The sequence below is a fragment of the Pithys albifrons genome, chromosome 15 (genome assembly GCF_047495875.1).
Source record: "Pithys albifrons albifrons isolate INPA30051 chromosome 15, PitAlb_v1, whole genome shotgun sequence".
Taxonomy (NCBI): domain Eukaryota; kingdom Metazoa; phylum Chordata; class Aves; order Passeriformes; family Thamnophilidae; genus Pithys; species Pithys albifrons.
This window is the reverse complement of record NC_092472.1, coordinates 2,743,343-2,813,049: the sequence shown is the minus strand read 5'-3', so window position 1 is coordinate 2,813,049 and position 69,707 is coordinate 2,743,343. Positions and strand designations below refer to the sequence as shown.

The following is a 69,707-nucleotide window of genomic DNA, read 5'->3' as shown; positions in this document are numbered from 1 at the left end:
TGGTCTCTCCCTTTTCCTAGGATGCTGCACCCAGCATGGATGCTCTGCACAAACAAGAGGCTCATGGTGGGAGGAAACAATGCATTCAACCATGGAGGGAAACCTGCTGTTAATGCACAAATGGAGAATATGCCATGGGAGCACCAAGCAGCTCCATCCCTCGGGGTTTTGCATGACTGCAGATCCAGCCCCTGACTGAGACTTGTCCCCTGTTAGTGGTGCCACAGCTCAGAGGTGCTGGGAAGATCCTGGCAGCCATGCCAGGGGTTGTTGTTTGCTCCCTTGTTTTTGCTTCTTTCAGAGCACCTTTTGCACCTCCCCATATACAACCACCACTTTGGAGACACATCAAGAAAGGTAAATGGAAGTGGGTCCCTGGAGGTGTTCAAGGCCAGGCTGGATGGGGCTTGGAGCAACCTGGGCTAGTGGAAGGTGTCCACTAGAAGGGTCCTTTAAGGTACTTCCAAAACCAAACCATTCTGGAATTCTATGGTACTAAAAGATGTGCAGATGTGTCACCTGGGTGACACATGACAGTGCTGGGTTAACGATTGGACTTGATGACCTTGGATGTCTTTTCCAACCTAAATGGTTCTAAGATTCTAAATCTTGAAGATCTCACTTCCATTGGTAAAATCAGCCAGGAGGTAAAATCACCTCATTCTTTTAGAAAACCAGGATAACATATAAGGAAACTAAGCCGAAATATAAGGAAATTTAACCAAATACTCAAGTGACCAAACACCCATTAGTCACCAGCAGCCAGGCAGGGTGTCTCTGAGTCCTGCAGGAATTGGACGTGCTGCCTTTCAGTGCTGCTGCTTTTGGTGATATGTTTTCACTGCTAACAATAGTATTGCAAAAACAAAACTGTATTACGGGATCTGCCACATCACTTCCTCCCCTCCCACTTTCCCAAATAGGTGGAGGGACCAGGAAAAGTCCACAGGGTTTTAAATACCTGACTCAGAGTGAAAAAAACACACACACACACAAAATAAAAAAATAAAATAAAAAAAAAAACAAAACACAACCAGCTGAGAAAGGCTTTTCTATAATATTGTTTTGTGACAAAGCCCTCAGGCCCTCAGGCACCATCAGCAGAGGTCCTGATACTCAGAGTGCACCTCTTTGTGTGTTCCAATTTCCCCCTGTATCCCCAAATCAGATCAGCCCTGCTGAGCCCCCCGTGGTTAAGAGGTGGGGGTACAGGCAGGCTGCTGGCACAGAGGAGTGTTTCTGCCCTAGGCTTTTCTTGGCAGAAAGAAGAGCAAGCACCTCCCTCGAGGGCCTCCTCTGCCTGCTTTGTGCCCTGGGGCGTTCATGCACCTTTCTCTGGAGCATTGGCATGAGCACCACAGAGACTGCAGGCTGGTCTGGAGGGATCCTGGTCTGGGAATCCCCAGCACAGCTCCCCGCAGCATATGCCAAGGGGCCTGAGGACTACAAATCAGGAGGGACCCCCGCCCTGGCTCTTTAACTGTTGGAAAAGTAGGCCAGGTCTCCCAGGCTCTCCTGTGCTCCTTCCATCTCTCCCAGCCTCTCTCCAGATCACTCCTGCTAACCCTGCCCTTTCTTGCTCCACCAATGTGATCCTCAAACTCAGCAGAGTCCCCGATTTAGCACCCCCCCTCTTTGAGTTGGGCCTGTGTAGTGTCTCACAGGTGTGAAGTCACACAGAGCAAAAGAAGGGCAGGAAAGAGGAATGGATTGCCCAGCCTGGGAACTGCCCCTTCGGCCCATCTAAAACTGCTGCTGAGGCAGCTCAGGAGTCTCTTAGTGCTCGATGAGGCACTTGCACTCTCTGGCACCCCCAAGAAGGACCAGGAGGTGATGAGCACCACAAACATCACTGGGAGGTCTAGTGCTGGAGTCCTTACAGGGCTGATGTGGTGGAGTGATGGTGGTACAATTGCTGTGCCCTCCCCATCTTTGCTTTTGCAGCTGTACCATCACACCTCTCTGCATGGTGGCACTGGAGAAGTGGGTGTTGTACAAAAGTCAATATCTGAGCTGTCACTTAGGACCGGTCCTGCTTCAGCTTGATGGGCTGTCAACCCATTGGGCAGCCCCTGCACGGGGCAGGGGAGTGAAAAGTGGAGCACAGGTCCCTTTCTCCCTTGCATTTCAGCAGTCTGTGTGTGGGCTGTGCTCTCCACTCTCCCTTCCTGTGCCACCACCTCCTGTCACCGAGCACCTCGGTGACACCAGCACTCTGCCCCTTCACCTTCCTCACCACTCAGGAGGGGCCAGCAACTCCCTCTCTACTCCACAGTGCCCTTTGATGCAGCTCTCCAGCCCACTCCAGGCCCGAGTGATGCTGCTGTAATCAGGCCAAGAGCTTTAATTTTGTGAGCAAAACATGATGTGATCAGGTTCACTCAAAATGCCTCACTACAAGCCAGGCCAAGACTCTCCAGTGTTTTTCCTTTCTCTGCTTCTCTAGCCCTTCACTTGAACACGTGTGCCTGGCACACACAGCCCTCCCTAACCCTGGTGACCCTTCCCAGGCTTGGCTCCATGTCAGGCAAAGCCCTGTTCAATTTGCTGTGTGGGAGACCATGGGTTTTTGCCATGCAGCACCAAGTTCACTCTGCTCTGGCTCTTACCAAAGGGTGCAGGTCCCTGTGACACCCCTATGCCTCACAGAGCCACCTCCATTCTCAGCCTTGATTTCCAAGACGTTAGCCTTGATTTCCAAGACGTTTTCCTTGATGCCTGAGGGCCACATCAGGGAGGTTTTGCCAGGGACCTCAGCTTGAGGTGGCTGAGGGATCTTGTTATCCTGCAACAATGGGATCTCATTAGCCAAACCTCCCCTCCAAATTGTCTAGGGACACTAGTTTTACATCTTGCTATGGAGAAGACTCAGACACAAAGAGTGCTGCTTCTTCTTGGCCCTTAGATCCTGAAGCTCAAAGTCTCCTGTGATTAAAGTCTTGGTGACTGAGCGAGAATGAGGTTGAAGGGTCAAGAAAAGGTTCTGGCCACAGAAGTAAGAGGAAGAACATTCCCCACCACGGTCAGACTGTCCCCATCATTCCTGGACTGTCCCAAGAGCCTGGTCCCTACCCTCTCCCATGGCTCTTCACACCCATCACTCCACACTCTCAGTCCAGCCCATCAACCTGTCCCTCTTGCACTTTCCTATTTCACTTCTCTCACATCCAGATACATTCCACCTGTTTCCAAAACAATCCCCTGGGCAGTGGAGCCCAGAGCTGGGCACAGCACCCGGGCGACAGAATCATCATCCCTGTGAGAGGCCACACTGGACATGCTGCTCACCTCCTCCCAGACCCTGGCAAGGGCTCACCTCCTCCCAGACCCTGGCAAGGACTCGCCTCCCTGTCACCCACTTCCAGCCCTGTCCCAAGTGCCTAGGGGAGTCCACCCCATTTCCCAGGGGCTCAGCCTGCCAGTCTCTGAGTCACCCCACCTCAATAATGGCCTTGGCACAGGGTAGGGCCTGATCCCAGCAGTGCAGGACCAGCTCCTGTCCTTTGCCAGGCCACCAGTGATTCTGCTGGTGGTGGCCATGGACCGGTTTGCCCGCCCTGCTCTCACCCCCTTGCTGACAGGCTCACAGGCATGTGGGCTGCAATCCCTCTCGGGGGCCCTTGCACCGTGCCAAGGGAGCTTTTCTTATCTTCACAGGAATGAAAACCTTTCTGAAATCAAAGTGTTTGGGTGGCTTTGAAGAGTTTCCTCTGGAGATGAAATAAGTCTGTTTGCAAGTGTGAGCAATCACTGCTGAAGCTGGAGCTCCTGGTGAGACTGGGCTGCTGGTGAGCACCGGGCCAGGGCACTGGGCCTGGGGCTCCCCCAAGCTGGGCACTGTGGCCAAAGGAGCCACCCTCCAGGCTAGAACCTTCCCTTCATAAAAACCATCCAATAGAGAGCTTTTCTTATTCATTTCTGACTGGCTGCATGCTGGGAATTGTGTGGCATGAAAGGCAACCAACAAAGGAACATGTTAGAGGATTATATGGAGATGCTGTAGATATTCAAAGAACACCCTGCACTGTGAGGGACTGCTCAAATCCTCAAGTCCCCAGGACCCAGAGGGTCCATCTGGAGGGTAAAAATAAATTCAAGGACCAGTGTAGCAAAAAAGTCTGAAGAAAACCTCCCCTCCTGGAAGAGTCCACCCACACTGCTCTGTTTTGGGATGCTGGATGAAGGGTAGATGTGGAGGAGCCAGAGACAATTTTGCTGTGGGTTTGGTGACAGTCAGACATGTGATCTGGGACTCACCAGCACAGGTTGTACCTGTCAGCCTGCCCTGGGGAGCAGAGATTGCCTGGAAAGTGAGTGTCCATGTAGATTATTTGTTGTTTGATATTTTCCCTTTAATGATTTTGTCCTAAAATAAATATACAAAAGTTCAGGGCCCTGCAGGTTGTGTCTGTTAAGGGGAGAAACAGATGGCTGAGTCAGTTATTGCTTCAGAGCAATCCATGCTGTTTGTTTACTAGGATGGGTAAAGTCTGCTCTTCCTGGACACATGTTGCTCACAGTTCCTCAGGAACCTGCCCCAGAGCTACCTTACCACCCTGCCCGTGCAGCCTGGCCACCTCCCCCTGCCTCCTTCATAGGGCAGGGTGGCTCCTGGGCTTTGGGGACAGAAGGACTTTGTAAAGTAATAGGAGTGGTGAAGGTCCATATTGGTTCCAGCCTGGGATGGTGATGCTCAGGCACAAGGGAAAGCAGGATGTGCTGTGTGCTCTGTGCCAGCAGTGTGCCCCTCACCCTGGTACCTGGGCACAAGCAGGGAATGATGCTCAGCACATGCATCCCATCCCACTGCATCCCAGGTCCAGCTGATCCCCATGCCAGTACAGGCACTCTGCCACATCCATCATCCCTGCATGCCCCATTCCCAAGTGAAGAACCCGATACAAGGATCTCACACTCCAGGCCTCCAAAGATCCTAGGCAAGGCTCACTGTCTCCCTAGGATGTGCTCTATCTGATCAGGGCCACCTTAGACAGGTGTATTGGGGGGTGCATCCCTTCTGAGAGAGTCTTGGTTGGCCTTTCCCACAGATCCCAGTTTGTCTGCCACTTGTTTAGCACTGCATTCCCCTTGGAGTCTCACTCCAGTGTCTCTGGATTTTGCCCTGAAAGAGTGTTGGCTTGAGGATATTGCTGAGCAAACACAGAGCAGAGATAAAGGGGCAGCACTGACCCCCCAGAGCAAACACAACCCTCCGACCTCCATTCCAGCCCTGCAAAGGTCACACAGGGTACATCACTGCCACCACCTCCCTCCCCAGCCCCTTGCTGGCCCCAGGGCACGTGCCAGCTTCACAGACAGCACACTGACCTCCCACCAGAGACTGAGACATGGCCTCAGTGCATTCTCTGCCCTCCCCATCCACGAGATCCCAGTGCCAGAGCTGCCTGTGCCCACAGGGATCTTGTTCCTACTCTGCTGGTGATCTTGGCACCTTGGGGTCCCTCCAACCTCCACCTCCCTTCTCCTTTGTTGTCTCCATCCACTAACCTTGCCTTGGGCTCCTTCTCAGTCTGTCCCTGCCATCTCCTGCCAAGTCCATGCTGAGCCTGAGCTCTCCATCCTCTGGTGTCCATGTGCATGGTCTGTTTGCTCTCTCCACAATCCCTGCCATGGTCCCTGCCATGATGCCACTCTGAGCCCCACAGAACTCGTCTGGCCATGGCTCCCTGATTTGTGTCTGTCCTCCGGGAGAAGCCCAGACTCTCCCTTTCTCTGTACCCAGAGCAGCTCCTGCCTGCCCAGGCCAGCCTCTACGGGCAAGTCACAGCCTGAGCCGAGGTTTTTGCTGCTGTGTGACCTGTCCCTGTGTCAGTCATGCTGGGCAGGGCAGGTCTGATCTGGTCTCCTCTCCCTGAGTTTCCTCCTGCCTCCCTTAGACTGCAGGATCTTGTGAGGAGAGGTCACAGCTGCCGCAACAGCCAACAGCTCCTGCTGTGAGGATGTGGAAATCTCCCTCCACTGGTGCTTGCTTGCTTGTCTCCAGGGCTGGACCATCTCCCAGCAGCAGCTGGAGGTGGGTTTGCAAGCGGGAGACCGTTGGACCCTAACAAAAGCAGGAAATGGGTGCAATTCTCCTTTCTGAGGTATGAATAGCACATCCCCAGAGGAGGCAAGGCCAGCTCAGAAAGCAGCTGTGATGTGATAGATTCACCTCATTCCTTGCAAAGCTGGGCTTCCTCAGAGATTCCCTATTCCTGCTCCTCTCCAGCCTCTCCTCCCTTTGAGCCAGCTTTGCCAGACCCTCAGCAGCTCCAGCACTGACAGGACATGAACCAGCACTGTCCTGTTCCAAGACCTGCACCCTGCCAGGTCATGGGGTGCCCAGACTGGGGGGCAGCCAAGGGGGGGCAGAGGACCTGGATGACCTGATCTAAGGGGTGGCACCCCTGCCCATGGCAGAGGTTTGGAATGAGATGGGCTTTAAGGTCATTTCCAACCCAAACCACTCTGTGATTCTGTGATTCTATTATTCTATGATCTCATACCCCATGCACAGCACCACTCACTGATTCCTACCCAGAATCCCCCGTGCTAAGCCCCATGAACAAGAATTTGAGTTTTTAAGGGAATAAAGAGAGTGCCAGATGCAGGCGATGGGAGGGAGGCCACCATAGTCCAAGTCCCAGGCATGGATACAGTGCTGGGAACAGCAGGAGCTGCCCCTTGTGGGTGATGCACAGCCTGAGGAAGCTGAGCATCCCATGGGCTTCAGAAAGTCTGATAGTCCCTGGAAAGTTCCTCTGAAGTCTGAATCCCAAGATCAGCTCAGGCACTGAGCACCAAATATCAATCTGCCATCAGGTTTTCATTTTTGGGGCTCAGCTGCTTCTTCTTGAAGAGATCTCTGGTGCTGCAGAGGATGGGTAGAGATGGGAGAAACCTTCCTGCTCTCTGCACAGGTCTGTCTGAACCCTGAGGCAAGAGATTGATTAATCATTGCTTGAATAATTGCAGGGCACTGCAGACAATCTGTTCCCAACGGCCTGTGAAGGGAAGGGATGAGGTGGAGGACTGGGCCAGGGGAGGTCATTCACCCCAGCCCATCCTGCCTCAGCCTCACAGTTGCTTCCAGACGCTGGATTAAATGGTTTCTTTTTTAAAAGAGAGACCTAATCTCTTGACAAAAGCTGCAGCAATGCTGTGAGCCCATCATCTCCCTGAGAAAAGCTCTTCCAGCCTTCAAATACTTTCACAACTTGGCTTCTGGATTTCAATTCAAAGCTGAATCTGCCCCTCTTCAGCTCCAGCCCTCTTGTTACACCTTGCTGTGGGATTTAAGGGTCTCCCACTATCTTTTCCACGTGGGAGGACAGGTATTCGGATCACCTGATAACATGATTTTTAGCAAGCATTTCAGCCTATGTTTGGGTCTCTGGTGCTCCTTCAAGCTCTCCTGGTATTTTCCTGACATCCCCTGGGTGTGGGTGCCAAAACCAGTGATTCCCCTTTCAGGCCTCCACAGAGGGGCACATCAGGTGGCTTTTGGGGTACGAGTTCACACTGATCCCTAGTTACTCTTCCATGGACAAATCTGCGTCAGTGGATGAGGCAGATATTCCGGTGAGAGCTTTAAATGAGCTGCATTGCTTGCTGGTTAACAGCCAGTGTTGCTATCTCCAGCCTGTATAGACATGCCTAGAGTCATTGCTTTCCAAGATCCAGCCTGCGGGCTTAAAATCCAAACTTCGTTTCTAGATATATTCCCGTGTTTATCTGCATTCAAATATACACTGACCATTCAACCAGCTGTTTCATCGTGAAACCATCCTCTTCCCTTTCTATCTCATCGCTCTGGGTGTCATTTTCAAGCTTCACCAGCGAAGATTTCATATCTTCATCTCCATCATTGATAAAAATGTTTAATAGCAGTGGACGAAGAGCAGGGCCCCAGGGGAGGGAGGTGGAAATAGTGCTACTTACTGATATCTCCCCATTAGCAGCTACCTCTGAGATCTGCCAGGGAAGCATTTTTAATCCATCTAATATGTGCCCTGTTAATTCCTTATAATGCAAGTTTTAATCAAAATGTCAGGTGGAAGTAAGTCAAATGCCTTGGAGAGATCCGAGTGTGCTGTATCAACACAATTGCCTTTCTCAATCAGCCCAGGAGTCCTGTCAGAGAGAGACAACAGGTTTCTGTGACAAGACCTGATGTCCAAGCCACCATGCTGGGTCCAGCTCCTGAGTCTGGGGACATGATGTCACCATCTGGTCCTTGACCCATGGATCCATCTGTGGACCTAAAATCCACCAGAGACCAGCACACCCCCTTGAGCATAACCTTACCATCTTCTCCAAGCCTATACCCACATTTTCTCCTCATTATTTTGGGGATGGTGGTCCCTGAGGAAGGGGATGAACCTTGGAGTCTGGATGAGGAGGTTTGAGATGCTCAGCCCAGGAGGAGCTTCCAGTGCAGCAATGGTGGAGCTCACATGGCCCTGAGGGACAAGGGATGGTGGTCCCTGAGGAAGAGGATGAGCTTTCAAGTCTGGATGAGAGGTCTGTGATGCTCAGCCCCAACGTCCATCCCAGGAGGAGCTTCCAGTGTGGAAACAGTGAGCCTATGGTGTCTTGAAGGACTGGTGACAGTGGTCCCTGAGGAAGTAGAGGAGTTTTCAAGGCTCAACAAGGAGGTCTGAGATGCTCAGCCCTAATGTCCATCACAGGAAAAGCTTTCAGCGTGGCAATGGTGAGCTCATGCAGCCGGGAGGGACAAGGGATCGTGGTCCCTGAGGAAGGGGATGAGCTTTCAAGGCTGGAGAGGAGCTCTGAGATGCTCATCACTGAGGATCTATCCCAGGAGGAGCTTCCAGTCTGGCAATGGTGGAGCCCATGTAGCCCTGGGATGTGAGGTGGGCCAAGTGCTGTGGGAGGACCAGAGCTCAGGGGCTTCCCTGGCTTGCAGGATCTTTCATCCTCCGTCACCACAAAGCCGGGCCAGATCTGCATTTGCAGCAGCCCACAGAAGCTGCCTCTGTTGTCTTATTTTTGTTATTTTTGAGAGGATATTTTAGCACTGAGCACATTCCCTCCTGTTGCCATGGCAGCCGTGACAGGGGTTATATACCGTGAGAAAAATACCAAAATTAATGAGTGAGTGAAAGAGCAGCCAAGAGAAAAACAAGGTTAAAAAAAGAGTTAAAACAGTAATAAAAACAATCTCCCAATAATTTGGCAGCAAGCGTCCCACAGGCAAGACAGGCAGCGAACATCAGAGCCCTCCAGCCCCTCCATCGATCCCAGCTTGGGGTTGGCTGCCCATTTCCCATGGCCAGAGTATCCTCGTGGTCCGAAGGATGTGCTGCTCCCTCAGCATCCCACCTGCACTCCGGATGGGGCTGAACCCACCCGGCTCCTTCCCCCACAAACCCGCAGCCCTTCCTGACGCGGGAGGCGTGCGGAGGAGAAGTTCTTTAATGTGCTCATTTCCTTGCATTTGGGTTTTGAGGATCTTTTTGTTTTTAATTGTAGAAACAAGCGAATTGTCAGAACATCTGTGTTATTAGCATTTGCTGCCCAAATCCGAGCTGCTGCTTCTCCAGCGGAGCCCAGAGCTGATGAGAGAGAGAACAGAGGAGTCTTTGAACTCCTTCAGCAGACGGCAGCCAGGTTGCTGCGTGTGTGTGTTGGGGAGGGGGTATTTATTCTCTTGTAAGGTTCATTTGCTCTCCGTGTTTCCCTTTCTTCTCGCTTTCCCAGAGATTTAGCTGGATGCTCTTCTCTCGCAGGCTTTGTTCTTCTGACAAGGCCCCACTGGCACCATGAAGCTGCTGTCTCTGTGTGATGCCAGAGCATCCCAGCACGGGGTACCCATGGCACGGGGCAAGGCAGAGCCTCCAGCAGCAGCTTTGGGAGTGGTGGCACTGCCAGCACCAGGACAGGCAGGTAGGAAGGGTCTGGAGGGTCTCATGAAATAACTCTGCAGAAAAATCTGCAGTTTGATGGTTTCTTGTTGCTCACACTGGCTCTGCTTTCTGGGAAATGGTGAAGACAAGGTGAGGATGAGTGACTCATACTATGACTGTTACATATTAGGAAGAAATTCTTCCCTGTGAGAGTGGTGAGGCTCTGGCACAGGTTTCCCAGAAAAGCTGTGGCTCCTCCATCCCTGGAAGTGTTCAAGGCCATGTTGGATGGGGCTTGGAGCAACGTGGGATAGTGGAAAGTGTCCCTGCCCATGGCAGAGTGTTGGAATGCAATGGCCTTTAATGTCCCTTCAAACGTAAACCATTCTGTGATTCTGGTAACACTCAGGAGAAGGAAGTACAGGGGATGGTCATGCCTATATCATGCTTTTTGTGCTGTCACAGGGCAAGGAGCACTCTGGCACTCTGGAAGGAGCCTGGCTGCTTTCCAAGGCAGCAGGTGGAGGAGGAAGGTAGAGACAGATGAGGCAGCCCTGGGTTGCCAGGCCACCAGTGGCCTGGACACAGCATCCCACCAGCTCCCCAGATGACCAGGAGCTGCTGGCCCTACGAAGGGCTCTGTCAGTCAGATCCTCTGGGCTGCAGAGAGGTGGTTCCTCATGCCAGGACACTTTTCCCCCCCCGTTTCAATCTGTCCCTCAGAAACATAAGAGGCTGAATGTGGCAGGCGCTGATGTCCCACAAATAGTGATCTGTGTGCATGCCCAGCTCCCCGGGCACTCCTTGAACAGCTGCCTATCGACTGTCCCTGTGACTCTTGTGAAATAGAAACCTTTGGTCCCCAGCAATCTCTAAAGTTTGCCATCCTTGCTCCACAGGCAGCCATAGATCCACAGGGTTATTCCCTCAGTTCCTTCCATTTCTCCAGCTCTCTGTCCCTCCAAGGAGTGTTGCCAGTGACTGATAGATCAAATCTCACATTGTCTCCAGAGAATTTAATTCCCTCTCCCTGCTCAGATCCCAAGCTCACTCTATATCAGTAGGGCAAATCCTGACAAACCCCACAGCTCCTTTCCCTGCCCCAAAGGTGGGCTTTGACCTTCCCTGGATTCTCACTTCACATCTTCTGCTAAATTTGCTTCATGAGAATTGACACTCTGAAAAAAACCCCAACACACAGACTGAGAAGCCGACATCTCTGTAGGAGCAGAAAGTCTGGGAGGAGAGCTGGGTTTTCCATCCTGAGGGGATGACTCTCCAGTCCCTCCTTTCTGCTCAGCGAGACAAAGCCTTGACAAGGGCTGAGCTCCCTTGTTGCTGGGGAGAAAACCGGGGCGATTCGGGGAAAAAAGCAGTGCAATTTGGGGGAAAAGCGAGGTGAGCCGGGCTGAGATGGAGCCGGGCTCCGGCCAGCAGGCGGGCGCAGCCTCTAGATGGTGCAGTGATGCAGCCGAGCTGAGCATGTGTGCGGCGAAGGGAGCTGCGCAACAGGTTGGCGTAGCTCAGCAGGAAGAAACGCTCCCATCCCCGCGCTGCGGCGAAGCGGAAAGGACTTTCCAGCATTCTGGCAAGGAATCTGCACTGCAACCTCCTGGGAAAGATGCTCGGTGAGGGGCCCTGCGGCTCCATGGGGTGCCTGACCTTCGCAGGGTGCTGAGAGCCACCCCAGCTTTTCCCGGTTACAGTGCTGAGGCCTCTAGCAGGGCCAGGCTGCAGCTCCTGCTGGCAAGGGAGCGTAGCCCATCCGTGCAGGAGCACGGAGGCGTACAGGGAAGGGGCGTCCCTGGAACGCGCTGTCCCCAAGCCCCCGGGGACTTGGCTCGCCCACCCGAGGTCCCGGGGTGAGGACCCAGGGTAAGGACCCAGCTGAGGCAGAACAGCTTGTGAAGGCAACACAAGGGCACTGGGAGCTCGCGGGTGCTTTTGGGAATCGCAGGTGCTCCCCGCTCCCGCGTCCCGGCACCTTGCAATAAAACCATGAATCACCGAGGAGTGACGGGAGGGGACAGATGCTGCTCAGGGCCCCACCACCTAGTCCGGGAGGTGAGGTTTGCAGCCTGCCACCCGCCCTGCCGGGCTGGGGGTCCCGGTGACCTCGCTCCCACGGAGGGACCCTCCCCGCGGCACGGCGGGGTTCGGTGCCCGCCGGATCTCTGTCCCCGTGCGGCGGGGGCTGCGCGGTGGGAAGAGCCGGCTGGAAGAATAAATGAGTGAATTAATTATTAAGAGCACCGAAAGCGGAGTGAAAGGGAAGACCCGAGTCACACGTGTGCGGGCGAGGTGCAGAGAGGTCCCCGGGGTGAGGGGGCCTAGGGGGCTGTGAGGACTCCCCTTCTGCACGGCCACGGGGCTGGGCGCGGTGCCGGCACCCCGGAGCCGGCCGGCTGTGCCCGGCAGCCGATGCCCGCTCGTCCCGGCAGCCCGGCCGGGCTCGGGATCTGATAAGGAGCCGGAGCTCCACCTCCCCGTGTGGCGGCGAGAGGCGGAGGCAGCGACGGGTGCGGGGGGGGGGAAGGGGCCGTGCCTGCGCTGCGTTTCCCCTGCACATCCTCACACACACCGAGGGACGGAGGCGGGCACGGACCGAGCTGCCCACCGGGGCTGCCTCCAGCTTGAGCCACCGCTCCGCCGGAGGAGCCGCAGCCCCGGCCGGGGGAGGGGGGCGGTTCCCACGGAACATTTATATATTTTTGCCCCCCCTCCCCCCTTTTTAAAATTTTTTCTACATTTGGTTTTCATCCGTGGATAACGCTCGAGAGGAGCCGGGGGGGTGGGGGGAGCCCGGTCCCAGCGGGGAGGAGGCGATGGAGACGCCGCGGGACCAGCACGCAGGGGTTCGGCACGGAGCGCAGCGCCGGTACCATCCAAGTAAGAGCTGCGGCGGGGCCGGGACCCCCGCCCGCGGCGGGGGAGAATGGCAGGGGGTGGTGCGGGATGCCCCGCGCGGGAGCCCGCCGCTGTGCGGGAGCGCGGGGCCGGGCGGCGGTGGGAGCGGCGCTGGCGAGCATCCCGCTCCCGAGCATCCCGCATCCCTCCGCTCCCCTCCGCGCCGGGCTGCGAGGGGCTCCGCGAGCCGCGGGGCGGCTACCGCTTGTCCCTAGTCCCGCCTGGCACTACCACTTGTTGTGCGGTGCGGAGCGGAGCGGGGCCAGCCCCGCGCAGGGCAGGGCGGGCGGCGTAGGCTGGTTGCGGAGGGCGGCTGTGTCGGGGTGCGCGCGTGTTGCTGTGTGTTTATTTTTTCCTGTGGGGGCGGCTCTGGGTGTGTGTCCCCCGTTCAGCCCTGGGTGTGTGTCCCTCGTCCAGCCCTGGGTGTGTGCGCCCGCGGGCTGTGCGGATGCGTGGGAGCGAGAGAAGTTGCGGTGAGCTGGGAGCCGGCTGGGAGCGAGGCTGTGCGTGTTCGTGTGCGTGTGCGAGAGGAGCGATGTGTAGGGGGCTGCCGGGTGCGCACGCCTGTGTCCGTGACGGGGAGTCTGCGTGGGAGTGCGTGTGCCAGCGGAGTGCTGGTACGGGAGTGAGGTGCGTGTGTGTGCGTGCGGGAGCGGGGCGTGCGGTGGTATGTGTGACCGGCTGTGCGGGCTGTGCGTGCGGGTGAGTGTGTCAGTGGGCTGTGAGTGCTTGCGCCTCGGAGAATCCCTGTTTCCCGGTGCGCGACGCCGAGCGCGAAGTCGGTGCCGGGAGAGCGGCTCCCGTGGTTTTGCCACGAGTGTCTGCGTGTGTGTGTATGTGCGTGTGTGTCCGTGTGTGTGCGTGTGCGCGGGGCTGGCGGAGTCGCCCCCCGTTCAGCCCCGGGGGGCGGCGGAGCGGGGGCTCCGCTGCGCTCCGTGCCCATAGCCAGAGCCGGCGGCTGCGGGAGGCTCAGCCTCAGCCTCGCGGGGACCTTGCAGCCTCGGCCGCGGCGGCCGGGAGCGGAGCCCGGCCTCCATCCACCCTCCCAGACGGCGGGTCCGGCAGCAGCGGCTCCCCCGGCGAGCTGCGTGGCGGGGGTTACCGTCTTCCCCCTCCAAGGACCCCCCATCCCTCCGGGCTGCATTCCTGGAGCAGAGCCGCTCCCGCTGTTCTCAGCTCCCTGCGGCCCTGCCGGGGTGTTTCGGGCCCTCGACATTTTTACCTTTCCCCAGGGTCTCCCTCCAGCCGCGCTGGTGGGTGGGATGGTGGCAGGACGGGACTGGATCCCGGAGGGGCTGTGAGGACCCCTGGCTAGGAGGATGGGGGCTGCCACCCTAGGGAGGCTCTGACAGGTCTCTGCCTCGCTGCCTGCCAGAGTTGGAAAGGATGTGGAGAAGGCGGCAGAAGGAGGGAGGGCCCTGGGCTTTGCCTGCTTCTCATCACTGCACAGCTTCTAGAGATGATTTTGGGGTAAAGCTGTTGACAAGCGAGTGGGGTTCCTCCTTGTGAGGTGCTCCGGCTCGGGCCCAGCCTGCAGAAATGTCGAGCAGCCGCAGTGGCAGCCGGAGTTGGAGGAAATCCTGGGACGTGCCACAAAATACCCAAGATTCAGCCCATCCGTGCCTTCGGTGCAGGGCTGACCATCAGTGGTGGTTTCCTCAGATAAAACGATCCCTGATCTCCGAACGGAGCTGATGGAGCCGCGATGAGCTGACGAGCATTTGCTGCTTGCTAGGATGTTGCTCCAGCTCTGAGTGTCAGAGCAGAGCTGGGGGGGGTTGGGGGGGGATTAGTACTTGTGTGCTCAGTGCAGGGTTTGGACAGACTTGTAAGCCATGGCTCTGAGCCACGCAATCAGCCGTTGGGAGCAATAAGAGGGTGGACTTTGGTGCCCATTCCCGAAGCGGTGCTGCCTTCCATGGAACGGGGCCAAGAGGCTGTGGGAATCACAGGGAGCACAGGCTTGTTGAAGCAGTTGCTTCAATTCTCGGCGCTTTATAACCTCTCTCTCATTAGGGCTTGTTTTTTTTTTTTTTTGGTTTTTTTTTTTTTTTTTGTGGGGATGGCTGAATTCTGTAGGATTTTGCATGCCACTGTCCTCCGAGAGCTTCCCAGTCATGCATTAAGCAGCATGACTAACGCCTCTCTCATGTGGTTCAGTCTCTCTCACACTCTCCCCGTAGGGAGAATTGTGTGTGCGGAGGAATAGTTGTTTTGGGAGGGGTTTTTATTTTTGAGTGCTGTATGCTCTGCCAGCAGGTTGGAAAAAGGTACCTGGCACCAAAGAAGAAAGTGTGGGATGGTCCTTAGATCCCATGGGAAAATAGCCTGATGCCTTGGACTGGCCCCTGGGAAGCTTCTTTCTCCTGCACAGACGTGCTTTTCCCCGATGATGGAGGCTTCCTTCTCCTCCTCCTCCTCACGCCCAGCTCTGGGCTCTCACGTCTGCGCTGTGTCATTCGCACCCCTGGGCGCTGAGCAGGATTCCTCACCCTGCCGAGCCCGGGGCCCCTCGTGCCTGCCAGCAGTCCTGCTCAGGTTCCCAGCCCCTCTCTTCCTCCAGCCTCCCTGCTTTGCTGCTTTGGGGGGTTCCTTCACCTGCAAGAATGAGGCTTGGGTTCAAACTCCAGCCCCATTTTTGAGGCAGAAAGTGTGGGTGCTGGGCACCTTTGGGTGACACCCTTCCTCCTCCAGGCTGGCACAGGGCTCCTGGCACGTTCAGCTCCTGGGCCCACCCTCCTGGCTCACTCAGAGCCATGTGAGACATCAAACTGCGTTGAGACTTTCCCCTTTACCTGCGATCTTTCACCTCACACCAAGGCTTAGTCAGGATGGCACTACGTCATCGGCAGCCACGGCCCAGCACAAACAGCCTTGTGCAAACAATCGGTGGTGGGTGCAGGTGCCTCTCCCAGCTGGAGCATCCTCTGGGAGCCTCTTCCTAACAGCTGGGGCTGCCCACCTCCCCTGTCCACACTGCACAGCTATCTCCAAAGGGAGCACAGGGTGATGAAGTTTCAAGCAGGTTCGCCTCGTGAAGGCAGGTGGACATGGCGGGGTCTGGTGTGACAGCACATCCTGGGTATGGGCACACAAATGTGTGACCCAGCCGGAGTGTGCACACACAAGTGCTCCCACACAGGGTGACATCACACAAACGCACACCCGATGGGGACGGGGACATGCGCACACACAGCCCCCATTGCATGGTGTGCACACACGTGTGCTGGGAGCAGGGACACAAATTCACAGCTGTGCACAGTCCCAGGGCAGGCATAGGTGTCCTCCTTGCCGTGTGGCACATCTGCACACTATGCCCATATGCAGCTTGTTTGCTTTTCTCTCCAGACACAGCTGTGCTCTGAGTGAGTGGCCCCCCCGGAATGATCACAGCACACACACGTGTGTGTACGTATGCTCATTGCCTGTGTTGGTGCAAAGATGTGTTGTGTTTCTGCTCAGCTTCTTGCCTCCTCCATCCTCAGCCTGGTGGAAGAGGTCTTGCTCTCCTCTTCCCTTCCTCCTGGAGACATAAATCCCCAGTAGCTGCACACAGCACTGGTGTGGCCCATTCTGCATGGCCTCAGCCAGGTGGGAATGCCTTTTCTCTGCTCAAAGGATGTGGCAAGACAAGGGAGCAGAGTCAGGCTCAGCTTCAGGGCTATAGTTTCATCTCCAGACACAGGAATGTATTTTCACCTGCGGATGGAGAGCTCCTCTCTTCCGTATCACTTGTCCATGGGGAAGCAGGGGGGTGGAGGAACCAGGAGTTGCTGGCTTGTGGGAAGTACCACTGTGGACAGTGCAGGATGCTCCACTTGTTGATGATCTGTACAATGCCAGGGTAACCAGCAAATGGGCAATTTCTTTGCGGCACCATGGAGCAGAGATGGTTATGAAGTACTCGCTCATCCCACAGACTGGGTACAGAGTATGGAGAGAGGGAGCGATAGGAGCAGGTAAAGAGAGTTGATGCTGTGGGGCCATGGCAGATGTTTGTGGCTGTTGATTTTAGGGCACCCAACCACTGTGCTTTTGCGTGCTGGTGAGCTGGGCTGCATCCCGTCATGGTCACAGCTCAGCCAAAGCTGTGTTGGGTGCACCTGGACCCTGGAGGAGAAAGGTGTGTTCCCAGAATACAAAGCAGGGGATTGGAAAGCAGGTGGCCAAGCACAGCACCAGCCAGAGGCTTAGTGGCAGAGCATGTGGCTTGGCACAGGAGGGGATGGTCTGTGGGGCTGGCACTGCCTGGCACTGCCTGGGGAGTGTGTGGGTACAGGGAGAAGGTTGCAGTGGTGGGGTGCCTGCGGTGCAGAGTGCAGCGGATGTTTCTGCAATGCAGGGGGCAGCGTGGGGTGGGCATTGGCACAGGGTGGGCACCCAGTGTGTGCATGCAGTGTCCCAGACTGGAGTGGGAGGGAGTGGGAAGGAACAATGTGTCTGCAGTGAGCGAAGGGAACAGTATCTGCTGGCGCAGGGTGTGGGGTTGCCTAGTGACTGTGCAGCGAGGGGCGATGCCGTGCCTGCCGTTGCAGTGTGCCGGGGCTGTGCAGTGCCGCTGCTCCGGGGGAGCCAGGGGGGCTGCCTGCACTGCAGCACACAGTGGGCAGGGAGTTGCTGTCCCTCTGACTGCCAGGGGCACAGGGGGGTGGCAGTGCCCTGTATGCAGTGAAGGACTGATGCTGCATGGGGCTCCTATATCCCTGCAGTGCTGAGTGGGTGGTGCCTTCGTACCACACAGTGTGAGGCTGGCAGTGCCGGCAGTGCAATGAGGGCAGCGCTGCTCTGTCCCTGCCATGGCAGTGCCCTGTGTCCTGCAGTGAGGGATGGATGGCAGTTCTGCAGTGCCTCATGTCCCTGCAGTGATGGAGCGGTGCTGTTTCTGCACTGCAGGCAGTGCCCTGCATCCCCGCAGTGCTGGATGGGTAGCAACCCTGCAGTACCCCATGTCCCTGCAGTACCAGGTGGGTGGCAACCCTCCATTCCTTCAGTGTCCTGTGTCCCTGCAGTTGATGAATGGGTGCTGTTCCTGCAGTGCGGGCAGTGCCCTGAATACCTGCAGTGGTTGGGTGACAGTCCTGCATCCCAACAGTGTCCCATGTCCCTGCGCCCCTGGATGGTTGGCAGCCCTGCATCCCTTCAGTGTCCCATGTTCCTGCACCCCTGGATGGTTGCAGCCCTGCATCCCTTCAGTGTCCCACATCCCTGTAGCGCTGGGTGGGTGTCAGCCCTGCATCCCTGCAGAGCAGGCAAAGCTCCCCATTTGGTGCTCCTGTTTCTGCAGTGCTGGCAGCTGCGTGCAGTGCCTGTGTGTCCCTGCCATGCAAGGCAGGCAGTGCCCCTGCACTGGTGGCACACAATGCTCCTGTGTTTGGGTGGTGAGAAGCTGTCTCTGAGCCTGGCTGACTCCCATCGGGTTGCTGGCAGCAGGCTGCCTGCAGTCCACCCTGTTAGTGTGCCTCGTTGGGTCTAATTACAGTTTGTGTGGTGATGAAGAGGGTGGACAGTGGCAGGAGTGGCTTCCTGTCCCTTGGAGGAAGCCAGGGCTGAGGTTTCAATGACTGGGTTGCTCACTCCAGCAGGGTGGTGCAGGAACTTTGCAAGCCAGGACTGGTCCTTTGGGGCACTGGATGGTGGAGGCTGCCAGGAGCCCACGACTGGCCTGGCCCCTGCAGCCCCTTCCCTTGGAGGCTGTGCCAGGACCGTGTGCAGTCCCACATGGCAGAGCAGGTGCACCCAGAAGGATGTGCCAGGGAAGTGGGCTGGGGCGGAGCAATCCCTAACCTCCAGTGTTTGTGTCTCCTCCAGCTCCTCTGCAGCGCAGGATGAACCCACTGGCATCCTGCCTGGGCTTGTGGCTCCTCTTCCAGCTCCCTGCCCTGGTCTCTGGGACACGTGTGGTCTACAAAGTGCCAGAGGAACAACCGCCCAACACCCTCATAGGGAGCCTGGCCTCTGACTATGGCTTCCCGGACGTGGGGCACCTCTACAAGCTGGAAGTGGGGGCCCCGTACCTACGTGTGGATGGCAAGACTGGGGACATCTACACCACAGAGACCTCCATCGACCGGGAGAGCTTGCGTGAGTGCCAGTACCTTCTGCCTGGAGAGCCCTGCTTCCTGGAGTTCGAAGTGTCCATCACTGACCTGATCTTGAACAGCAGCCCACGCCTGCTTGAGGGGCAGATAGAGGTGCTTGATATCAATGACAACACCCCCAATTTTGCCTCACCTGTTCTGACCCTCTCCATCCCTGAAAACACCAACATTGGGACGCTCTTCCCCATCCCGCTGGCCATGGACCGGGACTCAGGCCCCAATGGCGTTGCCTCCTATGAGCTGACCGCTGGTCCAGAGGCACAGGAGCTCTTTGGGTTGCAGGTGGCTGAGGATCAGGATGAGAAGCAGCCACAGCTGATTGTCATGGGGAACCTGGACCGGGAGCAGTGGGACTCCTATGATCTGACCATCAAGGTGCAGGATGGGGGCAACCCGCCACGCGCCAGCAGTGCCCTGCTTCGCATCACCATCCTGGACATGAATGACAATGCACCCAAGTTTGAGAAGGCTCTGTACGAGGCAGAGCTCTCTGAAAACAGCCCCGTGGGGCACTCTGTCCTCCAGGTGAGTGTGGAGGCTTTCTTCTTTTCCCCGGCTCCCCTCCTGCCTGGCTGCAGCAGGGACAACTTGGGAAGGAGTGACACGGATGCTCACTGCCATGGTTCTCTGGGGAGAAGGGAGGGTTGGATGGAGTAGCCCGCAGTGTCACCTGGGGCCAGCAGGCAGGCAGGTCCCTGGGATGTCACATCTGCTCAAACAAGGTTGGAGAGGATGTGCAGGAAGGCGCAGCCAGAGTGGTGGCTGCAGGACATGGCTGAGGGGCAGCAGCAGGGCGGGCACGTGTGCAGGAGCAGGGAGCCGGGTTACTGGGAGGGCTGGGACCCGAGGTCCACGGGGAGTCTGGCTTCAGGCCAGACCAGTCTCAATGCTGCCCGCAGACAAGACATAGATCCTTTCATAAGTTACATTCCCTTGGCTGCTCCATGGAGACTCAGTCTCACACAGGAGATGGGGGACAGGCAGCATCCCTGCTGCCCATTTAGGGGGGCTGCCCATGGCTACAGGGGTGCCTTGCTGTCTGTAGGGGGCAGGGGCTATGCTGTGTCTCAAGCAGCGGTGCAAACTGGCCCAGGAAGCCCAGGGTGGGTGGATCTTGGTGGATTTGGCTTGAAGGGGGCATTGAGATGATAGTAGTCGACATCTGTTTATCTGCAGCTGCCATCTTAATAAGCGGAGCGCGGCCAGCTCTCATCTGCCTGCTAATTCTGATGTGAATTTTTTAAGAATTCATTTTTCACTGTTAAGAGAATGGAAGTTGGAAGCAGATAAGGGAGCTGCATGGCCAGGAGGAGAATGGGCTGAGACGCCGCTGCTGCCATTGCTCAGCTTTTATCTTTCAGGGGGAAAATGACTTCCGCCTGTTTTGTGAGTGGAGGTAAAAGGTGGAATTTACATTTAACAACTTTCGTTCTCCATCCAAATCTGCTGAGCAAGATAACGGCGGAGCAGCAAATGGTGCAGAGAAGAGGCTGCTCAGAGAGCCGATTAGGGAGGCAAATGTTAGACAAACCTCATCTTCTTTAGAAAGCAAATAATAGACATAGAGGCAGGTTTATGGGAATGCAGAGCCCCTGATGGGTGGGCAGGGATGGATGGTGCTGTGCAGAGCTTAGGCAGCCCCAGTCCCCCTTGGCTGCATCCCTGGATGCTGGGATGGAACTGCTGCAGCTCCACACATCGTTGCCTCCCTCCTCACCCTCACCTCAGCCAGGCAGCTGCTCGAGCCCCTCCCTGGGGGCACAGCTGGAGAGATCTCTCCCCACTGCTGGCTGGGTCTCAGCAGCATGGTTCCCGAGGATTCCCTGCATGCCAGAGCTGGCCGGGAGGGGAGCACAGCCAACCGGCCCAGCCGGTTTCACCGGAAGAGCAAGGTAAAGCCTCCATGCCGGAGGGCGGCTCCCAGCTGTTCTGCCGGTCCCAGGCTCTTTGCCCCACAGTCCTTGGCCCCAGAAGAGGAAATCCTGGTTTTTCCCCCCAAGCCTTCCCCAGGGAAGGCCGTGGCAGTTTACGGAGGGGCTTGCTCAGCCGGGCCCCTCCTGCTCACCATTTATCCCTCTGTCCCACAGGTGAAAGCCAATGACTCAGACCAGGGCGCCAACGCCGAAATTGACTACTCCTTCCACCAAGCCTCGGACATGGTGCGGCGGCTGCTGCGCCTGGACCGCGCCACGGGGCTCATCACCGTGCAGGGGCCCATTGACCGCGAGGACGTCAGCACCCTCAAGTTTTCCGTCATGGCCAAGGACAAAGGTGCCAACCCCAAGAGCGCCCGCACCCAGGTGGTGGTCACCATCAAGGACATGAATGACAACGCACCCTCCATAGAGATACGAGGCATAGGGCTGGTCACCCACCAGGATGGCATGGCAAATATCTCGGAGGACGTGCCAGTAGAGACAGCAGTGGCTCTGGTGCAGGTGTCCGACCGAGATGAGGGTGAAAATGCTGTGGTGACCTGTGTGGTGGCTGGTGACGTCCCGTTCCAGCTGCGGCAGGCTAGTGAGACAGGGAGTGACAGCAAGAAGAAGTACTTCCTACAGACCACCACGCCGCTGGACTACGAGTCAGTGAAGGAGTACACTATTGAGATTGTGGCAGTGGACTCGGGGAACCCGCCCCTCTCCAGTACCAACTCTTTGAAGGTGCAGGTGGTGGACGTGAATGACAATGCACCTGTCTTCAGCCAGAGTTTCACCGAGGTGGCCTTCCCTGAGAACAACGAGCCCGACGACCTGGTGATGGAGGTGAGTGCCACCGATGCTGACAGTGGCTCCAATGCCAAGCTGGTTTATTCCCTGGTGACAGACCCCGCTTCCAAGGGCTCCTTCACCATTGACCCCGACTCTGGGGAGATCCGGGTGAAGGCAGTGCTGGACCGAGAGCAGCGGGAACGCTACGAGTTCCTGGTGGTGGCAGCAGATAAGGGCACCCCCAGCCTGAAGGGCACAGCGTCTGTGGCCATCAACGTCATGGACAGGAATGACAATGACCCCAAGTTCATGCTGAGCGGCTACAACTTCTCGGTGATGGAGAACATGCCACCCCTCAGCCCTGTGGGCATGGTGACGGTGATCGATGCTGACAAAGGAGAAAATGCCCGTATCCAGTTGTCGGTGGAGCAAGACAATGGAGATTTTGTCATCCAAAATGGCACTGGCACCATCCTCTCCAGCATCTCTTTTGACCGGGAGCAGCAGAGCACATATACTTTCCGACTCAAGGCGGTGGATGGTGGGGATCCTCCCAGGTCTGCCTATGTGGGAGTGACTATCAACGTCTTGGATGAGAATGATAATGCCCCCTTCATCACTTCACCCTCCAATGCCACCTACAAACACATCCTGCCCCACACCAGCCCTGGCCAGCAGGTGAGCAAGGTCAAGGCAGAGGACATTGACTCCGGCGTCAACGCAGAGCTGATCTACAGCATCACAGGAGGCAACCCCTTCGAGCTCTTCCAGATCTCCCCCCAGAGCGGAGACATCACCCTGGAGAAGGAGATCCTGCGCAAGCACCATGGCCTGCACCGCTTGGTAGTGCGTGTCAATGACAAGGGCAAGCCCTCGCGGCATGGCACGGCGCTGGTGCACTTCTACGTCAATGAGACCTTGGCCAACCGCACGCTGCTGGACACGCTGGTGGGGCACAGCCTGGACACCCCACTCGACATAGACATTGCTGGGGACCCCGAATACGAGCGCAGCAAGCAGCGAAGCAACATCCTCTTCGGAGTTATCGCCGGCATCGTGGCCGTCACTCTGGTCATTGTGCTGGTTGTCCTGGTGCGCTACTGCCGGCAGCGGGAGGCCAAGAGTGGCTACCAGGCCGGCAAGAAGGAGACCAAGGACCTGTATGCACCCAAGCAGGCCAGCAAGAGTGGGAAGAGCAAGAACAAGGTGAAGAAGAGCAAGTCTCCAAAGCCACCCAAGCCCACAGAGGATGAGGAGGAGACAGGACTGCAGAAATCGCTCAAGTTCAACCTCATGAATGACTCTGTCAGCGACAGCCCCCGAATCCACCTGCCCCTCAACTACCCACCAGGCAGCCCAGACCTGGGTCGCCACTACCGCTCCAACTCACCGCTGCCCTCCATCCAGCTGCAGCCTCAGTCACCCTCTGCCTCCAAGAAGCACCAAGTGGTGCAGGACCTGCCGGCCACCAACACCTTTGTTGGCACCGGGGACAACAACTCGACGGGCTCCGAGCAGTACTCGGACTACAGCTACCGCACCAATCCCCAGAAATACACCAACAAGCAGGTAGGAGAGCTCATCCTGAGGCCGGCAGTGGCCCCTCCGCTGCACCGGGGAGCCATCTGGACAGAGGTGTGGGAGTGAGCATGGACTGGCCCCCAGCCCTGCATGTATGGCCAGGAGGGCTGGCAGAGGACTACCCCCCGAGCCAAGCCGTGGAGCCTGGTCATGGTGCAGGGAGGGGATTGGGATGGTGGGAGGGAGGCCAAAAACTGTCAGAGCCCTTGTCAGAGCATCCGGGGCTGGGTCCTGGTGGCGCTGCCTGGGTGACGGTGATTGAAGGGCGCTGCATGTGTGTGCCTCTGCATGTGGGGCTCTGGGGAGGGAATCCCACCCGCCTGCGTCCCTTTTGGGGACCAGCTCTAAGAGCACCGAGGAGGGCTATGCCCACCTTCCTATCCATCTCTCTGCTTGGGCTGGCTCATGGGGAGGAAGGACTGGTCTTGTTACTGCCACAGCTCTAGGCATCCCATTTCCAGGCCTGTCCTGGTCCAGGGAGCAGCAAGGAAGGTGCTGGCCTTGCTGTTGCCAGCCTGGCTCTGCTGGTGTGGCTGAACCTTCCACCATCCCTGTGCCAAGGTGCCTCAGAGGGAGTTCAGTGCCTGCTGCGGCTGCCCGGGCAGGTGGGGCTGGGTGGAGGAGCAAAGCTCTGCCTTTTTCCCAGGCTCAGGCTTTGGCTTCCCCCAGGCTTGAGCCGTCTGCCCTAGTGTAAGCTGGGCTTCCTTAATGCGAGCATCAGGCCCAGAGCTGTGGCTCTGCGGGAGCCATGTGGCAGGAGCTGTGGGGAGGGAGAGCAGATCCCGGCGGCACAGGCACAGGTCTGTCCATGTGCCAGGGCTGGGTCTCATACTCAGGGCTGGGGGAGTGGGGCACTGGGGTCTCTGCTGTGGTCGAGTCACTGCTCTTGGTTAGCCGGGGGGTTCTGCTGCGTGCGGGGCAGGGCAGAGGCAGGTCTTGGCTGCGGACGGGGAAGGGCTGCTCGCTGGTGTGCACTAGAGCTTGGAGCTTTCCTGCGAGGTTGTGGGGTGAGCACAGAGCTTGCAGGACCCTCTTTCTTGGGCTGTCTGGCCAGTTAGCTTGCACCACATTTCTGCTTCGGCACCTATCGGGCCTATCCTTAACCAGCTAGGGAGGGAGAGGGGGTGTGAGTGCCTGTGGCTTTGCCTTCTTCCTGGACCCCCATGGATAAGGAACCCCCACTGCCCCCATTCTGTAGCCCCTGTGCCCTATGGAGACCCCTGCTCCCTTCTTTGTACCCCAGTGAGCGGCAGGCTGGGCTCCTGCCGTGGGGCTGAGCTCAGCTGCCCTATTGGATTGACTTCAATAAAGTTTTCTATTTTTGACCAGTTGTGCCTTATTTTCCCTGCTGCCCCTGAAGACACTGTTGCTCCCAGCAATTTCCCAGGTGTATTTTCCATGTCCTCAGCCACTGAAGCACCCAGGCCCCACAGAGCCCAGAACAGATGCTCACATGAGCCAGCCATCTCCACAAACCCTCCACCATACCCCAGTATGGCCAGACCAGAGGCCTCGTGGTGCTGACCCCTTGTTCTCAGGTTGACATCTCCCATCTCATCACTGCCTGGCCCTCTAAGGATGTAGCTTCCTTCAGGACATGGTTCACAGCTTATGCATGTACACACACACACACACACATGTAGATGTCAGGCTGTGGAAACAGCCCGAGCCACAGCCCAGCCAGCCCAGCTTTCTTCCACACTACCATCCTCCCTCAGAGCTTGTCCTGGTTGATCGCCACATCCTCTTGGGCCACACCCACATCCCAAAGCCAGTGCACGGAGGAGCAGATCGCTGCCATGCGGTGCTGGCTACCATGACCCAAATCCTGCTGGGAAGGGTGGAAGGCGCCTGCTCTCCCCCGCCGCAGTGCTGCAATGAGGGCGCACGCGGTTACAGATGGAGCCTTGGCGTGTCAGCAGCGCCAGGGGGAAGCACCCAGATCAAGGTGCTCCCGCACCCTGGGATGCGTCGGGAAGGAAAGGTGCTCCCAGGAAAGCTTGCTGGCAGCAGGAGGGTGATGGAACTGGGCAGACACACTCCCCATAAAGATGGCTCTGCCCCTCCCAATGGGGTGGTGGAGGTGATGCTGTTGCCATGAGACTGCCTCAGGGTCTCGTCTCCAGCTGGCTGGAGAGACATGGATCCTGGTAGGCAAAAGCAGCACAGCACCCCTTCCTCAGGCCCTGGATGGGTCCATCCTACACCCTCTCCCACTACCCCAGCAGCACATCTCAAGGACCTTCACCCTGGTCACCCACTCCTGTTTCTCATGGTTCTGCTTTCAAACTGGGGCAAACATCCCTGCACCCATCACACCAGCTTCACCTCTTCCCCAGGGCCTTCAACTGGCCTCACGGGGCTGCCGGGGAAGAGGAGCTCTGGCGCTGGGAGAGATTAGATCATCCAGGGAAACCAGTGGTTCTGGCTTCGGTGGTTTCAGCCCTGTGCCAGCCTTGGCTCTCACAACCTCCTCGTTTGTTTTGCTAACAGCATAAGGTTTTATCTTGAACCATCCAGGAAGTGTCTGGGCCTCCTGGGCAGGCAGGGCTGGGACCCGCGGGGAGATGTGATGCCTGCAGAGGAGGAAAGGAGACACCAGCAACCACCTAAATAACTGGTCCCCGCAGGGCTGGGCAGGGCAGTCTGGGGGCTTGGCTCAATCCTGCCATCTGCTTCCCTTTGGGAACTTTCTGAGAGAAGTTTCCCTTCCTTCCTTGTCCTCCGCAACTCTTTGATGAACCTGGGGTGAGAACATAGACGTGTGGGGAGTGGCTCGCTCTTCTGCCAGTCTCCCAGGCTCCAGCCTTTTATACCAGGGGGAATCTGCTACATCCTTTTCCAACTGCACAAACCCAAGCCTGCCCCGGGCCCTTACAGCCCCCCCACCGTCCCAGAAGCTGACTGGAGTGGTGTTAGATCCAGCGAGCTCAGCAGAGGTTCCTGTATCTGCCCGCGGGCTCCGGAGCGCGGTGCAGCATTAATTACTCTCTGCGGGGGGGGGGGATAAGAGGAATATTGTAGCTGTAATGGACAGAAATGAAATTGTCTTGTGTTAGAATTTAGCTCAGAGTCTCCATAAATTGCAGGTTTAGGTGTTGGCAGATGTCTGGGAAAGTCTCCTACTGTCCTGGGTCAGTGGGTTTTCTCAAGGTCGTTCACGTGGAATGAACAGATAAATGGATCCAACAACGAGCTGCAGATGGAGCTGAGGGTTCATGGGGGACCTGCCCTGTTTTTCCCCAGTTTCAAAGAGACGCGCTAGGAGCAGTTTCTGGGCACTGGGAATCTGCTCTTGTTCCCGGGATCAACTGCACTTGGGTCAGATTTGGTTCTGCTGTGCAGAAACCAAATGAGGGAGCGTTTTGGTGAGGTCTCAGGGGCTGCAGATCCCTGGCTGTCCTGAGAAGAGTGGCTGGGCTCATCAGGACACAGCAGCTTGTCAGCATCAGTGGGTGCCTGGGGGAGCTGGGGGAGTATGAGGGGGGTCATACACCATTCTGGAGCCTTGGTGAGGATGCTGAGAACCCAATGGGGCAGCAATGTGCTGTGGCTCATGGCAATTCTGTGCTCAGGAACTTCGTATGATGGCAGAGAGTGGTGCTTGTAGCTGGGAGAGCACTGTGGGGTATTTAGGACCTCAAAATATTAATCTTCAGCCATGGGAGACGAGCAGCCCCGTGGTATGGGGTGTTCTGTACAGCCAGAGACAGCCGTGGGTGTGTGCAGGTTGTGCGTGACAGCGGGGTGCTCACAGCCAGCACCCTATGGAGGGGTGAGTGGTCTCTGTGATAAAGACACACAGGCTGTGGGTCAGGGGCAGGGGATGCAGGAAGTGCAGCCAGAGTCTCCTCCAGGAGGAGACAGCACGGGGAGAGGTACAACTCCTGTCCCCCAAGGAGGTGGCAGTGGGGTCTGTGCAGCCTGTACTGCAGTGGGAGGTCGCAGGGGGGTACACAGCCACAGGGAGCAGTAGCAGTGGGGTGCACACAGCCTGGACATGGCAGGAGGTGACAGTGGGGTGTATGCAGTGTGTAGCCTTGGACAGGTGACAACTCCTCTGTAACCAGCACATTTGCAAGGAGGCAGTGGCACTTACTGCCCCTAATCCATCGAGGAGAGCATCGGGTCTCTCCTGGCTGACACTCCCTGGCTCCACCAGCACTTGGGACCTCATCCTTTGCTCCCCTGAAAGCTCACCCAGTCTGTGATACCTCCTGGGGCTCCCCACATCAGGCTGGGTGACTTGCAGCACTGCCCAGTTCCCCTCTTCTCATGCTGCTGAGAAAGATGCTGCTCATTCCTCCCTGCCCTCCTCTTCCTCTCCCTTCTCAGACCCCCAACCTCTCCCCGGCCTGATGCTCTTGGAGCCAGCATTGGTCTGTGGTGAACATGGCCTTCCCTAGCTTGGATCTGGGGGACTTCTTTCCCTGCACACTCCCCCAGTCTCACCTCTTTTCTTTCACAGATCTGCAGCTCTCCACCTCTCTCTCTTGATCTCTCACGGCTTTTGCCTCTGCACCAGTCTCTCCTGATGGGCTGGGTCTGGTGCAGAGGGATAGTACGGAGGGATGGTATGGAAGGATGCTGAGGCCTCTGCAGCGCAGGGCCGAGTCCCTGGCTGGCTCTGACAGCCGAGTGTGGATCCCCTGTTCGATGAAAGCCCTGGCTGTCTGGGCAGCCGCCTGCTCCAAGCCACACTGATTGATATTCCCAGCACTGCTCTGCCTGCTCGGCCGGGCTCTCAGCTGCAGTGCTGTTCCCTGGAGCGGGGCCCAGCCCTGCAGCCTCCTTAATCTAACACTCAAATCCTGGGGCAAAACCTGGTGCTGTGACAGCGGTATCCTTGGGCACTTGGTGGTCCCTGTGTGTCCCCAGACACTTGGTGGTCATGTGTGTCCCCGGGCACTTGGTGGTCCCTGTGTGTCCCCAGACACATGGTGGTCTTTGTGTGTCCCCGGGCACTTGGTGGTCCCTGTGTGTCCCCAGACACTTGGTGGTCCTTGTATGTCCCTGGGCACTTGGTGATCCCTGTGTGTCCCCAGACACTTGGTGGTCTTTGTATGTCCCTGGGCACTTGGTGATCCCTGTGTGTCTCTGGGCACTTGGTGGTCCCTCTGGCCAGAGAGTATCCAGGAGGCTGTGGCTGGAGTGAAGGGAGAACGATGGGATGAAGCTGGAGGTGGTGGAGCGTGGGGTGTTCCTGGGTGAGGACAGAGCTGGGATGGGATGGAGAGGAGGCTGGGGTAATGAGAGGGTGTGTGATGTAGGGCAGGACAAGGAGGGGTGTTGTGGAGGAGGGCGAGGGCTAGAGGATGCCTGAAGCAAAGGGCACAGAGTGGCTCTATCCCTGGGAATTGTGTCAGCTCGTGGTGGGGCGGGCAGCCCTGGAAGGGTGTGGGGCAGCAGAGGAGAGGTGGATGCTGTGCCCTTGTGTCCATGGAGCTGGTGTCCAACCAGGAGCCCCGGAACGAATCCCCCCATGTGGGGCTGTGCAGAAAGCTGGATCTCCCCCTTCATGGCTCGTGGGGTGTTGGACATTCAGCCCCTGTGGTGCCCTGCCAAATCTCCCCCTGGCCATCCTGTTCTTCTGAACTCTGCCACTGGAGCTGAGCCTTGTGCCAGGCCCAAAGTACCTTCCTCCCCCTCCACCCTCATCCCCACACATACCTGTGAGAGCACCTGCCCATGAAACCTCAGGCACAGCCCATCCCCCTGGCATTGCTGGGCTCCCACCCGCTGCCCTGCAAGCCAGTGGATCCAAGCTGCAGTTGCACAACCCCAGCTCTGCTCTTGGGAGAAACCAAGATGGTTGATGGAGATTACTCCAAAAGGGACTTCTCCTGCAGTGCCTGATCCTTCAGAGCCCCAGGAAGCACAGTGTGCTCAGTTAGGGCACAGAAAGGGTGAACAGGGGTGAGGAGGCAGCACAGGCCACCTCTGGCATCTTGGTCCCCCTCTTGTCACCTCTGACACTGACTGCAGTGTCTATCAGTCCAACCTGGATGAGGCTCAGTCTTGGCCTCACCTCTGGCACCCTGGGTCATCTGTGACTCAGACTCACTCAGCCTCTCCCTAATAGGCCATTCATTGACCTTGTCTTCTTATCTTGACCCTTTCAGTACTTCAAGGAGGCTTATAAAAAAGATGGAGTGTGACTTTTTACATGGGAAGATAGTGATAGGACAAGGGAGAACAGTTTTCAACTAAAAAATGGAGAAATTTGGGTTAGACACTGGGAAAAAATTGTTGGCTGAGAGAGTGGTTAAGGTGGTTCAACTCTGGCACAGGTTGCCCAGAGAAGCCGTGGCTGCCCCATCCCTGGAAGTGTCCAAGGCCAGGTTGGACAGGGCTTGGAAAAACCTGGTGTAGTGGAAGGTGTCCCTGCCCATAGTATGGTTTTGGAACAAGATAAGCTTTAATTTTCTTTTCAACCCAAACCTTTCTGTGATTCTATTCTCTCTGACTTTCTGAACATCTCCATCTGCACCCTTGAAGATCTGCTTTCCATATCTCATCAGTAGTAAAGGTTTCTTTTCCCAGTGATATTCCCAATTTAGCCCTGTGGCTGAGGGCACAAGAGGAAGAGGAGGTCAGACAGAGGACCAGAAAGAAAACAACTCCCCCGGATCCCTTAAAAACATCTCCTAGTTGTTTTGCATCAATGTCTTGTGTGGTGTAAGCTGTTTACAGCCTCAGTCCTTCAGATGCTTGCAGGAAGGCGTGGGTGGGTTTGTGGTGGGAGAGGGGGATGCGACCTGCTGGGAGAGCAGGAGAAAGCTCGTACACTATCTCATCATTTACATCCATTTTGGCACTCACAGCCGTGCCTTGTGGGTCCTGCCCAGAAATCCCTGAAGATGCCCCTGCCCCAGGAGGTAAACATCCTTCTGAGCACCTCCTTGCTTGCAAAATCCCCACCCCTGATCTCCTATCTGTGCATGGCACGGCAGATCTTGGCAGAGCTGTTCCAAGCCATCACTTGGGGAGGGCAGCGAATCACCACCTCCCTGCCTTGGAAATGATCCTGCTCCGTGGCAAAGCTGTCGGTGCAGAGTGCCCTGATTCAGCTCCTCTGAGACATCTTTAAAGGCCTGAGCAACCTGAAAGCCTGGAGCTATTTTGCTCCCACATGGCCTGGTTTTCACATCCTCCAAACTCCCCGATGCTCTGGAGCAGCTGCAAAGCTGCTGCCGAGGAGACTCTGACAGATATCCGGCCCTGCTGAGGGGAGAACCTCTTGTCTGAGCTCTGGACTGAGAGATCCTGCTCGTAATGTCTTGCTGAAGTGATGTCTGATGTTCCTCTTACACTAATCTATTAATCTTTCTGCTTCTTCATCAAAAGCACTCAAGCCCCATAGAAAGCAAAATCTGTTTCAGATGTTTGAAGAGCCCTTCGTTATTATTCAGCCTGGGCAAGACCTTTTGGGGTGTTGTGATTCAAGGCTCTGGAAGTGCCTGGAGGAGCTTGGGCTGGTTTTTTCCCAAGGATTTCAAGTGGATCACAAGGGGTGTCTCTTGCCAAGACAAGAGAGCTCACAAACATGTTCTGATGTTCAGGAAATTTGTCTTGAGCCATGATCTGCAAGGTTTGACCCAAGGACTTGACAGCTCTCCCAGGATTTGAGGACAGCTTATCCATACCAGGCATCCTGTGCCAGACCTGGTAATGCCAGAGCAGTGCAGGCAAGAGAAGTGGCCCTAACAAGCCTCACATTACTACCTGTCCTACCTGTTTGATGTCTCCAAATGAAAGCTTGACTTACTCAGTATCACTGCTCATCAGGAGGTGCAGGTTGGTTGCAGACCACTAAAGTGAGGGCTCTGCCCAACAGAGCATGTTGGTGCACAGACTTTTGAAATAGGCACAATTCCTGGAGCAAACAGGAAAAGCTTCTGCCCTTTGCCAGTGAAAATAGAGGTAGTCAGAGAACAGGTTTGCCCTCAGAGGAAAAATTTCAATTTGAAAACAAATCAGGAAGAACTGGCAATTTTTTACCCTATTTCCCAAGTCGATCTATATATATATTATATATAAATATATTTTTTCCTAGTAATTTCTAAGGGCATGATTCTGACTGACCTTTTTGAATTGAGCATCATAATTAATACTTGGCTTGAATTCTGAAGTGAGAAGTACCTTTGCAAGAGCATCATTTTTTCATTTTTACATGTCAGCAAAGATCTCCCCCCTGCCCCAACCCTGAAACAAGAAACTCAATTGAATAATGATCTGATTTCAGCAAATTGACAGGTTTTCCGTGCAGAGTCTTCCATTGAAGCACTCCTGGTTATCTCTATTTTTTTAATAGTCCTGAGTCTATGGCTTAGGACCCCCTGCTCCCCCCAGAGCTTTCAGTGCGCTCTGTCTGCTCCACTGGGTGCAACTGGGAGCCAGATTAGCTCATTATTTTCCCAGCATTATTTTCCCACTCTACAGCTGTTGGATTCCTCGAGGGCTTTGTTCAAGTGTTACTCGCGGTCCTGGAACCTTTTTCTCCCTGGGATCTTCAGATGGTTTTAACGTGATTATGAGACCTCCTTCTGTGTCCCGGGCAATTTCCACTCTACACCAGCCATCCACAAAATAGCTCTATTATCAACTTGATAGTGATAGACATTTCAGGACACCACGGCCAGTCCAATTGAGACATTATTCCATAAAGATTATGACCCCTTTAGATTTTATGAGTCACCCTTCAGATGATTTATTTCCATATTTTCCTTTCCAATCTTCATTTCACCCAAAGAAAAGCCAAATTGCACATCCTCAATGGGCTCAGAGCTCTGATAGGCTGAGGGGTTAGGCAAGCTCTGTCCCGAGGCTGTCTAAATGGGTTTCTAATTGCGTTAGATCTTGCTATGAGTTAGATAAATTCGATCTGACCAGGCAGGTTGGCACCGGGCTTTGGCGGCTTCTTTGAGCATCATGCAAATTTCAGGAGGCTTCAGGGCACCTATGTGGAGTCAGCCCACATTTTACCCAGATTTATTCATTAAATAGTGCCTCGGGATGTGATGTCCATTTTAGGATGGCTGTTCTGCTGTCATTATTTGGGCAGGACTTGGAGACTGTCTCTTCTGTCTGCAAGGTCAGCACTCGCTAATTGTCAGCAGTGGCAGCCATGCGAGCAGCCACTTAGAAGGGTGAGCAGTTGCTTTTTGGGTAATACCTGTTTTTCTGGGGCAGGTGGAATCACATGGATTCCTGTGTGTCTTTCCTCTGGTTGAAGATTTCTTTCTATAGTATTGTTTGTCAGCAGTGAAAGATCTAAAGGGTTGTTGGGAACAACCCTCACATCAGCCACTGGGATAGGGAAGAGCTAAAGGGTTGATGGGAACAACCATCACGTCAGACACTGGGATGGAGATGGACACGAGAATCTGTGGGCAGAACACAGCCATCAAATGAGATCTCATGAGCATCAGATGGGCCAGAACTGTCAGCCCTGTGGCTGATGTACCCTGTGTGACCCCAGTAGCTCTGATGGAGGTGACCCCAGTAAATTGTCGGGATGGTATATCAGAGGGCTGGGCTTTTAATTCTGCTGGTAGTCCTGTCCATAATTTTCAGTGTTCTTTTGGAGACAGCACCTTCAATGGAAAAATTTTGGGGAGGTTGTTTTGGATGCAGGAGGGATCTTATAAGTGCGCACAGACCACACCTTTGCTTAGAGCTGGGTCCATCTATCTCCCTGACTCCTCTGTGATGGCTGAAGCTTCTGTCTGGGTGCTCCAGCCCTGCCTTGTCCAAAGCAGGGAGAGCCTCTGGGACCTGTTCCATTGCCCTGCACAATATATTTTCTCAATTCCTTCATGTTGTTCTAAAAGGGAGCAATCCAGCACTGCTTGCAATGCAGCTCTGGCATGTCTCAGTTTGCTTGATGAAGTGATACCCAGTCCTTGTGCCTTCTGAACATCTGGAGATGCTGTGGCAGGGCAGGGAGGGACTTCTGGATCAGACAGGATTCCCAGGCCACAGAGAGGACCTGGGGGGCACAGGAGGGAGAGGCACAGTCCTTGAGGAGCAAAGGGTTACCATAGATGCCAGGAGGTGACACCAAACTAGGGCAGCGTTTGTCTTTGCTGCTGGTACACAAATACCCTCCCTCGTGGTGCTGCTGTACCAGGTAACACCGTGAGATCTTCACATCCCCTCCAGGTATGGCAGGGTGGGTGCAGAAGGAGCAGGAGATGCTCTTGGGGTGCTGCTTCTTCAAAAATCAGCATAGTGGCTGTCCAGTGTGCTGTTGGGCTGACAAGGGAAAGGACGGGAAGAGCTGCCTGTGCTCTGATCCATCCTCACCCCGGAACATCAGCAGAAGCATTCACTGTTGTCAGAGGAACTGTAAAATGGTTGGCTATTTTATGGCCACGAGCTGAGCTGGTGTCCTGTTTCCTAGAGCTTAAGCATTGCCCCGGATGGTTTTGGCAATTCAGGTCCAGCTTTCCTCGAGGCTTGCCCTGGTTTCCATGGACATAATATTCCCCTCAGCCTCCTGCTCTGAAGGCTGTGTTGCTTTGGGCTGGAGCTGTGCTCCTCTCCAGGCACAACACTGGCAAATAAAATAATTCCCACACACCGCAAAGCCTCCACACAGGAAAAGCTGGATCTGTGTAGTTCAGAGCATGGTCCCTGGGCTTATCTTTTTAGTTTTTCTCTCAGTAACCGGGGATGTTTCCTCGTTCCAGGTTGGTTTGTAACAGAGAGGGGGTTCATGAATTAATCTGAAGTTGACTAACTCCTGTGCCACAATGGCTCCCTTGTCACTTATTTTTATATTCCGGGCGTTGGGTCTGACATTGCCTTTCACTCTCAGCCCTGTGAGTTGCTGCATTGTGGCGGCTGTTGGGGAAGCAAGCTCCTTTGGCAGCTGGCTGAAAGGCCGTTGAGGCTCCTGGCATTGTGGGGAGGCGCAGGAGCCATTGGAGGCTGCCAGATGAGCCCACGGGCCGCGCATCCTGCTGTGGGATCAGCAGCGAGGGAGTTAACACTTTGCCTATTGGCACCACTGCAGCGTTAACCGGCGCTCAGGGAGGGAGCAGGGTGGCTCACCTCCATTCCCGCCAGCAGGAAAAGGGTGCCCGGGGCGGATTTTACGGTTTCCTTTGTGAACAATGGAATTTCGGGACCGCATCTCCTGCTGCTCGGGCCGTGCCGTCTGCGCAGGGGGTGATGCCGTGGGTTTGCAGGGTGCCAGTGTCATACCCCGCAGCCCTGGGCACTCCTAGCCCTGCTCCCGTTTGGGCTGAGTTTGTTTTCCCCGAGTTTAGCAAGGAGAATCGCCTTGGTGCGGGTCCTGATGAGAGTTGGGGATGTTTAAATGAGGGGAAGAGGCAGGAGGGAGCAGAGTGCGGCTGAAGAGGGAGGGGGTCCCCTTAGTTCCCATCCAACATCCGTGGGTGGGACCCCTCATAGAATCACAGAAACATGAAGGTTCGGAAAAACCTCCAAGATCATCAAGCTTTGACCGATCACCACCTTCTCAGCCAGCCCAAAGCACTGAATGCCACAACAAGACATTCCTTGAGCACCTCCAGGGATGGGAACTGCACCATCTCCATGGGCAGTCCCTTGCAATGCTTAACCAGTCTTTCCGCGAAGAATTTTTTCCTAATACATATTTCTCCTGCCATGCCCTCGTTGTAGAAGGCGTCATCACAGGCAGGGAGGGACTGTTGTTGGGGAGCTTGGGGTGGGCAGCCAGGACCAGGCAGGCAGGGCAAGGCTGTCAGGGACAGCCCAAGAAAATTCGTCATCAAAATGAGTTCCTGCTACTTCTGACAAAACCCAGAACTGGAACCATGGGTGTGACCCCAGCTTTCCCAGTGTGGAAATGCTGTGGCAGAGCTGGAAGAGGCAGAGAGAAGGGCAGCAGAGCTGGCCTGACCTGCCTGGTGTCTGTAGGACAACCTGCACGTCTCCACACACTGCAGAGGACACAGCAGAGCACGATGCAGCAGGGATTTGTGGATTTGGAAAGGGGTAGAATGAGGAGCAATTTTTTTTCCTCACAACCCTGCAGGTAGGAGAAGTTCAAGGCAAAATTACTAGGCAGCAGATACAGAACCAAAGGGCTTTTCCACAGAGCAGAGAGTTCATTGCTGCAGGATGCCATGAAGGTTGGGAACAGGCACGGACTCAAAAAGGCGAGAGAGCACTTCACAGAGGATGGGGGTCATTAAATGTAGACCTGCAAACCATTCCTTTTCAAGAAAAAAAACCTGAGCTGTGGCAGCACAGAAACCCACAGGATTTACCAGGGGATGAACGTTTTCATCAGAGCATCTGCCAGTGCTGGAGGCAGCCACCGGTGCCGGTGCTCCCTGGGGAAAGAGTGGGATGGGGGCTTGGTTTGTTCCTCAGATTTAGAGGCTGGCACAGGTCTCCCCACCAGGAATATAAGAGCGAACACTGGGGAGCCCTTGAAAGGAGTCCTTTTCCAGAGCCACACTTTCTCAGCTAAGAAAATAGACAGGTTTGCCCCAAATCCTGTTTCAGCACAGTGGCAAAGTAAAGGCAGCGCTTAGAAATAGAAAACCAATAAATACTGGGGGAAAAGGGAGGGAGTGGATAGCAATTAGTAGAAATGAGTAGTTATGGAGTGTAGAAAATTAACAAGGAAAGCCAAAGACATTGGGGGAAAATCAATTTTGACAAGGCAAACACAATAAGTACTTTAAAAAATGTGTTAGGAAGAGGTGGACTCCGGTAACTGTCAATTCCAACTGGAGATTGCAAAAATGCTAATTATGTAGAAAAATGCAAAAGAAATTTAGACTGAGACATAACAACGTAGGATTGTAGTACCTGCCAATGCAAAGTCATTCAAAATTGTCTTGAAATAGTGATATTTGACATAATTGAATGAAATAATTTGTACCAAGCGGTATTCAAAAGTCTGGAGTAGGATCTCTCTGATCTGGGGGCGTTAATGGAGCTGGGGAGCCCAGGCAGGGCCAGGAGGAGTGGGAGGGCATGAGCCAGCTGTGATAGTGATGGGGATGTGATGTGCAGTGCACACTGTCCTCGCCAGCCCCGGGGAACAACTGGATTAATAGCTAAAGCAGGAGACTCGATGATGGAAATAGCATTGACGTCAGTCACCACAGCTTGATGGGAAGGGGTACTGGGCAGTGTCATTACATGGCAGGTCCAGCTTTTAAACCTTTCCTTAGGCATCTGGTCCTGGCCTCTGAGGAACAGGATCTGCTCGAGGTGTTCCTGCAGCTCTGGAGTGGCAGAGCTGGTTTGAGGTTACAGCACTTGGCTGATCAACTCGGAGATTGATAGATATGCAGAGGTGATAACGTTATTAATGTTGCTATTATTGTGATTATTATTATTTTGAATTAACACTACTCTCAAGTTGGACATCAAGAAGGATGGAAAAGGTTGTCAAGCACTGGAAAGGGCTGCCCAAGGGAGGTGGTGGAGTCCTCATCTCTGGAGGTGTTCAAGGAATGACTGGACATGGCTCAGTACTCTGGGCCGGTTGACAAAGTAGTGATTGATTGGACTTGGAGGTCTTTTCCAACCTTAATTACTCTGTGATTATAAGCAAAGCATTGTGAGATGGATGAAGATCTGGTTTATCCTCAGCTTAGCGAAGAAAAGCTTGTTTGGAGTCCTCGTGGAAGGAGGTTCTCCTGGAGGAGCTCCCCGGCAGCAGCACCACACCCGCTGCCATTCAACGCCGTAATCAACGATCTGGAAATAAATATAAAATCACTGCTGATAAAACTTGCAGCTGACGTGGAGATTGGTGGAGTGGGAGATCATGATGAGGATAGAGCAGTCATGCAAAGCAATCCAGATTGCTTGGTAAACTGGGCCCATTTAAACAAAGTGCATTTTAACACAGCCAAGTGCGAACTTGTGCGTTGAGAAATAGGGAATGCTGGCATATATCCTGGGAAGCACTGCCTTTAAAATGGATTTAAGGGTCACACTGCATGGGTAGCTCAGCGTGAGCACTCGTGGCACTCACACTTAAGGGCTAGTACAGTCTTCAGGTGAAAAAACAGGAGAGGCAGGAGAAGGAAGGCTCTGCAGGAAGCCCTGGTGAGATGGCAGCAGTGGTTCTGTGAGGATCACCTCCCATGAGGAATGGGGAAAAACTGGAGCAATTAAACATGAGGACCACAGAACTGATTTGCTGGCTTGCAGGTTGTGACTTGAGCCTGGTTTGTCTGACTTCTCAAAAAGAAGACTGAGGCGTGCCTGGATTGCACTGTACAAGCAGCTTCTTGTGTAGAGGACGCTGCGTGCTGAAAGGCTCTTTAACCTACCAGAGAAAGGTCAAACAAAACCCAATTTCTGTAAGTCAGTGCCAGACAAATTGATTCAGTGTCTTTCCGTGACTCTAGAACAAGGCTCTCTGGGTTGGAGTGTTTCACAAGGCACAAGCTGGTAGGGTTGGGCAAAGGGGGACACTACCCCTGCCAGTGCCACCCTGCCATGTGTGGCTGGGTGGGAGTGGGGCTGAGTGTGGCTTGTCTTGCCAATGCAGTGAGAAGAGTCCTTTCAAGGGCTGCCAGGCAGGATGTGACATTGAGGAGGTGTTTTTCAGGTAAAAGTGATGCTATTTGGACGGAGACCCCTCAGGGGAGGGATAGTATCTGTCACAGGCTGGGTTTCGAGGCTGTTTGTTTGTGTTATTGCAGGCACCCCGAGGAGCCTGCTTGTTTGGCTGAGGTTTTACAAGCACAGAGTGAAAGCAGGAGCTTGGAGCTTGGGATGAGTGAAGGAGGAAATCAGCTTCAGACAGGCAGCCAGTGTGCAGGAGGAGGCTGTGGGAGTGCAGTACCTGACATGGTGGGCAGTGATGTCTGTGCAGTGGCGGCTTTTGTGGGCTTTGCACAGCTGGACAGCCTTCAGAGTGAGCTGGGAGAAGACTCCAGAAGGTCATCAGCACACAGCTCTGCCATGGACAGGATTACCTTGTCCTCAGTACCTCCAGAGCTGGGTATGAAGACCTCCTGAGTGCCGCTTGCCTGTCCCTTCATGGTGAAGATTGCACCTTCTGCTTTGGTAACCAGTTGGTTCTGGCCCAGAGAAGCTGTGGCTGCCCCACCCCTGGAAGTGTCCAAGGCCAAGCTGGAGGGGGCTTGGAGCAACCTGGTCTAGTGGAAGGTGTCCCTGCTCATGGCAGCGGGGTGCAACGAGATGAGCTTTAAGGCCCTTTCCAACCCAAACCATTCCAGGATTCTGTGATTGCACTTGGCCAAAACTACCATTGTTGGGTTTTTTTCCATAGTGATTAACCTCAGTCTTCCTGTACATGATGGTGTCTCCTTGTCTGCCCATGGTCCAAAGCAGCAGATTTTTCTTTGCAGAAGGCTTTTACAAGCTTAGGGAGTGCTGCCTTTGCCACCCTTACCCTTCTCCTTCCTCAATTAAATTCCTCATTTCTTTTTTAATATTTTGCCGTGGTTTCTATCAACTTCTTGTTTCTGTTCTTTTCGGAAGTGGTGCCCAAAGTGGGCACAGCTCTGCCTTCCAGAGCCCTCCTCAAACGCAGCAGAGCAGAGAGATCCCTGCGTGGCTCAAAGACCAGGCGCCTGTTTACACATCCCAATATAGATGCACTTTTTTGGTGCGAGATTGACACCGTTGACGGATCATCAGCCCCTGATGTGCTGCAGCCCCCGATCCCTCAGCCAGCCCTGCTGCTCGGGCGGTGATTATTTCTCGCCAGCGTGCAGATGTGACAGATATATTCCACATCTGTCATCCCAGCAGTTAATGAAAATACAGGCTAGAGATGGACCCGGGACACAACCCGGAGAATTTAATTTGATCCATCGTCCCAGCTGAAAGGCCTGTCTGCAGTAATTACTTGGTGAATACAACTTTCTAAACGCTTTGCATCCACCCTGCAGTGAGTTGCACTATATTATCCAGACAGAGATATACATGCTGCACCTACACTGTTTTCCTGAATTACTTATGAGAATATCATCTAAAATAGCGTCAAAAAACTTCCAAAAGTCAAGATAGAACATTTACGGCTCCTCCTCCATCCACAAGGTCTGCTGTCTTTTCAAAGGAAGAAGTTCAATGGCTTGACATGTTTGTTTGTGACAAACCTACAGTGGCTGTTACTCGTTTCCTTGTTATCTTGTAGGTACTTACAAAGAGTTCTTTTATCTGCTTCAGTATTTTTCCAGGAACTGAAATTAAGCTAACTGTTTTATAATTCTCCAGCTCTTCTTTTTTCTCATCATTAAAGACAGGCGCTATTTTAGCTCACTTCCAGTCTTCTGGAAGCTCCCTCATTCTCTACAAATTCTTCAAGGAAAAAAGTATGGGAAAAAAAAGCAGCCCTAACAACTCTGAAGTTACTTAAATCAGGTCTCTAAGCATCTGGGGTGAATTTAATCAGGTCCAACCAACCTTAAAGCAGCTAGCTCATCTAAATGCTCCCTGTGTGTTCCTTCCCTCCATTCGTCTCAATTCCTTCCCTTTCTTGGTCGGTGCTCGCAGTGTGGGACGCCTGATTGGCACTTATTTGTAGTAAAGACACCAGCCAAAAAAAAAGGTTCTCAGCCTAAATGATGTGTTGTCTCCACTGTCTCTTCTTATCACCTTCAGTTCCCCATCAAACAGCTCCTTTCTTGGGCTCTTTCCTACATTTATGGACGCTGTGGTGTCTTTTTCTCTCTCTCTCGGTGTTTGTGTTTCATTCTCCTCATGCATCATCCCACTCTTGCCCTATGAACTCGTGCTACCCTTTCCACTCCTCGGTAATCACGACAAAGAAGGATTTTGTGGAAGGATTTGGAGGAGGATAATGATGTAGCTTAATGGCTGTTTGCAGGGAGCTCCTCCCAAGCATGAGGCAAAGCTGGGGAGAGAAAGTGTGAAGTAGGGTCTTTGAAATGCTTAACGAGCAGACAAAAGCAGTGATGATGACCCTTGGTGGAGAAGCTCTGAAGATGAGAGAGGGGTCAGGCCAGAGGCTGGGAGGTGAGGGATGATGTCACCATGGCTTTGTGCTGGGCAGTGATCCCATTAGAGGGGCTCTGTCGTGGGTTTGGCCACGTGAGTCTCTGGATTGGGTCTCTGGGGGCACCAAGGGGACATGCAGAGTGGGGAACTCCAGGTGAAGGGTGGGGGGCAGTACTTCACGATTCAGGGGGATGTTTGCAGAGCCTTCCTGCCATAGGAGGGGCCATCTGCCCATGGTTGTCTCTGGGTGAAGAAAGACCCTGGGGGCAGGAGTTGTGAAGGGAGCTGATGGGTTAGGGGAGCCCAAAAGACCGTGCAAAGTGTGCTCCCCACATGTGGTGGTGTCTGATGGAGTGTTCTTGGCTGAGGTGGAGTCGGTGCCGACTCTGTCAGGATGGCTGTGGGGGGGTGATGATGGACCCTGCTGGTGTCATGAGCTCTCTGCCTCTGTTTGTTGGTCTGGTTTGATGACCCACCCTTCTGCTTCATCTGCTGGGTGGGTGATGCAACAGCTTTTCTCTTCTCTCCAGTTACCTCATCGCCGAGTGACGTTCTCTGCAGCCAGCCAGGCTCAGGACCTGCAGGATCCCTCCCAGCACAGCTACTACGACAGCGGGCTGGAGGAATCAGAGACCCCAAGCAGCAAATCATCCTCGGGGCCCCGCATCGGGCCACTAGCCCTGCCCGAGGACCACTACGAGCGCACCACGCCCGACGGCAGCATCGGGGAGATGGAGCACCCTGAGAACGGTACGTGCCCGCCCTCCCGTGTCTGCCCCTCCCCCGGGACGGTTCGCCCGGGGCTCCTCATCCCCCACGCTGCTCCTCCCCCGTGTGGGTGAGATGGGATGAGGAGCTCGGCTGGGGCAGGCTGGCCACGCTCAGGTGTGGTGGGCATGGGAGGATGGAGGAGAGAGGAGGCTCAAAGCAAGAGAGCAGCAAGGACGTGGTGGGGAGGGGAGAGCTGGGGGAGAGCCGGGAGGTCTGGGGGACGCAGGGGGATGTGGGAGCAGGAAGAGCCGAGGAGGCAGGTGGGCTTGGCAGGAGGCAGATGGATTTGGTGTGATGTAGAGAGAGGGTTCAATGGGGTGGTCCAGGATGGCAGCACAGGTGAGCTTGTGTGCTGCAGTCAGGGGGTCCCATGGGTGCCTGTCCCCATGGCAGGGCAGGGGTGGTTGGGGTGTGATGCAGCTCTCCATGCTGTGGGAGGGATCAGAGCCATGGGAGTTTCCCAGAGAGCAGAGGGGAGAGTGGGTTTAGTGGCACAGACTGGGGTGAGGAGATCTGTGGAGTGGAGGATCAGAGAGCGTGGGGGTGGCAAACCCAAGAGCGACGTGTCCCGCCTTCACTGGGCCCTTTAGGTCACCTCCTGCTGGGGTCCACCTTTCCCTGAGAACCCCCCCGAGGGTGCCTGTGATCTCACCACAGGAGAGCTGGCTTTGCCCTGCTCTGGCGCAGCTTCAACCCCAGTTCTGCTCCTTGTGCTGCCTCTGTGCTGCCTGCCTGACTGCCCTCAGCAGCCCACTCCCCCAGCTGTCTTCTCTGGCCAGCTTCAGTTGCTTCCTTGGACTTGGCTCTGGCTGTGCACATAACATCTTCTGTCCTGTACCTGCTGCCTTCTATGCTCATGTACTGAGGGGAGGTTGCTGTGGAGCCAGAAAGTTCAAAGAACCCTCTGGGAGGGAAAAGGAGGAGGTGACAGAGGGTTCTTCTGAAGTCTCCTACTTCTGGGAACATCCTTGACTTTGGGACAGGTCTGTGTGTGGTGTGAAAATGGCTGAGAGTATGTTCAGCTGGTTTTTAAAGAGCTTCAAACCTGCTGGGCCCCTCTATTAAGGAGTGGGTGGGGAGATCTAGTGGAACATCTCATCCTTCTTCCCACATTAGTTCCTGGAGTAATGCTGGAGTTCTCCATGTTACAACCATTGAAGCCCCACGGTGGTGCCAGGTCTGGTAGGGTTCCCAAATCCATTTGTTGCTCTGGCAATATGAGGCACCCTCCTGTTTAGGAACATTGTGCAAATCACTTTCTTCCCAAAAGTACTGGTCAGACAACTGGGAAGAACAGTTTGAAGAGATTCCTGGAGCCCTGGCACAGGATGACAGTACTGGATTTCCCAAGTGACCTTGACTACCAGCCTGTGCCTGCAAGAGAGGTTTGAAGGGCATATGGGCAAGGAGATTCCACATGGCCGTGCTGAAGGATATAGTGAGGCAGAGGTGGTGATGGACCTGGAAGAGGAAAGTTTGAGCCCTGGAAGGTACCAGGCAACTTGGAGATGGTGAGGGAGGAGCAGGGCTAAAAGTAGAAAGAGGAGAAAGAGAGGAGGACCTGGGAGGTCTGCAGCAGGAGATGGAGGGCAGAGAGGGCTGTCTGTAGTCCTTGGAATGCTTGGTGTCTGCTCAAGGTGATGAGCAGAGCTGAGGAAGGCTAATGGACACTGCTCCAAGCAGTGGCTCTGACGGGGACAGAATGCAGGGCATGGCTTCCTGCCCACAGCATCACAAACCCCAAGCTGCCCTATAAACCAGACAGGTTATATAAACTCTCTTTGCCCAGGCTCCCTGTGTATGTTCCCATCCCAGGAGGAGAGAAATCACCCCACACCCATCCAGCAACAAATCCACGTGTGGTACAGATGGGTGCAGAGCTCCCATGGGATAACCATAACCTGTTCTGGTCACTGTCACCCAGCCTGTCCTGTCTCAGCTTCCTTCACATGGCAGTGGATGGGAAGTCAGGCTCCAGTGCCTCCAGCAGTCGTCCAGACCTGTATAAAGCAAGTTGAGTGCAGAGGCCATGGCAGGCCAAGGCTCTGGAGAATCCACCAGCATTAGCCCAGGCTGGTCCTGGTGCTCTGCAGATAATCTGGCAACAGCAGTTCAAGGGACCTGAGGAGCAGGGTCAGGGTCGTGATCCGTTAAGCAGACTTAGGGGACCCTGGCACCAGGACAGGGGATTTAGAGATTAGGAGACACTGGTGGTGTTAGACCAGCTCATCACAGTTGTGTTTCCCACAGTTTGTCTGCCCAAGGTGTGGCACATCCAAACCCTCTGTAGCTCCAACAAGACCTTGTTTGTCCAGAGAAGGGTCATGTCTTGCTTCCTGCAAAGAGTCTCCAGCAATGTGGGACCATCATGACCTTTTGAGGACTGTCTCACCATGCCCCTGTCTTGGCTTTGTCAGCTGCTCAAACAGCACCAGCCCCTCAAAGAGATCAGATCTTGTGTTCTTGTGAGGCTGGGAAGATTAAGCCATTCTTGACCTTATATTAAACTGAAGAGACGAATTGGATCCCACACACCCTATCTCGCGGCACGAGCGCAAGACTGACACGACTGTGCATTTTCTAGGCTTTCATCTAGTTATAAATATCCAACATAACAGGGCTTCCATTGCTTTCTCCAGGAGATTATCCCTGCAGCCGAACCAATCTGATAAGCAAGTATGCAAGACTATTTATAGCTTTTCAACTGGAAGACAGATCCATGCCTTTTCTTTGTAGATGGTTCTTCACTTGATTAACACACATATCAGTGTCCTCCTTTTTTGGACACTTTTTGCTGTGCAGACTGCAGTAAAATGCTGTATTGCAGGGGCTGAGCCAGGTCCTTTTCAGGAGGAATTATGATGTTTCTGATGAAGACTTCTCCGGGATCTTGGCACTCATGTGCCAGCTCCTCAGTCATCCCAGGCATTTGCCATCCCTAGTATTTTACCTCGCTGCCCACTGTTTCCTCCCCAACATCTTGCCGTGCTGTTACCCACTTTTGTGGGGTACACTGAGCTGGAAACGGAGCTTAGTCTCCCACTTGGCCACCCGTTGCTTTCACTAGAGACATCTGTTTCCCCTGTATCACAGATTTGCTTTAGTTGGAAGGAGCCCGGGAGTGATTGTGCTCTGCAGAGGATCTGCCCTGCCATAATGCACACAGAGCTTGGATTATGACAGTGCCAGTCGCTCTCCATTGGTGGTGGAGAGAATTTAGTAGGATTACAGGACCAATATGCGCAATTTAGGAAACATTGCACGAAGGCTGTTTGCCTCTGCTCCTGTGTGGTCCAGACGTACCCAAGATTATGATATACTGGATGAAGCATTTCTGACCTGTGTTCTTCAGCCCACAGAACAGGGGCAAACATTTAAATCCGTTTTATCCCCGTTATTTAAAGTGAGCACCCCATGCCATTTTTAATGCATTCCATAACAACCCCACTCTGAATATGTAATTAATGATCATCTCCTGAGCTTTTTCAGTGCTCTTAGTGCAGTAGTGTCTGTACTTCACAGATGTTAATGAGTTTATCCTCACAACTCCCCTTACAGGGAAGAAACTCCACGGTAGGTGGGGGGATAAAATAGGAAATTATAATCTGCATTTCAGAGGTGTCTGCAAGCTTTGGGTGACCCTCAGATGAGCTGGCAGCTCTTCCATCTGCTCTTTTCAGAAGGTGTGAGCCTTCCCAGTGCTCCAGAGCCACAAGGCAGGTCTCCAGCTGCTCTTCGATAGTGAAGCCAAGGCTGCACCGGCCGCCTCCAGGCAGCTGCTGACGTACGAGGCGTGAGCAGCGCGGCTTTGGGACTTTGTGGCAGAGCTGGTTGTAAAACCCTCTCATCTGGTTCATAGCCATCGGCTTTTCTGACAAGACCAGCCTTCTCCTCGTGGTCCCCCACCTCCTCCATACACCTCAGCACAGCTTGAGCAGATGAATTGAGATACTATTTCCTGGGTTTGACTGCTGGGCTTAATAAAACCATGTCAGTCCAGATTTTTCTTTGTTTCAAGAGAGACTTAGATTGACACATTGTGGAGCCAGAAGGAGCAGGTTGCCTTACCCCTGTTTGACCATGTAATTTCTGAGCAGGAGCACTCTTTGGGAATATCCCACTTTGATAGCAAATGGTGGCAAGTGTGTGAGACCCCAGGTGAGCCCTTTCAGTGGTAGGTCCCCTTTGCCCTCAGTTTCACCAGTCTACACTAAAATTCTACTTTAGCTGCTCTGCCTCCCCTTTTTTTCCCTGGAGCCCTACGATACTGGAATTCACCTCACTTGGTGTGTACTCGTAGATCACATTCAAGCAAGTCAACAATTAAAGTTCTCTTTGATACACTTGAAAACTGAGTCAAGTCCCTCACTGCGAGCAGAGCCAAGGCAAGATATTTTGGCAGCTGGGTCTCTCTTCCTCTCCTCCCACCCTTCCTCGCACTCCTCCCAGCCATTGCCATCTGCTCTTGACACCACCACAGACCTGCAGCCCCATTCCTGGGCAGCAGCAACATCTGGCACATCTTGGGTGTATATGCTGCTTTTTGGCAACCCTTGCAAAGGCAGTCTGGGGAGAATTTTTCCTCCTCCTCTTTGCTACACTTCTGATTATAGTTCAAGTCTTCTGTTCCTTCATATCATTTTTTTTCTCTGCATGATCACCAATTTGCCAACAACCTTTTAGTGGTGTGAATGTGTCCAGATGATGGTCCACAGCCCTCCAGCAGCACTCAGTGACATCCATAGCAGCACCAGGCGTAGAGATAATGTGTCTGCTCATGTTTGTCTGCCTGGTCTCATGATGCTCATGTGTGTCCATCGCATGCAAACACCGCGGCTTCTGGCTGGCACTGGGCTGTGTGTGCACCCAGCAGTGCCAGAGAATCATAGATTGGCTTGGAATGGAAGGGAGATTAAAGATCATCTAATTCCACTCCCCTGCCATGGGCAGGGACACCTTCCACTGGACTAGACATCCAACCTGGCCATGGACACTTCCAGGGATGGGGCAGCCACAGCTTTCCTGGGCAACCTGTGCCAGGGCCTCACCACCTTCACAGGGAAGAATTTCTTCCCAATATCCCATGTAATCCTGTCCTCTGTCCATTTGAAGCCATTCCCCCTTGTTCTATCACTCCATACCCTTAACCAAGTCCCTCTCCATCTCTCTTGGAGCCCCTTTAGGCGCTGGAAGGGGCTTTAAGGTCTTCCCAGAGTCTTCTCTTCTTTGGGCTGAACCTCCAGCTCTCAGTCCCTTGAGAAGGTGGGTGACTCAGAGGAGGACTCCCAAGCCAACAGTCCCTTCCCACTGCTCACAGTGATGATGGATTTGCAGCACTGGGCAGCCACTACTTCCTGTCTCTGCTCAGTGCCAGTCCAGCCGTGAGCTTCTTTTTAAGGTTCTTACTGTGATTGTTGTTCAATTCCCTCCCAGCCAACAGATGGGACAAAAAAATTACATTCTGTCTCCTTCTCTGGCACAGTGGCTTCTCTAGATCTTAAAAGCTATTCTTTTTTTTTCTACATTATCTTTAAATGTGCCTTTTGTCTTGCAGAAAGAGTTCCAGGCACATGTTCAGTCTGCAGAGCTTTTTTTTCAAATGTACCCTGCAGCAGTTTTGCTTTGTTGCAGAGGGCTGAGAAATGCCTTTGAGTAGGCTCTGTCTGGCTTGTGGGGTCTGAGCTCTGTGCTGTTCCTGGTCAGTTCCAGGGAGCCTGGAAAGGTTGTCTGGTACACAGACCTCTTCTGTTACTGAAATATCTCACACCTTGTGGGAGGGGATGACATGGGATGGGATAAAAACTGCCATCCCTGGAATAAAGCTGGTCTGTGGCTGGCACTGGGCACCAGTCTGCCCTTACTGACTGAGAACCAGCAGGTCACACATCTGAGAACATCAGATTTGACTGGTGTCAGCTCTTCTTTAGCTGGAACATTGTGGGTTTGGGTTTTTTTGACTGATGTTCACCCCTTTCCTTTTTAACACTTGACTTCAGGGCTGGAATTCCTTACTGTCACTGTTTAGTCCTTATTAGCAGTTTCCAGTGCTGCTTGGGTTTAGGGTGTACACAGTCTGTGACCATCTTCTGCATCTCATTTGCCTTTACAAATCATGTCTGGGTTTCTCAGTGATCTTCAGCTCTACATACATCTGTATTTCTTTATAAGAAATCGGGAGCTTCTCTACTTTCCACACTTAATGTTGGTTCATCCCCAGAGACAGCTCCTGATTTGCCTAATCACTGCTGAAGAGAGTTGTGGGAAAAGATTTTTATCACCAGAGACAACATCCACCAGATTGCAAATGGCCATGGATTACACCATCTTGGTTTCAACACGCCATTTCTGCCTGAGCTGTAATTTCAAACTCGTTCTCACCCTATTTCTTTATTTTCCATAGTTTCCAGCAGCCCTGTCTGGGTAAACTCTTACGAAAGAGCTGTTCAGGTCAGAGCAGTTGTGTCACGCCACGTCAACCAGGTCACCTTCCTTAATTGTCCTGAGGATCCCAGGGTAAACAGGGTACAGCTGTTTTTCCCTCCCCAGACTAACAAGTACATTGCTACCAGCTACAGAGAATGCCTTTAATCCTCTCAAGACCTTCTAAGAAGGATGCTACTTTCTTCAGACGTTGTCCAAAATAGCTTTAATAATTTATTTGACAGTGTCTCTCTTGCCTCACAGGATTATGTAGTAGTGCACATATAAGATTGTCCTCAAGTTCTCCAAAGATCCTTTGCAGATCTTGGACATCTTTAGAGGAGTTATTTGAAGAAACCAAATTTCCCTGTTGGATTGTGATTTCCTTTTTCACCCTTTCTGTCCCTGAACTGTTGTTCCATTATGTGCTTATGAAAGATCTGGGCAGTACAGTCATTCTGAGTCAATGCCCAAGAGACAAAAAGCTCCATATTTCAGTAGGAAGGTGCCTTCTCCTGTAGAATATATGGGTCCCCATGGCTGTGTGTGTGCCTCCTGCATTCAAAATTGAATTTTTGGAGTTTTCTGCTATTGCTTGTGATCCTGTGAGCTCTTCCATTCCCTCTTGCTGTCTGTGGCAAGATGATGGAATTAAGTGACTGTTGTCCAATTTGTTTTATGCCCTTCACATTCACTCTGCTCTGAACTTATTGGATGGAGAAAATCTGATCATTTTTCTTAATCTTTATTCTTTCTTCCATCTGGAAGTCCTACCCAACATGATCCTCTCCCTGTGCTACTGTGAGGGCACATCTCAGGGAGGTGGGTGACCCTGCTCTAAATTTGCTGATTTACAGGGCAGCACTGCAGAGACCACAGGCCTGGAGAACATGCTGGAAGCTGCTGACCCAAAACTCACCTTACTCTTTGCCAACACTCACCCCTGTTCAATAGGCTTGGTCGGCTCCATGGCAAACTTTGGGAGTTTTCATAAAAGAATCAGCTGCAAACAGATGGGAAAGTATAATTTTTTGTCTGAGAACTATAAATGAGCTTATGTAGGGAGGATGACTTCTGCTGTCCCAGGGAAGGGAGGATTTCCCAGTGTCCCAGATCTGGGAGACCAAACAGCATCAGGTACCTCTTCCAGACCAAGGCAAGAACACTTTATACCACCATTTCATCTCAGCAGACCTGGGAAAGGTTGTAGCTCTCACTTGGCAGGACATGCCCTCTTGTTCCCCACTGATATTAAAATATGGAACTAAGTCCACACAGGACTTGATATTTTACTTTTGCCTGGCAACTGTTGCAAATTCCGATGCAAATGTCCATGCAAATGGTCATGCACAGCTATTCTTATCTCTGGACCAAATCTAAACATCCCTTCTTTGGTATAAAGCCTATTTTCCAAAAATACTTTATGTCATACTCAAACTATTCATGACTTCAACTCAAGTTCGTTAAACTGTGTTACAGGAAGAATTTTTCCAAATTAGATCCGCAATGGGAACAAGAGGGTGGGTCCTTCCCTTGTACCATGTTGCTCTCCAGAGAGGACAATTCCTCAGAGTGGGGACTTGAATGAAGCTCCGTGGGACTCTTCTTTTGTGTTTTCTGCCACATTTTAGGATTAGCACTTGAACAGGGCTTGAGACTAAGTGTCCTGCCTTTGGAGAGGTACTTCATGTGATGTCCACAGAGAAGAGCCAGGAATGGGAATTAATGAGCATTTTTGTTGATAAGCCACAGCACCCTCCATGTGTTTTGGTAGCAGAAGTGCCAAAATAGGCAGGTCCCCTCCTCTCTGTCCTGGTTTGCTCATCCTTGTGCCATGTGTCCTGTTGTGCCAACGCAGCTGTTTGGCCAGCTGGACTGGGGAGCTGATAAGGCTGAAGTTTTGCTGGATCACTTTTTTTTTTGGCCATATTACTCTTCAGGCAGAGCAGTTTTCCTAACCTGGCTGCTCCGTGGCTCCACAAAGCGCTGAACTTGCAGGAAGCAGGGATTTTGCAGGAACTGAGGTCGGCGTTCAGGTTTCGAACACGTCTAAACCAGAAAAAGCGACCAAGTGTAAAAGCAACAGACAACCAGGATCCCTCAGCAGCCTCAGACTATTTGTTGTTTTCAAAGACCTGCTTCCTTAGAAAGCTCCTTTTGAAGTAATTTGACGTGCCGTTTCCAGCTCCTGTGTGATCTACCGCAGTTATTTCCCCTTTATCTGCCTCCGAATGCTCCTGAATGTCTCTATAAACCTGCTTGGCAGTGCCTCTGCCCATGTAAGGGGACCTGCATTAGTGGGGGATTTAAACTTAATGCCAGAGAAGCTTACAAAGTCTCCCATTTGAGCTTCTTGAGGACTTCACACTGTATTTTCTTTCTCATAAAAATAGCATGTGTCTGAGTTTGAAGGATCGGTCAGATCCCTCACATGGAAAATCCCTCTCATCGGCATGAGATAGAGGATAAGGGATTCATACCTGTCCCCAGTGAAATCAATGGGAGCTTTGCTACTGAGACAGGTCAAATGTCAGTCTCAGTTGTTCGCTCTTCCCCAGGATTTTATCCTTTGTGCTCTCACTATTAAAGAATCTCTCTTCCCGTCTCCTTTGCACAAGCTCTCATCCATCCTGATTTGAAGTCACCTCCATTAAGTGGCTGTAACGCCAGCTCTTCACTTTGCTCGCAGAGAGGACACTCCATAAATCTCACATTAGTCATGGCATGTGGCGAGCGATCCCAGGGATAGGCTGCTTTGACTCAGAGGTTACCAAACCGTATCAGCCCCTGCGTTTGCCTCTCCTTTCAGAGAGCTGAGCCTCCCCGGCAGGAACCAGGGCTCATTTCGTGTGAGCTGATGCAGCCACGCCATGGGCTCAGGCACGGGGCTGACACAACGCGGCGTGGAGAGGCCACGTGGTGGGCAGGTCCTTCTTCCCTGGGCAGTGTGGTTGGACCTGGGCTTCCTTTCCAGCACCTGGTCTGAGGAAGATATGAATCTTTCTCCTTTAGAAATAGGGGAAACTTCTGTGCCTTGTAGCTGGAGGGTTTTCCCAGGGCAGATCTTAGAAACATACAGTGACAAGTTGTCCATATATGTTGTTATTTGGGGCTCAGCGCAATGGAGAAGGGGCTTTACCTTTGCACTGGGTACAAGGCTTCCCAAATAATTTCTGTGATGCACTTCTGCCCTGTGGAAAAGGAGGGCTGCACCTCACTGGTGGAAGCACAGGACTGCCTAAGGTCTGATGGATACTTAGTGCGTGCTCCTTCTGCTGCTGTATCATTAAAACCAAACAGCCACATCTTGTTCTTGGACTTGGGGGTCAAGAACAGTGAAGGATCTTTCCATAGTGCTCAACCCCAAACTGTGCCAGGGCTCTTGTCTGGCAGGGAGCTGCTCTAAACCAGGTGAAAGCAGATTAACATCAAAACAAGCCTGACAATGAGGACATTCCTCATGGCAGGTCTTGGAGATGCTTAGATTTACACTTGTGACCCTTTCTGCAGTGTAAAACTGGCATTGTCACATTAAAATGATTTCATTTTTAAGCCAGTTTTGGGTAAACTGGTAGAAAGGCTGTGAGCCAGGGAAAATTGAGCTCAGATGGCCCATGTGTGAGACGTGTGCCTCTGTTGTAGTTTGTGTTCTGTACTTACTCAGATATAAAAGGTAAAATGTTTTTACATGGATTGCTATGAACCCTCTGTACCAGAAACACTGGGAGAGGCTGGGGAAGGAATCCAGAGAAGAGCAGGATGCTGGAGGATGGGGACACAGGTCCACAGAAACAGCAGTTCTCCATCAGTTGATGTGTCTGTGGTTGATTTAGAACAACCTTATTTTGAAGGGGAGAAACAAGGAGGCAACGAGAGAAAGGAGGAGAGGGTTAGGATCTGATATTTGTTCAGGGATGTGTCAGAACGGCATGTCGTGTTGTTTTATAGCTGCTGAGGAAAGAGAAGATGGAGCAGGGAATGTAAAATGACAGAGAGTGAGTAGATGTGATATTTGCCTGATGTATTTTGCTGGTAATTAGTGTAATGCCAATTAGACATAAGTAATCATTTTTTTTTCTTCTTCAGCTGTATAAATTATTACTTGAAAATATGCCAACTAAAACCAAGATATTAAACTTTGAGTGATGTGGAGATCTCTGTTCCTTGAGGATCTCTAGATGAAATTACCCAGACAACAGGGATCTTGACAAAGGCAAGACTTATTATATCTAGAAAGAAAATGAATAAAAGCAAAAGGAATTGTGTATTCCATGTCTAGCATCTTGCTGCTTATTAACCACACAGGAAGGGTCCCCCACAGAGATGCAACTACATCAGTGAGAGAAGGCAAATATCTTGCCTTTCCTGCAAACAATGCGGCTTCCAGGCTATTGTTCCCCGTATCAGCTTCCCTCAGCAGCCAGATCCTGAACCCTTCCCATGTTCAGGCAGTTCCCTGCTGCAGGTAAACCCTGCCACCCACACACATCCCATTTTTCATCCCCCAAGCTCTGTTTTCTCTCTCTGTGCTAACCCACACTGTAAAGGCACAGGACTGGTGTTGTTTTGCCTCTTGCTCCCTCGGGACATAAACCTCTTTAATGATGATGAACAGCTTCCTTCAAAGGGTCAATTGCTGATCCTGGACCTCTCAAATCACGGATCCCTTTGAGCTCTCTCCCTGTCCAGGTCTGTGCTGCTCTTTCCAACAGGTACACGCTGCTTTGCTCAATGCTGCACACGTATTGCTACAGACTGTGCATGAGGAGCAGAGCTGCTGTTACCATCTCTCTTTTGAAAAATAATCACTAGAAATTATGCCCTTGGACTGATTCTGGAAATTTTCATACATCTCTCATGGACCATGAAATCAAAATCTCCTCGTGATCATCCTGCTGTCCCCTTGTGCCGTGCTTTGGGGGTGACAGAGCTGGCCAATCCCCTTTGCCAATCTGCCTCTAACGTGAGTTGGTGATGATGGATCCCAGTTATCCCACCCAGATCTCAGGCACTAGGATTAATCCTCACTCGCTCTTTAAGGCGTGTTTTATCCATTTGGTGCCTTTAGGACAGCCTCTGGCAGATCTCCCTCGAGTGGTGCAAACTTTATTGCATCTAACCTCCAGCAGCCTGTAAACTGCAGCACCCAGGGGTAGCTGGAGGTTGATATTCCCTATAAGAAGTGATTATCCATCTTTTTCCCACTTTCCCACAAGAGCATCTTTCTGCCATTCTAATAACAAATATAGAGCAGAGCAGTATTTATCAGGATGTGCTCTTTTCTCCTGGGTCTTCCCAAACAAGCCATAGCCTACGTGCCCCATTCCTCAACCTCCCCATATCCCTGGTTTCTCCTTTCACCAGCTACACTGGTGTTGATACCTCCTGATTTACAGGAGGAGGAGACTTCTCCCCAACCCTGGCCATCAAGGCAGCAGGTCCTTTCAGTGCCTGGGTGGGAATCATGCCAGACACACGGCAAGTGGTCCAATTCAGAGATGTTAACCACCTGAGTCGATTCCTTGCCATGTATTTTGGCTGCACCACAGGAGGATCTGACCAGTGCATATGCTGCTTCTGCCACGTGCCAGCCACAGAATCTCTCCCTGTTTTGCTTCCACTGCAGATTTTCAGCCTCTGACTGAGTCTGTGGGCGTTTGAGGCGTCAATAACAAGCATTTTCAGCTGGGTTTGTGGCACGTCTCCTCACTGCAGAGAAAGGGGCTGGGCAGTTCAGGGGTTCAGGCTCTCCTGCATGGGCTGCGCTTGATCTTTGAGCAATCAGCAGTCAGATGTCCTCGTTTTGTGTCAGTTCATTCCTCCAAAGTTTCCTTACTGTACCGCTGGTCTAATGCTCACAAAATTGCTGTATGTTGGATTTCAAGTGTGTTTGGTTCCCTGAGGCTGTGTGTCCATCCTCCGTCATCAGACAGACATTTCCCTCTCAGCATCAGCCCTGGTTTTAGTGTCCATCCCCTGATCCTTCAAACAGCCCCTACAAATTCCAGCAGGGATCTGGCCTCTTCCTCCTCAGTGTCTGCACGATGGCTCAGGCAACCAGCACGTTTCTACAGTCAGAACAGACTGTAAAAGAGCTGAAATGACACGTGAGTGTGCTCACTTCACTATCTAGCAGCCCGGGAAAGATCCATGGGAAGAAAACAAAGCATCCGCATGCAAATCCATATTGTCATTTCCTCTCCCGGTTTCCTTGGGGTTTGGCTTGACTCTTTTCCAAGGGCTCTTCCTTCTGCCTGCTCTGCTTCTCTCCAAGTGGTCTGGGTTTCCTTTGTTTCCAGATCCCCTTGCTGAGGCGAGCCCTTTTCATAAACTTGTGATTTCTTTTGTCAGTTAAACACCTACGTGACTTCAAAGGCCTCGAACAGCTCTTTGCTGTGTGGCTACTGGCCCCCCTGCACGAACAATTTCCCTCCATCCATTGTCCTGCCAGGGAAAGATTATTAAATTGTTGATGGAGCTTAACAATGGTTTTGTTCAAAGGCAGACATGCGTACGCCAGCTCTTTTCTCCTTGACACAAGAGCTTTAATACAGGGGAACAATGAAAGGCAGCCACCAAGGAGCAAACACAGAGAGGGCTCCTAAAGCCTCACCAGTATTCCCAAGGCCCTGTGTACATGAACTGGTGCTCCTTGCAGTTCACTCCTTGGCTGTTCATGTGGCTGCACAGCTGTAGGTGAAGCAAAAGAACTGGCCTTGCTGAAAATTAACTAAAAATAGTTAAAATATTGTATGTTAATGCTTATATGATTAGGACACAAGGAGGATTGAGGAACTAGCAGGTGGTGGGAGATGACCACCCTTTTCATAGAATCACAGAATCATTAAGGTTAGAAAAACCTCTAAGATCATTAAGTCCAACTGTTCCCTCAGCACTGCCACGGCCCCCACTCACCCATGTCTCCAGCTGCCACATCCACATGGCTTCCATGTGCTTCCAGGGTGACTTCACTGATGCCCTGGGCAGCTGTGCCAGGGCCTGACAGCAATTCCCATGAAAAAATTTTCCCTGATGTCCAACCTTAACCTTCCCTGGCACAACTTGAGGCTGTCTCCTCTTATTCCATCCCTTGTTCCCTGGGAGCAGATCCCAACCCCTACCTGGCTCCCCCCTCCTGTCAGGGAGTTGCAGAGAGTGAGGAGGTCCCCCCCAAGCCTCCTTTTCTCCAGGCTGAGCACCCCCGGCTCCCTCAGCTGCTCCTCAGGAGATTTGTGCTCCGAGTTGCAGGAGCAGGGAAGGGCTGTGCAGTGCTGGCATAGGGCTGGACTGATGGCTCCATTCCTCCTGCTCGGAGCGTGCCAAGCACACACACACATCTCCCAGCCAGGCTGTGCCTTCGGAGCAGCTCTTGGAACCTGCAAGGAGGATCATTCTATAGACTGTGCAGCCTCAGGCTGCTTGACATTTTGTATTGTACAGACTTATTTTCGATTGCTTATCACTTCAGCTGATTTCCAGCACTGAAGCTTCAATTTTCCATGCTGGGTTTCCCTCAGGTTGATTTCTTTTTCTGTTTTTCTTAAATTTTAGCAGAGCTGTTCCAGCTGGGTTTTGAGAACAAGACATGCTGCCTCAACCCTGCTAACAAACTGATGATGAGAATTTCTTTTCAAGACCCATTAGCTTAACCATGCTTTGGAAGAGAGATGTGGAATTTGGCATGGAAGCTCTCAGTATCAGTTGGGGGTTGCTTGCCCCAAAACGACTGAGTCTTTCATTGAATGTCCTCCAGCACCATTTCCTGGGGAGCTTCGCCCACACAACCTTGTGTGGCCTTCAAACAACAGCATTTCCAGGATTTGTGCATCAGGGGAATAATCAGGGGAATGGATTCCCACTGACAGAGAGTAGGTTTAGATTAGATGTTAGGAAAAAATTCTTCCCTGTGAGGGTGGGCAGGCCCTGGCACAGGTTGCCCAGAGAAGCTGTGGCTGCCCCATCCCTAGAAATGTCCAAGGCCAGGTTGGATGGGACTTGGAGCAACCTGGGATAGTGGAAGGTGTCCCTGCCCATGCCAGGGGGTGGAACAAGATGATCTTTAAGGTTCCTATTAATCCAAGCCATTCTGTGACTTTGCTGCTTGCTGGGCATCCCTCCTGGTTCTGGATTAACATCCATCCTGTTGCTCAATGGCATCCTTCCTGGATGTACCCCTTCTCTGGGGGTCACCAATTTTCTTTGGCAATAGCAAAGAAAATTCTCTTCTGATACAGCATGTTGTGGGTTGCCCTTTTCCTGTGGGAGGGTTGAGCATGGCTTGCTCTGCCCCTGGGGCTTGTGGCTCGCACGTGCTCTGGTGTCAGGGTGCTCCTAAGGATGCCTTGCTGGGAGCAGTAATGTGCTTGTTTGAGCCAGTGTGTGGCCAGGTGGCCAAGAAGGCCAAGAGCACCTGGCTTGTATCAAAAATAGTGTGGCCAGCAGGCCCAGGGCAGTGAATGTCCTCTCTGAAGCCCCTCCAGAGCTGTATCCAGTTCTGGGCTCTCACGGCAAGGGAGACACTGAGGGGCTGGAGCATGTCCAGGGAAGGGAATGGAGCTGGGAAGGGTCTGGAGCCACCAGGAGGGAGGGAGCTGAAGGGTCTCATCCTGGGGAAAAAGAGGTTCAGGGGGACCTTCTCCCTCTCTATAACTCCCTGGCAGGAGTGCGGAGCCTGGGGGAGTCAGGCTCTTCTCCCAGGGAACAAAGGACAGGACAAGAGAAAATGGCCACAAGGGACATTCAGATTGGACCTCAGAAAGAATTTCTCCATGAAAAGGGTGGTTAAACATTGGAAGGGCCTGCTCGGAAAGGTGTCGGAGTCCCCATTCCTGGAGGTGCTCAGGGTACTACTGGATGTGGCACTCAGTGCTCTGGGCTATGTGACAACATGGGAGTTGGTCAGTGGCTGAACTCGTTGATCTTGGAGGTCTTTTCCAACCTAAACGTTCCCGTGAATCTGTGATTCTGTGGGAGACCTGCTCTGAGGCAAGTAGGGAGTCCAGGTTCCTGTTCCTCCTGGGAGATGGATCCAGCCTGTGGTGCCTCCCAGCCAAGGCAGCTTCCTTGACTCACTCCCAGGCTGACATTGTGGAAGTCCACCCGGAGCAGAGAGGACCCTGTGTCCCCACACACACAGCACCAGGGCTGGCAGCTTGGGGTCCCTCACTACCCTCCCAGTCCCTGAGCTGCCAACACAAAGGGACTCTTTCTTTGTCTTCTTCTCCCTTTTATTGTCCTTCCTGGGTCATGTTCTCTGCCCTTCTGCTTCTTCCCTGGCGAGCTGGCAGAGGCTGCCTCAAGCTCCAGTGCCCTCCATGATTAGCTGCTGCCAGGAAGGGAAGCACGACTGCAGCTTTAATTAAATGATAAGGGCAGAGCCCCGGAAGTGGGGAGATAAGTGCAGTGGTGTCTGCCACCACACTTGCCCAGGCTCTTTCTAATTAGCTTTGAGAAGCTCTAGAGAGGAGGATTAACCCCTGGAGGTAGGTAGGCTGTATGGAGTGGTGGGCTGCAGCAGATGGAGGCTACCATGACAATCCCAAGGAATGGGAAGCTGAAATTTTCCTGGAAGTGTGTGTGGGATGTGGGCTGGAGAAGACCACTCTGTGTGCTCCCCCAGCCCCATATACTGAGCAGCAGGAAGAGGTCAGGGAGGATTAGACCCCAGCCTTTCACAGGCTCAAACACAAAGCAAAGCTCAAGGATTAGCTGCTCAGGTTCCTTCTGTAAGAAGCATTTGCTGCTCTGACACACTCCATGGCTTGTGAGTGTTCCCAGCCCTGGGAGCAGGGCCAGGAGCACAGGTCTCAATGTGCCATGGGTCAAGTCTCCAGTCCCCTCCAGAAGCATGAGGTGTCTCAGTAATGCTCCGAGAGCTGGGAGCTTGTGGATATGGGGTAAGAGGAGCACTGTATGTCACCAACCCATAATGACATGGACCAATAGCTCTCCAGGACCTGGTGCCATTAGGGCCACCACCTGTCACTCACCCAGATGCAGCTGGAGAGTCAATTACACTGGAGGGCTGGGCAAGGGCATCTCAGTTGTGGCACTGTGTGTCACTGGGTCAGTGGATGGCCAGAGTTCTCAGCAGCACAGGTGACACTGCTCCTGGTGGCCTGGCCCCTTCTGGCCAGTACTCTGAGTGTGCCAGGTAGCCCTGGAACAGGCATTCCTGTGTCCCCAGGGAGCCTCTAACTGGAGACCCGGACAGGTCATCCCCACAGAGCCAGGCTGGGACCCCTGCCGGGAGGAATCCTGTGCACTGAAGGCATCCATCAGGGAAGGCAAGGTGGGAATGTGGAAGGAGCAATTGTGGAGGTATTTGGACAGCAGGAATGCGCATACAAGGCATGCATGAGCTGGCAGCCCCCGGGGAGAGCAGGTGGTGCTGCTCCCTGATGGTATTTACATAACCATCATTAGCCCTTGTAAGAGAAGCTCAAAAGCCAGGAGAGCCCTGTGTTCCCACCTGTCCCTTCTCCACCGGCAGGCAGGGAAGAGGGGCTCCACTGCCCCCTTCTTGTCAGGACCTTTGTGTGCTCCTAAAGGTGCCACAGGAGTTGTTACTTACCTGGGCTGGATGTTGCAGGAGCAAATAGTGAGGCTGAGGAGATGGTTTGGTTATTGCAGAGTTTGGTTTGCAGGACTCCTCAACCTTTCTGGTGATTATTTGTGCAATGTCTGTTGTCTGTAGGTGTCATGAGAAATTCTTGCTTGGCCAGAGGACAGTGTTTGGGTATTAATGGAATCAGGATTTCATTCTGGAACTGGATTTCTTTGTTTTCTATGTGGGTGAAGAGGATTGCCCAGCAACACTCATCATCCAATTTCAGTTTCAGTTGCTGCAAGTTTTAATTGCAAGGACCCAATTTTTCACAGTGGACATGTGCCACGTACAAAATATTTTGAAATGTGCCAGTGAAATCTGCCCAGATATTTCACTTCCAAAAGGAGGTAGGAAAGGAAATTGCTAGTTTTTCCTCATTAGGAAAACAACACCCCTAACCTCCATTCCCTTCTTTAGAGGAGCAATTCTCTGTGATCTCTTGACCCTTTCATTGTACCTTCCCCAGTTTCTGCAGCCTCTGGGGCAGAGTCTTATTGACAAAGCATTTTTTTCCTGAAAAGCCTGTTATATTTCCCAGGTGGTTCTGTCCTCTCTGTGGGACACACAAAGTGTGGGAGGCATAAAGGGACCCCAAGAAAAGTATTTCCCACCAGAGTGTAACTCTGTCTGCATCACAAGGCAGGCTTCTATGAAGCAAATTAAGATGACATGGACAATCCTAATTTTGGCATTTCCTAACCTTTGAACCTTGTAATCCTATTAAGGTACTTCTTAACATAATTATTCAGTAGTTTAATGTAGTAATTCTGCTTTTTATAGTCCAGTGAAGGCTGAAGCCCCACTGTGCCAGGGTAGAAGATCATGTAAGTGGCACCACAAACACAAAATCTATTATAGGAGGATTGAAATTGTTTTGCTGAGTATCAAAGGGATTGCAGTGAAGCTGGAGGGCAGATGTGGATTTTGGGAGTCCTGTGGGTACCACAGTGTGTTGCTGAGCCCTGTGAGCCCTTCCTGATCCCTCCAGGAACACGATCAGTGTCCAGAAACATCCATCTGGGTGCTCTGCCTGCCGTTGCTGTGGCGATGTGGCCACTGTCACACAGCTGCCTGTGGTGTAGCTGCAGCAGGGAGGTGGTTCCTGAAGCTGCAGCTCCTGCAAACACGGGAAGAACATGTCCTCTGGGAGCCCAGACTCAGGCCCTCACTGCTGACAAAGTGGTTCAGCACTACCTGTGCCGGTGATGCTGCGGCTGGTGGGTGCATCTGTCCACATTCGTTACGTGCCGGTTCTGCTGTGATACCCTTGGCAGGAGCTGGGAAGTCATTTGCCGTGGAGCTGCAGCTCGTGTGTGTGTTGTAATATACTCCAGAGGCCATGGTTTGATCCGTGTGCACATCTGGGGGCTGACAGGCCATTAACTTTGGAGCAAGCTGTCTGTGCTGGTGTGTAGCTACTATTGTTTAGCAAGAGGGGAGAGATGCTCAGTGCTGTAGGGTCTGGGGGAGATGGCTATGTGTGTTATATCTCCTGACTTCAGTGCCGAGGAGAGATCCGTCTGTGTGCTGGCACCAGCCTGAGGATGTCTCAGTATTTATTGTAAGAGCGAGTGTTGCTTGTTATTGCCCTGAGAGCTGTAGGTGTGGCGTGGAGCTGCAGTCACCACCTTTATGGGCAGTGGCGGGTCGGTCTCCGATACCAGGAGCCATCTGTCTGCGTGCTGTAGTGACGGTGTTAAGTTTGGAAAGCCATCTGTCTGGGTGTTGTAGTGCTAGAATTGGTCCCTGAAGCCGTCTGTCTGGGTGTTGTAGTGCTAGGAATGGTCCTGCAAACCGTCTGCATGGGTAGGGGGGAATGATGTTAGCTCAGACTAGGAAAAATAGGGGCTGACGTGGACTGCAGGGAGCTCTCCCCTTGTGCTTTCAGCTCCCAGTCTTTCTGTGCTCATTGATCTCTGGAGCATTGCTGTGGGAATGGGCAGCGGTCCAGCAGCCTCCCCCAAGGCCTGGAAAGTGGAATTGGTGTTGTGCTTGTGCTGCTCTGGAGATGGAGAGCTCTGGGCACATCCACGTGTGAGATAGGAATCAGGAGATATGCTGAGGAGCTATACGAGGCACCCTGTATCCAAAGGGTATCCAGCCATGTCCAGGGGGGCATCAGGCCCAGCGTCACCAGCCAGGCAAGGGAGGGGATTGTCCTGCTCTGCTCTGCACTGGGGCAGCCTCACCTTGAGTTCTGGGGACAGTTTTGGGCACCAAAGTGTCAGAAAGCTGTTAGAGAGGGACACAAGGATGGTGAAGGGTCTGGAGGGGCCATACAAGGAGTGGCTGAGGTCACTTGGCTTGTTCAGCTGGAGGACACTGAGGTCAGACCTCACCGGGGTCTGCAACTTCTTCACAAAGGGCAGGTCTGATCTCTGCTCTGTGTGACCAGGGACAGGACCCAAGGGAATGGCCTGAAGTTATGTCAGGGTGGGGTTAGGTTGGATATTACAAAAAGGTTCTTCCCCAGAGGGTGGTTGGGCACTGAACAGGCTCCCCAGGACAGTGGGCCCAGCCCCAAGGCTGCCAGAGCTCCAGGAGTGTTTGGATGATCCTGTCAGGGACATGGTGAGATTGTTGGGTGTCCTGGGCAGGGTTCAGAGCTGTACTTGAGGACCCTTGGCATCCCTTCCATCTCAGAATATTCTATGATTTCCTGCTGGGATAATGCACTGACTGTCCCCACCTCATTTGGGGACCATGAAGGAGGACCTTTGTCTGAGCCTTGCAAAGGAGATCATGGCCCCACAGCCACCTACTGCACAGCTCCCCTCTCCCAAAAGCACTTGAAAGGGGAAGATATGCTGGGAAGGAGCCATTGGGCTCCTGATAACCAAAGGAAGCTGAGCCAGGTAGGACTGAGCTGCTGAGTATCTCCTGGTGCCAGTGTGTGGGGACTCCTCCAGGCTATTGGGTCTGGCATGGAGAGGGGTAAATAAAGGAGTGGGATAATGCAGGACATTCATTCCAGCAGTGTTGGGATGCACAGGCATGTGGGGTGGGGTGGGATGGGATGGGATAGAGTAGGGTAGGGTAGGGTAGGGTAGGGTAGGGTAGGGTAGGGTAGGGTAGGGTAGGGTAGGGTAGGGTAGAGGAGGAGAGGAGAGGAGAGGAGAGGAGAGGAGAGGAGAGGAGAGGAGAGGAGAGGAGAGGAGAGGAGAGGAGAGGAGAGGAGAGGAGAGGAGAGGAGAGGAGAGGAGAGGAGAGGAGAGGAGAGGAATGTGGCTGCTGGTGTAAGGAATGGGGTGTTGGGACACAATCCAACGAGCTGTATGCTAGGGTGTAGTGAGGAGGGAGTAGAACAGAAGCAGTGGTGCCTGGAGGAAGCTCCGCAGGGGAGTGGTATCTGGAGGGAACAGTGCTGTAAAACATGGTACCTGGAGGAAATGGCACCACTGGAGCAGCAGTGCCTGGAGGGAAGACAGCAGCGGTGGGAGGCAATACCTGAAGGGAGCAGCAGCACAGAACATGGCACCTGGAGGACGTGGCACCATGGGGAACCAGCACCTGTAGGCAGCAGCGCCGTGGGGGAACGGCGCTTCCCGGGAATGGCGCTGCAGGGAGAATGGCACCTGTAGGGAGCAACACCACGGGAAAGTGGCACCTTCAGCAGGTGCGCCGTGGGGGACAGTACCTGTGGGGGAGAGCGCTGGAGGGGGCCGTACCTGTAGGGAGTGGCGCTGCAGGGGAGTGGCACCTGTAGGGAACATTGGCACAGGAGAACGGGATCCAGCAGCAGCACCACCATGGGCAGTGGGGCCTGTGGGGAGCAGCACTCTGGGGAGCAGTGCCTGGAGGGAGCGATGGCACAGGAGAACAACACCAGCAAGGGGAGTAAGAAAATGGTGCCCACTGCCCGGAGCTGTGCTGTAGGAAGGGAGTTGTTGGAAAGAACAGCACCAGAGAGGCTGTTCCCATTGCACGGGGAGGGAGGGCAGTGCTGCTGGGATGTGATGTCATGGAAGGTCACACCATAAGGGATGTGCCAGAGTGGTCTGTAGAGCCCTGTAGAGTGGCTTGGAGAAAGGGTGTTTCCAGGTGTCCACAGCAGGGCATTGAGATGGCAAAGCTGCCTTCTTCAGCTGCCTCCTTGCCTGCCTGAAAGACAGACCTTTGAATGGAACGCCTTGGACATTTGAAAGGAACATCTTGCACCTCAGTTTGTACTGTGGGCCATTCTCCATCCCTTACCCACAAGGGTAGCAGAGGTGAAGGGCTTTTGGGCTCTGCTTTTGGGGTAGGTGGTTGAAATTAGTGGCTGATGTTCTCCCCAGATAAGGAAGGTGACACTTTCTGATCTAACACTTTGGGAAAAACATCCTGCTTTGCCTCTGAGCTGCTCTCCTCACACTCTCATTCTGCATTTCTCCATGCCACTGAACCTCTTCAGTCCCTCCTAGCATGTTGTGCTTCCCTCCTCCTCTTTGTAGGCTTCTCTGCACCCTCTGCCTTGCTCTGCTTTGTCCCAGCCCCACTGCCTCCCCTTCCAGAGCTGCTCCCCCACATCCCCTCACCTGCAAGGTCTGGCCTCTTGTGCTGCATCAATCCTGCTCACCCAGACAGTGTTGCTGGCTGACACAAATGGTAGACAAGGGAGAACCAAACCAGGCTGTGGATGTTGCAGATGGTGGCATAAAAAATGTGCTTGGGGCTGGCTCTCAGCCTCTGCTTGAAGCTACCTGGCTTGGAGTGGGTGAAGGAACCTCTGCACGGCTCCTGCAGGAGAGGGAAGCGCTTGCTTTTGTCTCATCCCTGACAGTGCTCCAGTTCACTGCTGAAATCCCTCACTAAGAGCAATAATGTCATTAGAGGAGCCCTTTTGAGTGGCTGCAACAAGATGTGTTCCTGCTCTGGGTGGGGATAGAGAGAGAGAGGAATAATTAGCAGCAACATCGATATGTGCCTCTTCCCGGAGGAGACAACCTGGCACAGTCTCCTTCACAAAGAGCAGGGGTGCCCTGAATGGCAGGAGATGGGCACAGCCACTCCAGCATTGAGAGCAGTGCCACAGCTCTGGAGAGCCTCCCCTCCTCCAGTCAGAGCGAGGGCCCAGGGTGCATCCTGCTGTCTAACCCCAACCGTGCCCCATTTTCATCCGAAAAAATCAAAGGCATCCCACTTTTCCTAGCCTTGATTCATCCCTAAGCAATGTGCTGAGGAGAGCACCAGGAGGCACCCAGTGGCACCATGAGGCATCTGACAAGGGGATGCCAGAGAAATGCAAAGCAAAGAGGGGATCCGGAAGGCTGTGAGGGCTGTGAATGTCCAACCAACCACACAGCCCTCCTGGCTGGGGAGTGCAGCCTTCTGACATGGAACGAGGATAACACAGGATGGGCCAGCCCTCGGAGCAGGCAAAGCTCAGGAAAACACGGCAGCTGCACAGGCATAGCTTTACTTTGAGTAGTCAGGATGCTGTGATGCTGGAGAGGGCATGGCCATCCTCTTCATCACCTGGGAACTTTGAGGGGTTTCAGGGGTTCAGAGGCACAAAACTGCATTTCTGGGATGGAGAAGGGATCTGGAATCCCAAGTACCCTTTGTACGGTAAAGTGGGCACCTCGCCACCCCGCAGAGCATCCGCAGTCAGCACTTTGTAGGCAAAATTTCCACCAAAGAAAGATTTCTGCTTGTCAGCGATGGCACAACAGAGTGTGAAGCACCAGCATGTACTGAGAATTAGGCCATAGGGTCATGTTTGCCCTAAATCTCAGCTATTCAGGAATTGCCCCCTGCTCTGTTCCTGGGCTCTCAAAGCAGAGCGAGTTGTGCTTATGGCACATAATAGTCCCTCCAGCAGCTCTGGTGCCAACATCACACTGCAAACGAGGGGACAACGCTGGAAAAAGGCTTTAGTGCCAAAAACAGACAATGGGAAAACCAGAATAAAAGACCCTGAACACAGCGTTCCTGCTTGATCCTGCCATTTCTAAGCTGCTGTTGGCACAAGGAAATCACCAGAGCTTTGTTCACTGCAGAGGTAGATTTTATTTCGGTCCTGCCAGTCCCTTCCTTGGACTCGGCAAAGCACCTGCCAGAGGAAGAAGAGATGGCACCCATCCACTCCCTGCCCTGGGAGCCCAAGGCATCTTTAGAAGGGGAAATGATGTGCAGTACGAAAGCTGGTGAGAAAGAGATGGCAACATTTCCTCTTGGACAGAAGTGAAAGACAATGTAACGCATCCTCAAACTGACCAAGATGTTGTGTTGTCCTGACAGGAGGACCTGATGGATCATCTTAGACTGAGGCTCTGTTCTCTGCTTTGACTTGCATAGAGATGAAAACAAAGCTGTTGTGCCTCTGGTTTCATATCTTGCTTTCCAGCTGTAGCTGGGAGAGAGAGAAATGAGGCAGCTCCATGGGAAATAGGACACTTGGTCTGTGGCCAGCCCTGAGAATGACCTCAAAGACATACATTGGCAAGCTGTGCTCTCGTGCTGCCCTGTGCTGGTGCCTTGTCCCCTGTGATGCTTTGAGCTCCTGCTTTTGTCCCCGCAGTGTGAGCATGGCTGTCCCCTACCCTCAAGGTCGTTGTTCTGTTGGTGGTGTGTGAGCATGTTGGCACATCCTGCTGGGCTGTATCTGTATGTGTGTGTGTGTTGTGGTGGGATGCACAGCCCCAGTCCCTCTGCACACCTGTGCTTGGGGTGCCACAAGCCAGGTGGGTTCAAGCTTTGCCTCAGGATCACGTGTGAGGCCAGTGGGCTCCAGGGAGACTTGGGATAAGGCTGGAGAGATTAGTGAGAGATGAGCAGTGGTGTCCAAGCAGCCTCAAGGAGGCTGGAGCAGGGCCAGAAGAGGCCAAGGGACTCCTGAGACAGCAGGGACCAGGGGGTTGCTCTGGGACTCGGTGCAGTGTGATGGGGAGGGCTGACAGAGGATCAGGGGTCCAGGAAGATCCTGTGGGGGGGTGTGGAGGTGGGGCTGTGCATTGATGTGACCCTCTCGTCCTTTTTCTGCTCCTCATTAGAGTCCCCTGAGCGGAGCAGGCTGTGAAGGGGGTCTGCGCTGAGGTATGTCCGTATGGCTTCTGCCAGGATATCACAGCTTCCATGTGTGCCAGGGGACGGGATGAGGCGGCTCCCAGCATGGGGGTCAGGGCCCCCTCAGGAACCAGGGGAAAATCTGGGGTGCCTCAGACCCCAGAGGACCTGAGAATTTGGGATACAGGCACTGGGGGTTGTTCTAGGGCAAGATATGCTCACACCTTGGTTTGCTGCTAACTTTGCCCCTTCTTTCATGCCCTTGTCACTTGTGACTCTTGTTAAGCATTCCCAGCATTGTATGGAACTTTCTGCAGAGCCCATCCCTGCATCCCAGGGTTGCCTGTGTGTGAAAGCTGTGCCAGGGTGACATGGAGACATCTGTGTCTGAGAGTCCCGAACTGGTAGCAGGAGGAGCCTGGTGCTCTGATTTGCTTCTTCCCAGGGCTGAGGGAATACCAGTAGGTCTTTCCTTTTCTTGGGAAGAGGGAATTGTGTGTACCAGTGTGTAACTGGTGGGAAGGGGGCTGCCCTGCACATCTCGGGTCCCAGAGCTCCCAAGCATCTCCCTCTATCAGTCTTCGTCACTGTAGAGTGAGCTCCTGGGTGGAGAGATGGAGAGGACTTTTGGGAACTGCAAGGGACATCTGCTGAACAGCCTCCCCTTTCACTTGAGCATCAGCACCAGGCTTGATCTGCCCTCAGGTGCTTGTGGTAGCAGGCAGTGATGTGTCCCAGGCAGCAGCAGGGTACTGTGTTGTGTCCCAAACTGGGGTAGAAGTCAAGGAATGGCTTCTGTCTGGAATGGATATTGGAGGGACACACCTCTGCATGGAAATGCCAAGTTTTGACTTCTGAAAACTTGAAACAGCTACTCCCTGTCAAGGACACATGGCCAAGGCTCAAGAAGATCTTGTAGTGCCTGGGGTTGGTATGTGAGGACACCAGACCGTGAACTGGTGTAACTGGTGATCCTGTGTTTGTTGGGAGCAGGGAGCTATTGGTGCCCTCACATACCAGGCTCTCTCAGGGACAGATGTTTGGTGCACAGAGACGCTTGGGGACAAGGTCTCATGGGCATGTCCAGCCTCTCTGGGGGTGGACATGGGTTTGCCCATGTGTGCTTTGCTGTGCTCAAGGATTTCAGACTCCACAGGAGATCAGAAGATGCCCGAGGACTTCTGTCTGGGCTTGTGGCTCCTGCTGATGTGTGCCTGGGGAGTCTGGCAGGTGGCCTGGCATTACTGATGTGAGCAGGGCAGGGCTGCCCAAGGATCCTGCTCAGGAAACACGGTTGTGCTTCTGGTTCTGAAGACCCAAGCTGTGTTTAGGGCAGTTCCGTCTCTTCATAGTGAAGCTGCCAGTGGTGCCCAAAGGTGCTGGACCAAGGGAGTTCCCGGAGTCTTGCAGGGTCCAGGTGGTGGGATCACAGGCCTGGTGGCAGCGTGTCCCCTGCTGTGCAAATCCAGGCTGTGAAGCACCTCCTGTGCAATCCTTGTCTCCAAGGTGGTGGGCTTGGTGAGCTCTTCTCTGTGCTCTGCCTCCCATTTCTCTGCACAGACTTGCTGCAGGGAGGTCTTTTGTGCAGGAGGAGCTGAGATTGTGACCTTGGATGGGAGTCTTGAGTTCCCTTCCCAGCTCTGCTTCACTCCCTGGGTGTCTGTGGGTCCAGCTCCCTTGGGTGTCTGTGGGTCCAGCTGTCCCCTCCCATTGCTGGAGGGTGAGGCTAGGACAGAGACAACCAGTCTCTGCTGCTCATCCCTGTGCTCCATCCTCGCATCCCAAGCTGGTGGTACCCAGGTGTATAACGATGCTCTCCATTGCTTCTCCGCAGATCTCCGGCCTCTGCCCGATGTAGCCATGACTGGGACCTGTACCCGGGAGTGCACAGAGTTTGGCCACTCCGATACCTGCTGGATGCCCGGCCAGTCCTCCCCCAGCCGCAGGCCCAAGAACGCCCTCAAACTCTCCACTTTTGTGCCTTACCAAGACAGAGGGAGTCAAGAGCAAGTCGGGAATGGCAGCCCCAGACTCTCAGAAGAGCGCAGCACCAAAATGGCCAACCTCCGCCTGCTCCCCACGTACAGTGCCTTCTCCAATAGTAGCCATGAGCCCTGCAAGGACTCTCCCATGGAGGAAATTCCTCTCACCCAGACCTCGGACTTCCAGCCAGCCACCACCCCCTCGTCCCAGACCACCAAGAGGGAGATCTACCTGTGAGGCTGGGCATGAGGGGCAGGGAGCAGCCGCGCTTCTGAGGCCAGTTCCAGAGGAACATTTTAACCTTCAATGCTTTATGGCTCCAGCCGCTTCTCCAGGCAGTGGGTTCTGCGGAGAGCAGGGCAGGGCGAGGCAGGGATGAGAGGAGCGCCTTTTTAACCCGCTGTTTCCTGGGGCTGGGGGTGGGTGGGAAGGCTGAAAAGCATCCGAAACCCAATTTCCAAGCACTTGTGGGTGCATGTCTCCGAACTGCTGCGTCGCCGGGGAGGGCTGGGCAGGCTCCAGGTGCGGAGGGCACGGCTGGGGAGAAGGGCTTACGTACCAAAGGTCCACGCAGAGCTGGTGGAGTTCCTGGGGCATAGGAGGAGGGGTGTCCCCGCACACGGGGAGTGAGCTGCCTGTCTCTTTGCTGTAGACTCCTGTAAATATGAAATCTTAGGAATGACATTCAAGTCCTGCCTGATTGAAACTTTTTATTGTCCTTGAAACAAAAAGACATTTAAACAAAAAACAAACAAAACAAAAAAAAAACACAGAAAAAAAAGAGGAAAAACAAAAAAAAAAAAAAAAGAAAAGAAAAACAAACCACAGGGAGCAAGTTCCAGCTTTGAATGGTTTGCTGCGTGGAAGAGCCCCTGGGAGCGCAGCGTCCGGCCCACACTCATGTTCTATATTGTAAATAGAGATGTGACCAGTTCCTGAAACAGCAGCTGGGGAGCTGGAGGAGAGGGGCAGCATCCTAGCTGGACTGTAGGGACTTTGCTATTTTTCAGCCTGGATCTCTTTCTGAACGTTGTCACTGTGCCCACAAGCTGCAGGGTCCCTAGGGACTGCCCGGTGCCATAGGTGGGGTCTGCTTTTGGGGGGTGGGTGGGTTCCCTGTTGGTGGCCCTGCACCTGGCGGGTGGAGGAGGGATGGGGAGGCCCCCCATGAAGGGACCGGCTGGGTCCGGGGAGGGGATGTCCCAGTGAAGGGACCGGCTGGGTCCGGAGAAGCCCTCAGTCCGACTCTGCTGGCAGGGAGGTTATCATCGGCTGTGGTGTCTCAGCCCATCGCCTCGTGCCTCCTCCGGGGCAGGGGGTGCCCATGAGGCGGCTGTGCCATGCCCTGGTCCTCCGTCCCATCCGCCTGTAAGCCACCATTGCCTTTGTGAGGAGGAGCTTTGTCTCAGGGTCACACCGGGGGCCACCGAGCCCCTGCCCGCTGGACTCCCGCTGCCCTTAGGCCACAGGGCCACTCTCACGGGATCCAGCTTTCTCTTCCATTGTCAAAGGTCCACCGGTCTCCCCAGCAGGTCCCCGCTGCCCCGGCAACCTCAACTCCCGTGCAGGGTACCCAGCCAGGGTAACACTGTGTGGGTGATGGGGAGAGGACCCACTGCCCCTCAAGGGTCTCCCCAGTCGGGACACCTGGGCGCTCTCTCTGCTGCCTTGGGAGCTGAGGCACAGTCCTGTTTTGGGGGCTCCACGTGCACCCCTGTCCGGAGGGATCCGGGCGACACGCCTCATTCCTGGGTAGCCCTTCCCAGTCCTCCCCGCCAGGGCGCGGGGAGGGGCTGTGCTGCACCGCTGTTCTTCCCGTACTCGCGCGTCTTCGTCTCTGGCATCTTCCTTAGGGAGCGAGGCCAGCGGTAACTGCAGGATGGTTCCGCCCGTGGTGGCTCATCCAAGGACCGCTCAGTCCATCACCACGGGGCTCCACCGGCACCGGGACACCGCAGGGACAGGGCACCCCAGGGGCTGCGGGTCAGGGACTGCCCTGCCATAGCTGTAGTGCCTGTCGGGGTGCAGTGCGCCGGGGCCGCCCTGCCCAGTCTCCTCCCCACCTCCAGCATCCTCCTCTGAGCAGCTCCTCTCCCTTTGCGGTGGCAGGACACAGCCAGGTCGCGGGTGTGGCTCCGCTTGGCTTAAGGGGACACGGTGCGAGCCGAGCCCGGGTGACAAAGGAAGGGCGGCTGGAGGCGCCCGTTCGCTCCCGCTCTCGTGACCCAGCCCTGCCTTCCTCGGACGGCACCGTGCCACACATCCCCCGCGGCCCCGGCACCCCGGGGTGCCACCCGGAGGAGGCAGGACCCTCCTCCCGGCCTTCTGCTGCTCCCGGCAAACGGCCGGGCGTCCTTCCTGTCGGGGGCGATGCTCCCAGTGGATGCTCGGACATCCCTGCTCTACCCTTGGCCGCCCGACGGGGCCGTGTTCCCCTGGTCTGGCTGCCTGAGCAGGTCCCGCTCCTGAACTTGTTTTTATTGTAGCTCTGTAGTTTCAGGGCCAAACTGGGCAGAATGTGCAATTTGGCCACGCTGGCCAGGATGTCTTGACTCCACTGCCAACCTGGCTGCTCACGCCTCCCCTGGGCTCAGGCAGTGGCAGTGTCCAGTGCCCCTCTTGGGGACCCCCTGGGACAGTGACGTGGCCACATCTGAGGAGTTCTTGTCCAAGACCACCTTATCCTGGCCCCTCACCTGCGTGTGGGCTCCCTACCTTGTGCTCGGGGTCCCCAGAGGGCCCCTGAGGCTGAAAGCCCCGTGGCTGGAGGTGCTGTCTTGTCTCCTGGGGCACCTGGCGATGTTCTCAGTGCGAG

General features: G+C 53.8%; 1 protein-coding gene across 8 annotated transcripts; it reads left to right on the top strand.

Annotated features, from left to right (window-relative positions):
• Window positions 1-11,884: 11,884 nt before the first annotated feature.
• Window positions 11,885-67,710, top strand: PCDH1 (protocadherin 1). 8 transcript variants are annotated; one of them, XM_071570643.1, is made up of 6 exons: window positions 14,578-16,367; window positions 18,585-19,399; window positions 20,962-23,154; window positions 40,653-40,872; window positions 64,897-64,939; window positions 66,744-66,832. In XM_071570643.1, the coding sequence occupies exons 1-5, from the start codon at window positions 16,160-16,162 to the stop codon at window positions 64,920-64,922; spliced, it is 3,462 nt and encodes a 1,153-aa protein (XP_071426744.1). In that variant the 5' UTR covers window positions 14,578-16,159; the 3' UTR covers window positions 64,923-64,939; window positions 66,744-66,832. The 8 variants fall into 8 exon arrangements, with proteins under 8 accessions (XP_071426742.1, XP_071426741.1, XP_071426745.1 ...); XM_071570641.1 differs by lacking the exons at window positions 14,578-16,367; window positions 64,897-64,939 and adding an exon at window positions 11,885-11,933 and having other exon boundaries at window positions 66,744-67,710; XM_071570640.1 differs by lacking the exons at window positions 14,578-16,367; window positions 64,897-64,939 and adding an exon at window positions 12,414-12,758 and having other exon boundaries at window positions 66,744-67,710.
• Window positions 67,711-69,707: the final 1,997 nt, after the last annotated feature.

What these genes read in the sequence shown, in the direction of transcription:
- PCDH1 (XM_071570636.1), top strand. Translation starts at nt 16,160, where the DNA reads ATGATCACAGCACACACACGTGTGTGTACGTATGCTCATTGCCTGTGT. An exon ending in TTCTGCATGGCCTCAGCCAG is followed by an intron (nt 16,368 to 18,584) that starts GTGGGAATGCCT and finishes TGTCTCCTCCAG; the next exon opens with CTCCTCTGCAGCGCAGGATG. An exon ending in GATGGAGCACCCTGAGAACG is followed by an intron (nt 40,873 to 66,743) that starts GTACGTGCCCGC and finishes GCTTCTCCGCAG; the next exon opens with ATCTCCGGCCTCTGCCCGAT.